This window comes from Vitis vinifera, chromosome 15, assembly GCF_030704535.1.
Source record: "Vitis vinifera cultivar Pinot Noir 40024 chromosome 15, ASM3070453v1".
Lineage (NCBI taxonomy): Eukaryota > Viridiplantae > Streptophyta > Magnoliopsida > Vitales > Vitaceae > Vitis > Vitis vinifera.
Window position 1 is genome coordinate 13,076,616 of NC_081819.1, and position 72,089 is coordinate 13,148,704.

At 33.2% G+C, this 72,089-nt stretch overlaps 1 protein-coding gene across 1 annotated transcript; it reads right to left on the reverse strand.

Moving 5' to 3' along the window:
• Positions 1-9,072: 9,072 nt before the first annotated feature.
• On the reverse strand, positions 9,073-58,205 carry LOC100261633 (NAD-dependent malic enzyme 62 kDa isoform, mitochondrial). The gene is made up of 19 exons (XM_002265729.5): positions 57,781-58,205; positions 54,615-54,711; positions 51,906-52,024; positions 49,602-49,769; positions 46,641-46,769; positions 45,393-45,453; positions 42,729-42,832; positions 42,575-42,658; positions 38,266-38,372; positions 36,261-36,372; positions 34,699-34,812; positions 25,118-25,183; positions 23,332-23,404; positions 23,168-23,254; positions 13,919-13,973; positions 13,753-13,824; positions 13,242-13,304; positions 13,028-13,142; positions 9,073-9,485 (listed from the first exon to the last, which is right to left on the reverse strand). Exons 1-19 carry the CDS (start codon positions 57,955-57,957, stop codon positions 9,411-9,413), a joined length of 1,878 nt encoding a protein of 625 aa, XP_002265765.1. The 5' UTR covers positions 57,958-58,205; the 3' UTR covers positions 9,073-9,410.
• Positions 58,206-72,089: the final 13,884 nt, after the last annotated feature.

Consider the following 72,089-nt stretch of genomic DNA (forward strand, 5'->3'; position numbering starts at 1 on the left):
TGGCAACTCAAAGTCATTCCAAGTGATAAACTCACCTTTCAATGGCCATTGAAATTGGTTCTAACGGATTAATGCAAAACTTGGAATTGAAAACCTCACCTTCCAATAGCTCGTAGGAGATAACTAATGGATAGAAATCCAAAAGCTTATCAAGTATTGGCCGTTGGAAGTTGTCCAAAGGAAATAAAAACCAAACTTTGCATTAATGAACCTTTAATGAAAAACGTCTACCTTACCTTCCAGGTGCGAGAAATTTCCATGGGATTGCATCTAAGCCATCACATAACATCCATACTTTGAGAAACTAAAAGTTTTAGCCAATCATCCTCTGAGGAAAAGCCCTCAGAGGCTATTTGGCTTCCAAGAAAATAAAATAGTAAAGAGAAAAGAGAAACGAGAGAGCTCTGTATATCACTCAGTGTAAAACGTAACACGCATGTTCTATATTCCAAGAGTGTTATGCGAATTTCGCATAACACCTTGTGTCGTGCGAAATTTTCGCACAACCTGGAGCAATTGGCTTCCGAAGGCCATATCTTCCTCATTTCAGCTCCAAATCATACACGGTTTGAAGCGTTGGATTCTTGACTTCCAGAGCTTTGAAATGGTATATAGCATGTAAAAAATGGACTTTAGGAAGTGCTCCAAAAGTGCGAAAGAATACTGCAGCTGCTGTCCTCTTTGCTTCTCTTCACTTTGCTTGCTTTCCCTCTTTTCCATTGTTCTTTCCTTGCATACTTTGAACGACTTTGGCAAAGGGCTATGGAGCTCCAAAGCTTGGTTCTTCATGAATTTGAGCTTCCAAAAGCTTTGCCATAACTTGTCCAAGTAGATCCTCCATCATTTGGCATGCTTGAATTGATTCATAAGCTGATAAAAACATGTAAACTTGCCACAAAATGGTTAAAACCAATTACTAAGGACCTTAATGAATTAATTGGGTTAAATGAATATGATTACTACTCAAAGGTGCTTAAAACCATTATAATTAGGTCTACAAAATAGCACTTTTTGGTAGTAATCACTCCACCAGTCTTCCCCTGTAACGGCCTCAACTTTTTTTCATTTCTTCAAAACCACCCAAGAATATTCTATCATATGTGTCATTGGCTCATTCCTCCTTTAGCAAAACCACTGTGATTCTATAACAGCCTCTCTTGAGGCAACACGTGACTCTTTAAGAGCCCTCCACTTGGAAAAATAATCTACAAAGAATAAACCCCTAAATGGGGGTCTACACACTCTCTTTTAAAACTTACATATAAATAATCCAAATATTAAAGGGTGTTTATGGAAAAAAAATTGCTTTTCAAGTTTAAAACTGAAGGAGGTTAGATTTATAAATTTGAGATATTTTCATCCTTTTAATTGATTAATTCTAAATTATTTTATTATACATCAATGAATAAACATGCATTCTTAGGGATTCTCAACATTTTTGTTTTGTTAATTAGTTAAACTACCTTTATAACAAATTTGGGTTCATACATGAGCACTCCCCAGTCCCCACAATTACCACATTTACACAATCTTTTATAATACTTGCTTGTATTTAGGTTTGGTCACTTAAATTTAATTTTTCTTAAAAATAAGAAAGCAAAAATGAGTGATAGCTAAATGTGCATTTAAGGGTTATATACATTGAGGTATATGCTTCTCTTACCATAAATAGAGTGGTTCATATGATAAAAGCATGCACTTCAACTTATTCACATGTGTAGTGTTTTTAGGATTTGAAATGCTAATTCAATGTAAACCCCAAAATTTTGATGGACCTAAGTTCTATTAACATGTTTTATCTAGTTACACATGTGAACATCTAAAGAAGTCACCCCACTAAAATATTTCAAAATTAAATATATAAATTTAACAAAAAATTTCAAGGGATTTAGTATCATTTTTTAAATCATTTGATTTAGTGGTTTCAAATTAAGAAATTTGTATTTATAAATATCTAGCACTCCTAAAGGGACAATATTTAGTTATCACCATTATCATCTTAGGACTTAAAAGTTTCATCCTACCAAGCTTATGACTTCAAAGAAAACTCAAGTTCATATGGGAATAAGGTTAATAGGCAAATCATCATTAGCTTATCTAGATGTCACACTACAATAGTCTTATGACTCATAACAAATCAAAGGGATTACCTCCTCTTCAACTCAACTCAAAACTTTGTTCAACCATTTACCAAGATTGGTGGAAGAACGCAACAAACGTCAACCAACTACCATTATGTCTTCTCCTAAGGCAAGTAAGAAATTTTCCTTTCAGATAGGAAGACATTCGTTAGCATTGAAAGATTTAAGAGATAAATCCATGTATTTTAGCTTTAATGTCATTAGGAATACAACATCAAAAAAAAATATTATGTAAAAAAATACCCTTCAAAATCCAAAGATTCAAGAGATAAACCCATTTATTTCATTAATGATGTCAACTTGAGTGCAAACTCACATTCCAAATCATGGAGTACTAGAACTCAAGGAAAGGAAGTCTCCTTGAAGTGTTCAAACTTTTACATTATCCTTTTATGGTTGTGCCAACCACAATGATTAATCCCTAATGGGAAAACAATTAGTTGAGATAACTCAAAGTATTTCTATTATTTACTTGTGGCTTTTATGGTGCACTTTCTAGATATGTCATGGATGTATGACAACTCTAGGATGATTGCATACAATCAAATAAGTGGACTAGGGTTTTTATTTTTAGGGTGTAAGGAGAGGAATAAAGAATAAAGTTTATGATAAATAAAATAAAATAAAAATAGAAAGAAAGAAGATAAGAAGAGAAGAGATAGAAACCTTAGAATCTCACTAAAACCTTCTAGGAGTCTCACCTAGAAGAAAAATAATGGAGTATCACCATTGAGAATTGCAACAATTGCAAAAAAAAAATAAAAAATGTAACATTATTAATATTAATCAAAATTAATTTATAGGTTTCTTTAAGAAATCCAAAGTATATTAGGATTCTAATAGCTCATTATGACTCTAATTCTAATGGTCTTATAACCTAATTAGCTAATCTTAATTAGACTCCAAATACTAATCCTACTTTAATTCCAGCTAATGCTAATTCTAATTTATTTGAAATTAATATTAATCCTACTTAAAGTTTATTTATGTCTTTCCTTTTTTTTTTTTTTTCTTAAATCTATTTTAAAAGGTTTTTCCCTATCAATCCCTTCGACTTAAAAGAACTCAACTCCAACGAGTTAGATACTTGATGCAAATCATAGAGATTAAGATTAAACTTTTGAAAATCTATTGTTGTAATTCATATATTTTGAGAGTGTGGTTTGCCTCATCATTTCACCAAAACAATTTTGTATTCACTTTGTTGAGTAGACACAAGTTTATCTTCAAGAATATACTTGATCTTAGGACATAAGCTAAGATTAAATGGCAATTGAAGATTAGATTCTTCACTTACCTAGTTTTGATGATCATGGTAGACAAACAAATCTTCCATTTTAAATATTAAACTAAAATGCAATTCTAAAGAAAGTTTTAGCAAATACACATGCTCACCCAACCACTTTAGAACTGGAAATAAACCTATTTTCTTAGCTTGAAGCTTTTGATATGTGCCTAGATGAAATCTTTTTAGACGTGGATGAACCATTACTAAATCACCTTCTTGAAATCGAATATATCTTTGATGTGCATTCATTGCCTCTTTATAGTTCTTATTTCTAATTTTGTTTTTTTTTTCTCACATTTTTTCAAATTAGTGCATAGTAAGTACTATTTTTTGTTGTGCTTCCTTTGATTTCTTAATTAGTGGGACTTCATACGCATATTTCATTGGACGAAGGATCTCCTTACGTCCATTGTGTATGAGAGTATATGTATTTTTATAGTCATCATATTGAACTTTTTTTTACCAAAAAACCAAGATCTTACGTGATATAGACTCCTCAAAGTCCTTACCAAAAAAGAATGTGATTAAACAACAAAAACTTATTAAAATAGAGGTGTCATTAATCCATGCTACTCAAAATGGATTTAGATGTTACTCTATTTTAAGGTTTAGCTTCTTAATAAGCTCTTGTGAAGCCATATTCAAATTGCTACGTCCATCAATGATCATGATATATAACCTTACTTGACAAGGAATATGCGTATGAAAAATGTTAGTACATCGTCAATCTTTTTTTTTTTTTACCTTTGGGACAGCTAATAAAGGCCGCACTACAAAACTATGAGTTTCCCTCATACCATCATAAATAACCACATTCTTCATTATGTTCATCTTCATTGCAAGTATTTCTACCATTGCTCTCTCGCAAAAAAAAGGTACAAGTGTTTCCATCCTTTATATATATATATTGTGATTATGGATATCAATTTTTTAAAGATCCTAGGACGGATCTTCAAATGGAGAAAATTAGAATTGAATATTTGTCAAACTCCGTGAGTCAACCCTTTTCATTTATATATCCAACTATAAATGACCTTTCCCTTATCAAATTTGACCAACCTATTAACCAAAGAGAAGCTAGTAGTGAGTTGGAACAACAACAAGTGAAGGAAATGAAAATGGATAATGTAATAGATCCCATCTCTATCTCACAATCAATATTCAACTCCAGAAATAGGTATTGCACATCTTTTACCCCTTTCAAGTTCTTTCTTTGCATTTGACTTAGATATTCCAATTGCAATTAGGAATGGGGTTAAAACTTGTACAAAACACCATTTGTCTAATTTTATGTCTTATCACCGTCTTAGTCCTAGCTATGAAGACTTTACAACTAATCTGATCTTAGAATCTATCCCCAACAATATATAAAAAGCTTTAAAAAACTCTAAATGGAGGGAAGCTATATTTGAGGAAATGAAAGTCTTACATTAGAATGGGACTTGAGAAGTAGTAGAGTTGCCAAGTGGAAAAAAAAATAGTTGGCTACAAATGGGTATTTACCATTAAATACAAGGCAAATGGTTTAATAAAGAGACATAAAGCTAGATTGGTAGCTAAAAGGTATACACAAACTCTTGGAATTGACTATCAAGAGACATTTGTTCCAGTAGCAAAACTGAATTTCATTAGAATCCTTTTATCTCTAGTTGTTAATCTAGATTGGTCTCTTCACCAATTTGATATGATTTTTTTTTTTTTTTTTTTGCATAGGAATTTAGATGAAGAAATATACATGGACCTTCCACCAAGATTTGAGAATTTGTTTGATGATAAGGTATGTAACTTAAAGAAGTCTTTATATGGGCTTAAAATAATCACCTAGAGCATGGTTTGAGAGATTCACAAAATTCTTGAAAACATATAGCTTTATTCAAAATCAAGGGAGTCCTATTTTATTCGTTAAACACTCATCACTCAAGAAAATCATTATTCTTATTGTCTATGTGGATGATATCATTGTTACAGATGATGGCATAAAAGAAATTAAAAGTGTGAAAGATCTTCTAGCAAAGGAGTTTGTGATAAAGGACTTGGGAAATTTGAGATATTTTCTTGGTATGGAGATAGCAAGATCAAAACATGGTATAACCATCTCTCAAGGGAAAAATGTGTTGGATTTCCTTAAAGAGACCGAGGTAATAGTTGTAAACTTGTTAATACTCTCATTGATCCTAATAATAAATTAAAATCTGATCTTGATGGAAATACTATTGATAAATGGAGGTACCATAGGCTAGTGGGAAAATTGATTTATTTATCGCATATTAGACCCGATATAACATGTGCAGTAAGTGTGGTGAGCGAATTTATGCATTCACCAAGGGAATGCCACATGGATATTGTTCAAGGGATTCTTAGATACCTAAAGGCTATTACTAGAAAAGGTTTGTTATTTAAAAAAAATGATGATATTCTTGTTGAAGCATACATAGATGTAGATTGGACAGGTTCTAAAAAGGACTGAAGATCAACATCAAGTTATTACACTTTTTTGGAGGAAATCTTATGACATGGAAGAGTAAAAAATAGTTTGTTGTAGCTAAATCAAGCATCAAACCTGAATTTTAAGCCTTAGCACAAGGCATATGTGAAGTAATGTGGACTAAGATCCTATCAAAGAATTGCAAATAGAACTTAAAGACCTTATGAAGATTTATTGTGATGATAAAACAATTATCAACATTGCACATAATCCGATTAAACATGATCAAATTAAACATATTAAGGTGGATAAACATTTCATAAAGAAGAGGATTAAAAATGGAATGATTTATACACCTTTTGTGACTGCCAAACAACAGTTAGTAAATATTTTCACAGAAAGAATCTCAAGTATCATGTTTGATTATATTGTTGGCAAGCTAAGAATGCATGATATCCATGCCCTAGCTTGAGAAGAAGTGTTAGAATATGTGGTTGATTTTGTATATTTTATTTATTTATTATGTTTTGTACTTTAGGCAAGTCTTAGATTTTGGAGTAATTTTAGGGATTGTATATTTGTAGGATTTGATTTAGTTTCCTAATTTTTTGTACAACTTATGTATTTATTTCCTTACAATCCCTCTATTTTTTGGGAATATGAATAATACAAAAAATTTGTTTTCTTTTTCACATCCAATGGCTTCCTAAGGCAAAACAAAGCAAATGGACATCCAAGTGGTTTTCCATATGTGTTCTAGCACAAGAAGACTGAAAATTTAAGCACGTTTTGGGTTTCAAACATTCTTAAATAAGCTCATATGAAATTTGACCAACTTTTCTTGAAATTTTAATTGATATTTTGATGTATTTTTAAGTTTAAAACATTTTGATTAAGCCAAAAGTATATTTAAGAAAACTTAAGCATTCTCATGAAATATTTGAGGTTTAAGGAAGTCTCCTAGGCTAGGTAGATCATGCAAAATTCATGGGGAGCAGAAATACTAGAACTACATGCAAGATAATTCAAAGAAAACCTAATTAAGACTTTCATGAAAATTATGAAGTCTTCTTGCACCTTTCTCTTGAGTCTTGCATTTTGCTTCTTACAAGAGACTCTTGAATTAAGATGATATAGCATTTTGAACCTTGCACTTACACAATAAACACATTAGTGTCATTTAACCTTTGATTTTTTTACATCAAAATTGGAATTACTTAACCATTGAGCTACCATGGAGATGATGTTAGAAAAAATTAAAACTTTGGTGTGATCTCTTTAATTGTTGCTCCACTGTCTATGATGTCCAAATGGATTTTGACATTACAGATCCATGATAGATACTTCTTGTTAGAAATGTCCAAAGGAACAAACTTAAGTTCCATAAATCTTGACATGATTTAAAACTAGCGTTATATATATGACAAAATGCCAACAATTCGATGAATCCAACTATAGGTCTCACTTTCATTCGGTTGTGAAAACATTGATGATAAGAGATTTTTATCGATTTTTAAAACAAAAGTGAGTTTGACAACAATACCTATAACAACTTTTTGGTCTCATTTTCATAAGTCACCATCAACCAGATGGTATCGTGCATGCACTCTCGAATCTCATTTACTTATACCATCATTTAATATCCTAAGTTTCACACATATTCAAAGGTCCAGATATGAAATTTGATAGGTACCTATTTTGTACCTTAATATTTTCCAACAAATAATTGTGAAAGAAATAAGATAATCTCCATATTTATAAAAAGATAATTTAGAAATTTGGGACCTACATCTAAAATAATTTATAACTAATTAGCCTTTTACTCCTTTAATCCTTCAAGTGAGTAGATTCCTCCTACAAATATATTGTAACTTGGAGTTGATTTTGTTTTCCTCCTGTTATGAACCTTACCAATTTTTCATCATTACATGCTTTAGCTTGGAGGTAATTACTTTAAAACATCAAAGAGGTTTTTCTTCTTTACAATTTAGCTATGTTATATTCCTAATAGACACTAAGAAAAAGGAAAAATGAAATTTTCAATGTTTGAGTAAAATGAAAAAAAGGATATTTCTTTAAAATAAAATAAAATAAAAGTTTGAAAATTTTACACTTTTTTAATAGTTTGAGAGTTTGTTTAGTTGTATGATTTAAAAACATTTGTTTGTTTTAAAAAATAGAAAATTATGTTTTAAAATTTTTGAACACTGTGGTCATTGTTCTCTAAAAATGGTTTTAAAAAATAAAGTAAAATAAAGAACAATTTTTAGAAAACAAGTAAAAATTATACTCAAGTGCACTCATGCATTCATCTTACATTTGTTTCGTATGATCAAAAGTCTTCCAAAAGTCTCGATCTTGTATCTATTTTGTCATTTGATGAATTTCCAAATTTATACCTAAGATTCTTTACAATTCAAACCAATTAGTCACTTAACCATGATTTATTATCATCAAAATCTGATTAGGAGAACCTTTGAGCTAACATACATGAAATGAAAATTTTGACTCATTTAGATTTTTAAAAAGTTAAAATTGATTCATTATTCATTTTAAATACAATATTGTTAAAAATTATTATTATTCACTTTTAACCAAAAATATTTATGAAAATGTTAATACCCTTATTATGTTTCTAACATATACTAAAATAGTATATTTTTTATAAAAAAAAAAAAGTAATTTATGATTTTATTATAATATTATTATTCATGTTTTACTAAAAACTATTTATTTTTTAAATTTATTTGTAATTATAAAACTATTTTTATTTTTTTTAATGAAAATTAAATTAAATTAAATTTATATTATATAAATCAAATTTGTAATGCTTTTACAAAATCAAAACAAAATATATATATTTTTTAAAACAATTTATCCAAAGTTTATTTTATTTATTTATTTATTTTATTTTATAAAGCACTAGAAATTGTTTCTTGTTCTTTAACTTAAGAACAAGTTTAAAAAAATATGAGCAAACGGAACTTATTTTTTAAATCAAAATTATCCTGAACAATCAAAGAGAAAAATTATTTTTTCAAATATATTTTTCCTTCAAACCTTACATTTAGCCTTAGTTTTCTATAAGACTTCCATATGTCCATCTTCCTTCTATAGAAGTTCTATATCTTTTGCATCCCATTTTGGTAAAGATGCTGTAAACTCGAAATCATTTGACAAAAAGGCAAATAATCCAAACCATTAAGGCAAAAATGGTATGATCAGGACAAAGAAGGTTTGATTGGATTGATGTTTAAACAGAAATGTCCATACTCAAGTTCCGAAAATTTTGAGAAAATTTGGTTGGTTTATTTCGAAGAATCACTTCAGAAACCCCGTCAGGTAAGTAATACAAGCAGCATAGAACAAACTCACCATTAACGGAGCATAGATTGAAGTTTCTGATGAGCAGTGACAGATGATTTAGCACTAGGATCATTACAGACAACGATTTCATGGTCGTGTTAGTGTATATTCATGTTGAGCAGCTCTGGCCCCTTGGGTATTCAATTACCAAGTATGATTCGGTAGACGGACCGACCTCAATGCAGAATGATCAATCCTGCTTGTAAACCAGTGTTGGGTAGTCTGGATCCCACATGTTGTCCTCCACAAAAGTTGCAAGTTCCTCCTGCAAAAAATACAGATACTTTGAATCTGAGTATGGGGATGCCCTTGACTTTACACACAAAGCTTGAGGCAGCTTCTAATCATGAAAATTCTAACTTTGAACTGCCTAAATGATTAATTCCCAAGTTAAAGAGTCTCATGTCGAATTTTCATTTCGGTGTCTACTTTGATTATGTACAACACGCCTTAATTAGAGCAAGAAAATTATCATCATCCATTCCCAATTTTTTTAGTGAACTAAGTTAAATGGACATGATCAACTTTCAATACATGGTCAATATTTTAAATCTCAACTAGATTATCAAATTCTAAAAAGTCAGTATTCTTTGAATATATTTTTAATTCTTTCAATTTATCCTTAAGATTTTAAATATTATTACCAGTTTTTAAAATGTTAATGGGTTGTAACACTTGAAACTAGTTAACTATGGCCCAATCAGAGGTTGGCAGAAACTGATCTCCAGGCATCTCTAGAACCAATAAACACTAGTTTGGCACAAGTGGGTTACACCACAAACTATCTTAAAGCTGGGCAAACATATACAGGAAGGGATATACTACAAGTTATCTTAAAGTTGAGCAAACCTGCACTGGAAGAGAGAGAGAGAGAGAACTTAAAGATGGGCAAAGATATACTGGAAGGATTAAACTTGTTGAGCAAGGCAAACATATACTGGGAAGAGAGATTTTTTATAAGAAAAACTCATTAAATTATTTGTGTCAGCAACATACCTATTTGTAAAAACATAAAAATGAAAATAGGAATTCCACACCTCAAATTTCATTCCTTCCTGTCAAAAAATGCTTTGCTTTGGAAAAAAATCTGCTTCAGTGGTACATGTTCAGTCGCCAAACAAATTTTTTTTTTGTGTAATACCCATATCACTCATCTCTCTGCCATGAAGTTAATGCACTCTTCTAAATGTTCCCATGATTCTCCATGAAATAAAAAGAGAACAAGAAAAAGGAAAACAAGTTTTCAGCAGATGCACATCAAGTATAAGCTAAATACCACGAATTTGTTCCTAAGCCAATTGTGCAGTATTTGGCTCACCAAAATTCTAAAGTAGGCATTTCTAGATTCCTCTTTCCACAGAGTTTTGGGATATCCTGTCATTTTAGAAAACATTAAATAATGTTCTATTTGTGGTTTAAAAATACAAGTATTTTAAAAATCGAAAATTATCCAAAAACAGATTCATTGTTTTCATTTTTAAAAAAACAAAAATGTTTCTCAATGACCATTTTCACTTCTGCTATCAAATATGCACTTATTTCTATACAACTCTGAAGAGTTCTAGAATTTTCCACCCCAACTATATACAACCCAAAGGAGCATTTGCATGGGACATGACAAATTGATACTCTCATCCACCTAGCTTCAAAAATTGCACAAAGTCCCTATCCAGTCATAGTAGGTTTCAGTCTCCATTTCTAGTATATCCCTCCGTACTGTGTTCTGAAAATTTTCTAATAGACCATTTTCACCAAATACTCCATTCACGATGATGAGAAACCCCACATGCTGGGACAACTCTTAAGTGGTGAAGAATATTTCTCCACCAACAAACCCCACTTCCCCTTGTGGTCAGCCTTCTTGTAGGATGTTTCCACAATTAGAGTCGCTCTTTTAAGTCTTCTCACTCACTTTTTCTTCCAAGTTGATTACCTTGAGCCATGACAGAATAGTGGTATGATTGTCACGATTTGTACCTTGGCATGCTCACAGGTTAGTGTCATCACCTCAAAGTATTTATTCACCTACCACAAATAATTTCTGGCTCCCTGGCATCCCTTCTTCCATCAAAGGGTTTAGGCTTGGGCACTTCTACCTTGGGTGAGCTCAGAAAGCAACAAATCCCTTGGCAATGGCCTTTTTGCATATCACCAAGTCCCAAGGTACCTTGCCAAAGCAAGACCCAAAATTAGCTAGCAACTCCAATACTTTGTCTAGAAGAGTGTGTTTTCTTGCTGCATGTCATGTAATGCAAGGTGATCATTCTCAACATGCCACCCTTGAGCTCCTAAAGTTGCTGACTAAGGTTATCTAGGCATGCATTGCTCCGTACCTTGCTCCACCAAGTCAAGCCACTCTGTCTATGACAATATTTCCACCTTAACTGCTTGTGACCCAATGGAACTAAGAGCATCTTGACATTTTATTTTTTCTTGCCTTCATCAATGTTAGCTTCAGCCCTTAAGATTGCTACCTCATATTAAGTTTCTACTTACAAGATTTTAGCACATGACTCTCTCCCTTCATTAGAAACCCTTTGAAGCCATGCTCTCATACCAACTATCATAGGTCTGCTTGTTTTCTAAGCCAACCATGTGGCACTTAACTAGTCACAAGCATCCTTCTGTTGTTATGTTAACTTGTACATTTAAGGGTGGACGGATGGAAACTTGTATTACACACACACACACACACAAAATTCTTTGCAAGGTTTTTGATGAATTTGGGAGGTGGAGAGGTCCCAAAGGTGTTCAAGGTGCTTTTCCCAAATGGGTTCTCCAACTATTTGTAGGCTCCCAAGGAGCAATCTAGTTAACAGAGTTTCTTAAAACATTTCTAGAATTTGCCTAAAACATTTTAGAACATGAACAAGTGTTACTCTTTCCATAGGTTCCTAAGATTTTTCTACACCTAAAATATTCATACATCTTTTATAAAGTCTCACCATTCCTTAAGAGGTCTAGAATTTTTCATCTAACTATATATGCAACCCTTGAAGATCCTATTCTTTCCCAAAAAACTTTGTTATTTATTTATTCATTCTTTAAGTTTCTGGTCAAAAGACAATAAGGAGTACCAAACAAGGTACCCATCCTTATAAGTTAGCCAACATCATTTTCTCAACACAGAATTTTACTCTGGCTGACTAGTGGTGATTTTTCTTCTTTTTTTTTATTTTTTTATTTTTTTTTGTTTTAAAATAACATGTACTAGATGAGCAACTCAATCCAAGGGACAAATATTTAATGAGAATGGGAAGTTTCAAATTTCAGTTGCCCGGATATTATTTATCTTTTATAGGTTTAATTGATGCAATGGATAAAAACTTAGGTCTTCTTGGATTACTTTCCCTTTGAAATTTCCTTTCTTATCCACACAAACAAGCATTCCTATGAAACTTTGAATTTCCTTTCCTCTTCATTCTGAAAACAGCTAAAATTAAGTTGAGAAATGTTTTGACTATATGACATTGATATGACATGCATATGGATATCAACAGAGAAGAAAATTTGATAGGAAACCCCCACGGATAATCTCTTACTTGAAATCAGTCTCACAAAGTGATATGACAGCTTAATTTACCACATGACGTGGACCTGATGGTTAAAATATTTGTTCAATTAAAAGGTGAAAATAAATGGAATTCTATATATGACCCCTCATATTACTAGCATCCATGCAGGGGCAACCTAACAACTTTCCACAACCATGCCAACATGATTCCAACAAAACATCATGCAAGAAAATTTTCAAATATAGAAGGGAATAAATTAAACTTTTTTTTATTGCAGTAGTAAGACATATACCTGGTTAAGTTTACAGAGCTCTCGGGCATCGATTCCACGGTATCCTTCTGCTAGATCTTCTTCTATGGCTTCTCTCACAACAGCTGCAGCTACCTCTTTTGTTATATCACGTATGCTGCAGATATGAATTATGTCAACTTACATGCAGAAGACCTTTTAAATTTAAAAGTAAATCCATCCAACAGTCAATAGAAGGAAAACTCAAGTTCTGTACCTAGATATTGAAGGATATATCATCCCTTTGAGAACCTCTTCTTCTGTCATGTATGCGGCTAGACTGCAAGTTTCAGAGTGTCAGAAAACTTGAAAATCTATAATTTCTGGGCTAGAGGATAGATTTTTATTGTTATAAAACTTTAACTCTTGAATTATGGATGAACTTTTACATCATCAGCAACTAGTTTTATCTGGACGAGTAAATAATTCTTGAGTCAGGGAAACTGCAATTTTGCAATGTTCAAATCATTTCATGTTATTTACATAAGTTCCCAAATTATTCCTAAATGACAATACATGCTCTCTTCTTTTCCCCTCCTTAATTGAAAATGAACTGCTTTCCTCCTCCTTTGTAGCCTGAATTTTGCTTTAAAACAAAAAAAAACAAAAGATCCTCTGGATTTGTTCATGATATATTTTTACAATAAATTTTGAGTTTCCCAAAGACCGAATTATCATAGCATTCATTTTAATAGAAATTAGTTCAAAAGGAAATATTTAACACAAACCACTCTGCTGCAGCCTGTAGCATGCCATCTGAGATAATCCTGGAACCTGATAGAAGGGTACCAAGTCCAATCCTGCATGACCAGACAGGTGAAAAATAAAACAAGGTACAAGGAAAAATGAAACTTAGATTAACACTCACTTCTAAGTGGAAGTGCAAAAACTGACCCTGGAAAGAGGTACATATTGTTTCCCTGGTTGCAATGACCAATATGACCATTTCCTGCAGCATCCAAAAGTTGCTGTTAACAAAGCTCGTATAATCATCTAAAAAGAAATATTAGAGAAAAGATTTTTATAGTAAGCTTCTTGCTTCTTAGAATTCAAAATGCACCTGAAACTTAGAAATGCTTTATGCATCTACAGAATGTCAGAAGGTTAATTAAAGTGATAACTTGTTTACAACAGGTAAAGACAGCTACATTAGTACGAAAAACAAGCTAATTCTGAACCTACCAAGTAAAAATAAATTGTCAGAGGAACCAATCAAGACAGAAAATGCTTTTGGTCACTTCAATGAAAGAAAACAATTTAATCCATCCAATGGCACCTTTTTCTCAAAATGAATTAAGTGATGGGAAACAATGTTGGAAATATCTTTTGAAGACTTATAAGAGAAGGGGAAAAACTGGTCCCAACGCTTAAGCCTTAATTTGGGACACTAATGATGATTTAAATTCAACTTGGGACTAGTCATAGATTTTAAGTTTCTATTTTGGTTAGTGATCAACGTTTTGTCAAGTTTCTATTTCTTTAGTTTCCTTATTATATTAGAAAAAATCCTATTTCTTTTAGTCATAAATAATATTCCTTTCCTAAATCCTTTCTAATTCTCACAAGGAAAAAGAAAGAATTAGGAAAGTTGCCCCATCAGAGAAGGGGCATAAGAGTCTATATATACTTATGTAGTCTTTCAAATTAGAAGGAGAATTTTAATAAAAGTTTCAGCATCTTTAATGCTTCATTTGAGGGTGTGATCACCAAGAATTTTTTTTTTCTTTTTTTTTTTTCAATCATCTTTTATTTCGTTCACCTTATTCTATACTACAAGAAAATCATATGGTGCGGGAAATTTTTAAAGAAACTGAATCAGATTTGATATCATAGCTAGAAGTGGTCCAAGTTTCAAGTGAAAAGTGGCAGATTCAAAGTGTTATTATTTTTTCTAAATGATTATGGAGAAGGTTGATGCTATGGAAGCCCAAATTCAACAATTACATGCAGTTAATCCTTACAATATTGAACCAAAAATGTTTCCAAATCAGAATCTAGTAGCACTAAGAACAAGGCTGCATCCATTGAGGAGTGTTGAACTACCAATTTTCCTAAAAAGCATGAGCTTATAGGATTTGGGTCCACAATGTATATTAAGCACTCTAACACCCTCCTTCACATGTAGCCTCTTTTGCATTTGCATCTGGGGTTAAAAAATTGGAAATAAAGTAGCATCTTTTAGGCTTAATAAATTAAGGAAATAAACATGTAATGAGGTTCAAACACATGGCCTTCCACCAAATGAGGCTTTGATGCCATGTTGAACCACTAATTTTTCTAAAAGCTTAAGCTTATAGATGTGGGTCCATAATATATATCATGCACTCTAATAAGGAGAATGGGGAACAAGGGTTCGATTTAGGTCTAATCCTAGGGCAATACATCATCTTGAAAGGCCTTGAACTACTCTCTTGGATGTAGTGAATGATGTCATGGAGTTGGATTGACATGAAACACATGATGAACATGACATGGCTAGTGAGATTATGAAGAAAGTACATATAGAAGTATCAGATTTTGCTAGAACAATTGATCTGCAAGCCTTTTTAGATTGGTTGGCTGCCTTGGAAAGGAATTTTGATTGGTATGACATGTTGGATGAAACATGGGTTTGATTTGCTATTATGAAAGTTGTCGGACAAGCTCAAATTTGGTAGCCAGGTGTGCAGAACGATTTTATAATTTTTGGACAGCCATTAATTGTTCATTGGGACAAGATAAAGTAGGAGTTCAAAGTGAAAATATCTACCTTATGATTACCAACATCATTTTTTGATCAATTGACCACTCTTGAGCAAGGAGGCATGATGGTGATTGAATATATGAACAAGTTTGAGGAACTGAAAATTTGATGTAAGGGAGTTGAAGATCCGTGACAAACTCTTTTGCGATTTAAAATCAGATTAAGGGATTTGCATTCAAATGGTAACACATCGTTTCTATCAGCTCCTAACTAGAAGGTTTTCTTCCCACATTGAGGAGACAACTACAAGAAAAAAATAAGGAAATTGGAAATGTGTCAAGAAAAACCACAATGCAAAGCTGGTTCTAAAGCTAATAATGTTGCTAGTTAAACAAACAAAGCTCCTATAGGTAATGATCGATGAAGAAACATCAAGAAGAGAAGTAAAAAAATGTTGTTGAAACTCAAAAGAAGCCTATGTTTGTTCTTACCAAGAAAAAGTTTGAAAGAGAGAAAGGAGGATGAGATTGTGTATGCTATCATAGCCAAAGAAAACAAAGATCCAGCTATGATATCACCTTTAGAAGTGCCTCAGGAAGTGACCAAGTTACCATTTGATTTTTGAGATATTGCACTGAAGGATTTAACCCATGAGCTGCCACCAGTACGTAATGTTCAACATGCTATTGACTTGCTTCCATGTTCTCATTACCTAATCTATCTACCGTATGAATTTGATAGACTTCCAGTATGTTTCACATACACTAGGTGAGCCAAAAATAGTTAGTGAACAACTTTTACCTTTCTTTCATGGTAATTTTGTTGCTTTTTGTTAGTTGTGTTGAGCTGGATTCGGTTAGACTGCATTAGGGTCTTTAGGGCTTAGTTAGTGAGGATTGAGAATAAAAAGAAAGAAAAAGAAAAGTAAAGGGGATTAGGAAAGAAGTTACTAAGTTGGGTTGTGGGGAGAGTTTGCAAACCTCTCAAATGTCTGCTACCCAATCTTTGTAATTTTTTTTTTCTTTTAATCAATGCAATTTTCTTGATTGTTGGCTCTTTCTTCCATTGCTAATAGAATTCTGTTGTGAGTGTGTGGTGTAAATCCTAACATTTTGGTAATAGAGCCTACAATTCTGGGATGGCTGGGAAAAAAGGAGATGGTTGTATCAATCTAATGGAAGAACGGATGCACTCTGTTCAAGAGGATATCATCATAGTCAAGGAGAGCATGACGAAGATTCCGTTCTTGGAAATGAGCATGACCGCGATAATGGAGCGATTGGATGCAATGGCTATGGAAATACAGGAGAATTTGGAACGATTGTCATCGAATAAGAGACGAAAACCAAAGAATTCAAATGACGGTTTCAGAGTGGGTTTGCCGAAGCCACCATTGGTAGCAGAGGGAAATAGGGCTAGGGAAGTGTGTGACAATGGAAATAAAGGAGAAATTCGTACCCGGCGTGTGGAGATGCCGAATTTTTATGGCAAAGACCCCGAAGAATGGCTCTATTGTGCAGAGCGGTTCTTCTCACTGAATCAGATGAGTGACACCGAGAAATTAGCGGCTGTAGTAGTGTCTATGGACGGCGAAGCCTTCGCATGGCATCAGTGGGAGGATACGAGTTGGCCTTTTCGAAGTTGGGAGGATTTCAAGGAGTTGTTGTTGGAGCTCTTTGGTCAAGGAGACGAAGAGATGTTCGAGATGTTTTTCTCTCTGGCTGAAGGGTATTGTTCGTATCACAAGGACTTCAAACGGGTGATTTCCATCATGGACAACATTCCAGAACGTCTCTTGGAAGGCCAATTCATTAATGGACCTTAAATCTGGTTACCATCAAATAAGAGTGAAGCAGCAAGACGTTCACAAAACAGCTTTCAGAACCCATGATGGACATCATGAGTTTCTTGTAATGCCGTTCAGACTCATGAATGCCCCATCCAGATTTCAAGCACTCATGAACGACATTTTCTGCAAGTATCTTTCGAAATTTGTATTAGTCTTCTTCGACAACATCCTTGTTTATAACAGGGATTTATAGTCCCATGTTCATCATTTGGAAGTGGTATTAAGCATTCACCAACATGCAAATTTCATTTTGCTCAACTAACATTGGAATACCTCGGCCACATTGTTTCGGCAGACAGGGTAGCAAAAGATCCTTCCAAAATTGAAGCAATGCAGCGATGGCCCACACCACGATATTTGGAAGAGTTGAGGGATTTTCTAGGTCTTGCCGGTTATTATCAGAAATTTGTAGCAAGTTATGGGAAGATAGCATACCCGTTGACAGAACAACTCAAAAAAGATAATTTTGGTGGACTTTTGAAGCCGAGCATGCATTCAATCAACTTAAACATGCGATGACTACAATACCGGTTTTAGCTCTCCCAAATTTTAATAAACCATTTGTTATTGAGACTAATGCTTCGGGGGTTGGTGTGGGAGTTGTCTTGATGCAGGACCAGCGTCCTTTTGCATACTACAACCATATTTTGCCTCAGCGAAACATATTGAAGTTGGTGTATGAAAGAGAATTGATGGTCATTGTTTTTTTTTTATTCAGAAGTGGCAACCTTATTTTTTGGGAAGGCGATTTGTCGTCCGCATTGATCAAAGGAGTCTCAAGTACCTTCTTAAACAAAGGTTAATCAGCGAGGGGCACCAGAAGTGGCTCACAGAACTTCTGGGTTATACCTTCGAAATTCAATATCGCCTAAAGCTGGAAAATAGAGCAACAGACGTTTTATCACAGTATCCTGAACTCACTGCACTCACCTTATCCCCTGTTGTGAATTTCGAGGAGATACAGAAAGAGGTAGAAACAGACAAAGCATTGAATCACATTAGAATGGAGGTGTTAGAAGGTAATCCCAAATACTCCGGCTATGCTGTAGTACAAGGATGACTCTTATACAAAGGCAAGATTGTTCTACCACGACATTCGAAGTTAATTTCTTCCTTACTACAAGAATTTCACAACAGTTCAGTGGGTGGCCATTTGGGATTGTTTAAAACAATGCAGTGACTCGGAGCCGAATTTTACTAGCCTAAGATGAAACACGATATTAAGGATTTTGTGGCTTCATGTACAGTTTGTCAACAAAACAAATACATGGCTATGTCACCAGTGGGTTTACTCCAACCTCTCCCAATACCTGATAAGGTGTAGGACGACATCACTATGGAATTTATTGAAGGACTACCATGATCTGTGGGGTTCGACACTATTTTGGTGGTTGTTGACAGGTTAAGTATGGGCATTTCATTCCACTCAAACACCCCTTTACTGCGCAATCTATTGTTGTTCTTTTCATTAAAGAAATTGTGCACTTGCATGGTGTTCCACATTCGATTATTTCTGATCGAGACAAGGTGTTCCTCAGCCACTTTTGGTCAAAGCTGTTTAAATTGCAGGGCACAATACTAAAAAGGAACTCTGCTTATCACCCACAAATGGATGGCCAATCGGATGTCGTTAATAGGTGCATTGAAGCCTACCTGCGCTGTTTTGTTTCAGACAAACCGAAACAATGGGTTAAGTGGCTTCCTTGGGTTGAATATTGGTATAACACCTCATACCATACAGCCACTCAATCCACTCCTTTTTGGTTGTTATATGGGTGAGATCCACCCCCCCCCCCCCCCATTAGTCCGTTATGGGCATGGTCCTGCTGCTGTATCATCGGTTGAACACATGTTGGAGGAGCATAATGCTGTACTTGAGGAACTGAAACTCAATCTGCACAAGGCCCAAGATCGAATGAGGGCTACCGCCAATAGAAAACGTTGTGAGGAGCATTATGATGTGGGTGACTTGGTGTATTTGAAGCTCCAACCCTATAGTCAGAAATCTCTTGCCAAGCGCCGTAATGAGAAATTAAGCCAACGCTATTATGGACCTTTTCCAATTGAAGCTCGAGTGGGTACAGTGGCATATCAGTTGACTTTTCCACCATCCTGTATTTCATGTCTCGCAACTTCGCAAGGCAGTAGGCACTGCTCCTACGTCTCCATCATTACCACCACAATTAATTGCAAAAATGAAGTTACTCGTTGAACCAACAGCTATATTGGGACTGCATCAAATCCATACAGGATCTACCTCTATTACTGAAGTTTTGGTGCAATGGAAAGATCTTCTAGATTTGATGCTACTTGGGAAAGTTTTGCTACTATTCAGAATCAATTCCCTAAGTTCCACCTTGTGGACAAGGTAGCTATTTGGGAGGGGGGTAATGATAGAGCTCCAGTGTATTTCACATACGCTAGGCGAACCAAAAATAATTAGTGAACAACCTTTATCTTTCTTTTATTGTAATTTTGTTGTTTTTTGTTAGATGTGTTGAGCTAGATTCAGTTAGACTGCATTGGGAGGATTGAGAATAAAAAGAAAGAAAAAGAAAAATAAAGGGGATTAGGAAAGAAGTTACTAAGTTGGGCTGTGGGGAGAGTTTGCTAACCTCTCAAATTTCTACTACCCAATCTTTGTAATTTTTTTCTTTTTGATCAATGCAATTTTCTTGATTGTTGGCTCTTTCTTCCATTGCTAATAGAATTCTGTTGTGAGTGTGTGGTGTGAATCCTAACAGAATCCATTAAAGCATGTGAAGTTTAAAAGACTAGTTGGGTTATTTTCAAAAAAGTTTGTAATAAGTCTTTGTCCATGCGCTATGCCAGCTTTGCTTACACATAAAAAGAATGGTACTTGGCATATGTGTGTTGAGAACTGTGCAATAAACAATATTACAATCAAATACAAGTCTCCAATACCTCGACTTGATGATATGTTGGACATGATGGTGGGTTTTGTAATCTTCTAAAGATTGACTTGAAAAGTATCTACCATCAAGTAAGAATAAGGGTGTGGAAACTGATCCATAAAAGATAAAAGCAATTTTAGAATGGCTTGAACCGACAAATTTGCATGAAGATGGTAGTTTTCATGGCCTAAAGCTACTTTCTACAGGAAGTTTATTATTTTTTTTTCCTTTTTTTTATCAGAAACAAGAGATGTATTAATTAAACAAACCTGATCTAGACACTAAAAACCTCCACTATACAAGAATATTTGTACAAAAAGACAGATCAAAAAAGAATTTACAAGGGAAACCTCTCCTGAAAAAAACAGCTAAGCTCCTCTCATTGGTGGCCCAACCCTAGTGGTGTACATACCAAAAGACAACTAAGCTGAATGATGTTTAAAGGAATGTCTTTAAAATCGTTACTACAAGAGGGCCACAAAGAAGTAAAGAAATGAAATAAATCCCATAATGTTTCAGACATCCTCCATTTATCCTCAAAAATCCTAACATTTTTCTCTTGCCACGCCATCCAAATCAACTTGAGACAAGCAATCCTCCAGAGTGTCTTGCCTCTGGTGGAATTGCTTAGGAAAACCTAAGTGTGATTGCCTAAGAATCTTGTTGTGATTGTTAAGAATTTCTTTTCTTTACTTTTCTCTTTTTTCAACTATCGTTTATTTTCTATACCTTATTCTATAACACAAAAATCATACAGTGCTGGAAATTTAAAAATCCTCCATCAATAAGTTGCATGAACATCATTTTTTTCTTCTTTCTTCCCTTTTGTTGGCTTGAGGTTTGAGGTGGAGGAAGGTAGGTGAGCCTGTATGTGTCTTTCTTGGTCAAGGGAATGGGGAATGTTGCACAAATGAACAATTTGAGTAGAAGCCTAACAGAGGCACAGGTGAAGGAATATGATCAGGGAAAGGAGGAAAAATTATAAAAGAAAACAGCCTTTTGTTGGCCTGTACATGTCCATGCTCAACCTATAAGAGATGAACTGGCTGGCTGAACTATAGGTGAGATAATCAGAGGTCAATTAGAAAGGACAGAAGGTTGTTGGCCTGGAAAGTAATTTAGTTTGTATAATAAAATATTCAACTGGGTCATTGGAACTTTGGTAGAAAAGAGTACTAGCATAATACATGTCTCAATGTGCATATTGACCAAACAACTACAAATTTTTAAGGCAAAGATACATGATTGTCTGAGTTATTAGATAGATTCTCCTGGGTGAAGGAGATGTAGTACACTGGCAAGGATGCAAGAGACCTCGGAAAGCATTCTCCTTGTGGTCGTCAAAACCAATGGACCTCCCTTCCCACATAAGAGAGTAGAGCAATGATCTATAAATTTTAGGAGGGGGTGGCAGTATACAAATTTTTTTGATAGTTTTAACCAAAACAAAAACTGGATGCCTCATCATGGGTGGGTTGCAGTTGACGACTAGATACCTTTGTAAATTAGGCATGGGGATGAATAGGTACAGCAGCTTTGTCTACACAAGTAGTTTTGATCCACCATTGATGGGTTTTTCTATTGAGGTCTTTTACATGTTTATTTCTAAAAAAATGTTATTTATTTTTAAAGCTAAAATTTCTGCTTCCATAGCCCGTCCACTCCCTGATGGCCTAGAGTAAATGAGAAGTATGCCCCACTATGATCTCTAATAGTTTCACTAATACCCATTTGGTCCATGTTTCCAGCAGAGCCCCATGAACCAAAGTTTAAGACCAGATAAGGGTGGAAGAGTCAAGTGGCTAGCAGTAATCTCTTTTCTATGGTCACAAGAACACACAGAAATCCAACATAACGATACCTGAGGGAATCCCAACAGGATTTTTGGTTGCATTCCATAGAGGATGCTAATCTTGCCACTTACTCCTGATAAATGTCAACCTGCAGCACAGGATAATGTTTTTTCTTGATCTCAATTTCAAGGTGAAAAACCAAACTGTAAGCCTTGAGATTAAGTCTAAAGTAGAAGGATTTTTCTTTCATTTCCACCTTTTCCCCAAAGAACAAAAGAAAAAGATGTCGTCTTCAAGCTAGAGATAAAGGAACCCCAAAGTGCTACTTCCCAACATCAAAACCTTCGACTTATCCCAAACGTTCAGCATTACTGGTTATCCTATTGAAGCTGTCTGCCACTGAAGTAAAATAGAGAAGGGGAGTCCACCACTACTAAAGCCTTCCATTGAGTGTTCGTATTAATCTAGAACCAACATGAATGTATAACCTAGTGCTTGATTCTGAAACTTGAAAGTAATATAAAGAATTTACTCAGAGCTTAATGCTAATGTCATGGGCCTCCCCTGCAGCCAGCAGTATAGAGGACCAAGGTTGAAGCATCATGTACCGATGTTAATAAAACCTTTGTCCTTTCATAAGCAGGGAATTCAGGGAGTAGAAAACTTAAGGACCATTCTACAAGCTGCTGCATCAGCATTTAGCAACCCCAAGTTTGTTCCACATTAAAAAGCTGTTTTTAAGCCACAACAATAATTAATAATGCCGTACAAACCACCAGTGCATATGTTAGAGCAATTTTTATGGTAATCATGCACAAACTTTCCAATGACTAATCAAGTTTATGAGCATGCATAGCATCAAGAACATGTTCCTGTCATATCAAGAAATTTGTTAACACATACCAAGATCCACATCCTTGAATGGGCTTCCACTTGCAAATATAACATTATCACCCACGATGGAGAAAGCTTCTTCAGGGGTGCATTCAGCTGTCAAACAAGATATTTAAGAAAAATAAGATTAAGAAGCCTAGGTCAAAGATGTGAACCAGTCTGAATTACTATACCATTTTTTGTAGGGTTTGACATTGCAAAGATTGCTGGTCTAGTTGAAGTTGAATCCTTGAGGGCCTCTAATACCTACACTAGCAAGTGCATGGTATCAAATTTAGCAAGAAAAAAGTGAGCTCAGATAACATACAAACTCTAAAAAAGATACTAGGTTCTTGACAATTGCATCAGTGATCTTTTTTGTAATTGGTTGAGCTTGAAAGTTCACAAGAACTCAGCTAGATTTAAAAGCAATGAAGTTAATTGACAGGATATTGTTTAGAATTTATGATCAGCACAATTTGCAGGAGAAAGTAATCACATCCTTGTGAATGGCATCACAATGTGTCTGGTGGAAAGTCCACAGGAGAATTGATGCATGGTAGCATTCTAGCATTTAATGGACATGATTATTTTACTGTGTTTTATCTACTGGGCCTAGCACTCAAGCTCACAATAAAGAATACCAATTTATAAACTAAAATAATTAAGTGTAGGAGTTCCATTGGGTGAGAGGACAATTTGAGCAAAGAAATTCTATTTTCTCTTCCTCATCATGAAATAACAAGCATTTTTCTTTCTACAGGGAGAAAAAAAGGAAAAAAAGTGAAATAAATATAGGAGAGGAGGACTCGATAGGTTGTGGAATTTTGCTTCTTCCATGAAGACTGGATAGATTGTTGAATTTTGTTGTCTGTGAGATATGTATCAACCATCAGGGATCTCTGTCACCTACATTCACAGCTGACAGTGAGCTACTGAAAGTATCCATAATTATGACATTGTTGGAGGAATGACTGTATGTTCCTTCCCAACACACAATTAAAGTACCTCCCCAAAAATTCGAAAAGAGTTTCACATTATTCTGTTAATCTTACTAGTGCTTAAAACCATGCTAACTGGCCTTCAAGTAGTAGATTTTCTTTAATACATATTTGAAACAAAGAATAATTATTTTTTTATAGGAGAATAAAATATAAAGAGAAATGGGTATAGAGAAGGAGGAGGGATCCTTCTAAAAAACAAATCTGGAAAATCAGAAAACTGAATTGAAGTAAACACTAGTCAAAAAGTAATCAATGCACAACACATTGACTCAAAAGTGGTGTTTACCTCTTCTTTCTGGTGATATCTACACTGTTAGCATGTGTAGTTCAACTAAAGGATTAGATACATGATATTAGTTATGCACAAATTTAAATCTCTTATTTTTTAATACGATGACTAGATGGAAATTTTCCAACCCAATCTTACATTATAATAATACCATGTGGGAATCAAATTCTTCTCCCTTTCTAAATTTTATTAATGCTACCTTTGAGATATAGGAAAATGGAAGTAGAAATATAGTAATTACCATAATACGCTGATGAATGTAGCATAGCATTAACTACAATTGCTCATGGTCCTGATAGCGTAAAAGTTTGCCAAAGCATCCAAAAGATCATTCAGATAAGCAAGTATTTTTTTATGATTAAATTGTGTGTCGATAAACACATTATGACAACACAATAAAAGTGACTAAATACATTAACAACTCTTAAATTTGAACTGTTATTGATGATGGAACTAGAATTGATATTTGGAGCAAAGAACAACGTGATAAAATCAATGTAAGTTGTGAATATTTGATTTAGTAATGTCTTAAAATAATTAACTAGCACATGATTAATGTTATGTGGGACACAATAAGTGAAAGAAAGCAACATCCCTCCAAGTTGAAAATTCAATAATCATGTACTGAAGAAAAATAAAATTTTAGTAGGAACAGAAAAATTGGATTACTTTGTCCATTCTATATACCTCTTTAGAGAACAAGCCCCCAACTGCAGATAATCCGAGAAGTACATCAGGCTTTACTTGTTTCACCTGATTAGCATGGAATAGTTAAGATAATTAATAATGTGGCAACACTAAAGGCTTTTTTTAAGCATCTAAGTAATATTTATAAATGATATGATCAAACTAGCAGATCCATATGATTATTTGATAATAATAACTTGAAGAATTGATGAAAGACAAGGGTGCATCCACATGCAACACGTGTGTGCGCACACACAAAGATGCAACTTCATCCTAAAGAAATTATTGCATGTGAAATTTAAACATATCTAGAAGGTTTTGTCAAAACTCGAGGGAAAAAGAACAATACTAAAATACGACCAAACAACTAGACAATGAAAAACTCAATATTAACCTCTTCTAATATGCTAGTTTTATATTCAAATATATATTTGGTGTTAGCAACAATCTTCACGGCTATCAGCCCAACAAATTCTTCAAGGGACCATAATCTCATTAAGAATCTGGAAATGATTTCTGGTAAATATAAGTGTCAACTTGTTTTCCCCTATTTATAATCTTGGTTCATGTCTTTCTAGAAGAGAACATTTGTTGGAAAAAGCAAATAAGTTTGTCAGAAATGTTTAGAATTGAAACACAAATGTTCAAATCATGCAGACAGAAACAAATGGTTGTATTTATTGAATTAAATATCCATCTGAATAACCTCAGAATAACCTATCAGTAAAATTTGAAATTTGAAAGATCAATTGTGGACTTGTGTCTCTTAAATCAAGAAGAAGAACGAACCAGTTGTCAGTATCATCTTATACAAATCATCCAAAATTGTTTCCCACTAGACATCAAAATGCTGTTTCATTTTGGTTCGCATCCTTTCAACAGAAAACATCTTCCAGAATTCTGCTAAAGGTTTCAAAAGTTGTCTCTATTTGATGGTGGATGCCTATTTATAAAATGAACCACTGTTGAGTCTCAGGTTCATATTTATCCTTCTATGATAGGATGATCCTGCGGTGATGTATATCTAAATAACAATCTGAGATGTGTTAAGACATGATTTACTTGTGTGATTTCGTCCTTAAGTCCCCATAAAAGGCCAATTTAGAAGAATGCTGCCTATGCTATAGGACGAGGCATGCCACCAGCTTGGTTAACCATCATTTCAACTATCAAGCCAAAACCCTTCACCCATCCTACCTTCAGTTGAGGCAGTATAAGCACTTAAAAAAGGAAATAACTAAAAAAATTTTAATGGACTTTGATTATTTGGTGTTCATTTAACATGTAAAAATATAAAGCAAAAAGATCTTGATTAGGCCAAGAGAAACTAATAGGAAAGGTCATCAATTTCCCGACTTGATAAATAATAATGTTCAATGCCAACCAGAGGACTTGGCTTGAACAAGGACATGAGTTCTTGAGTACACGAGTTCATGTACTAATTCATTCTCTTTTTCAACATTATGGTATCAGAGCTCTGGGGAACTTTCCGACCTTCATTGCCACTGAAATTTTTATTTTTTATTTTTTATTTTTATTATTTGTTTATTTTCTGATTGCATGGCCTTCCTTGCCTACAAATACCATGTCTTTTCTGTCTATCCCACAGTTCCTCCTTTTTTATCTCCTCTTCTCATTCCTACCACTAATCATGTCTGAAACATCAAAAGTAACCTCTACCTTCCCTGTTTTGACATCAACACCTGACTGCCAACATCAAAGAATACCAAAGCCGTCAGGCATTGTTTCAATTGAATGGTCGAAACTATCTAGTCTAGTTGCAACTAGTGAAAAAGTTCTTGAAATGCAAAGGGAAATTGGGTCACCTGATTTGTCCAAAACTGAGCAAAGATGATCCAGATTTGGTGCGTGGGATGAGGTAGATTCATGATCATGTCATGGCTTTTACATATACATATATACTAATTCACAAATAATTTTTTTGAACACTATGGTATTAGAGCTCTAGGGAATTTTTCAGCTTTCATTGCCACTGATTTTTTATTTTTTTTTATTGCACGACCTTCTTTGCCAACAAATACCAATGTGTTTTTTGTGTATTCAATTGTTCCTCTTTTCCTTTTTTATCTCTTCTCTTCTCAGTCGTACCATCAATCATGTTTGAAACATTAGAAGTAACTTCTACAATCCCTGTATTAAATGTCAACACCTGACCTCCAACATCTAGAGCCAAAACCTTGGAGCATCATTTCGATTGAATGGTTGAAACTATCTACCCTAGTTGCAACCGGTAAAAACGTTCTTGTAAAGTAAAGGGAAATCGAGTCACCTGATTAGTCCAAAATTGAGCAAAGATGATCCAAGATTTGGTGTGTAGGCTAATGTATATTCCATTATCGTGTCATGGCTTCAGAACTCTTTGCAGTCAGAGATTAGTGGGCCTTATAGGCTACTCACTATTACACAGGAGATATGGGAGACCGTTCGACAATCATATTCCAAAGTATGAGATGCAACTCAGATTTATGAGATCAAAACAAAAATTATAACCACCAAACAAGTTAGTTTATACATGATTGAATATTATAATATCATGAAAGGATTGTGGCTTGAATTAGACTGTTACCAAACTATTAAGATAAAGTGTAGTGAAAACGCTACTCTGTGACAATAATTTGTTGAACGTGAGAGAATTTTCAATTTTCTTGTTGGACTTAATGTGGAATTTGATTATGTGCCTAAATCCTTGACAAGGAATCTTTACCACCTGTAAAAGAAGTCTTCTCACTCATACAAGTTGATGAAGGTCAGTGGAAGGGTGATGCTTGGCAATCTAACCTTTAAAAGTTCAGCCCTAAGATTTTTTGAGTGAACTGGGGGACATTAGAGGTTTGTGGAATGAGCCATGGTGTATAGCAGGAGACTTTAATATGATAAGATTCCCATCTAAGCGGTGTAGAGGAGGCCGCATGTCCCTGACAATGAGGAGATTCTCAGAGGTGGTTGAGGAGTTAGAACTAAGGGATTTGCCTCTTCGGGGGGGTTGTTCACGTGGTGTGGAGGTCTTAATAATCGGTTAAAGTCGAGAATTGATCGTTTCCTTATTTCTGAGGATTGGGAAGCTCATTTTCAGGGGGTCATTCAAGTTGTACCGGCTAGGCCGATTTTTTATCACTCTCCGATTCTTCTTGATGGAGGAGGAATGAGGAGAGGGCCCACGCCCTTTAGATTTGAGAATATGTGGCTAAAGGAGGAGGGCTTTAAAGAGGTGATGAGAAAGTGGTGGGAGGGGATTCAAGTTAATGGATCAGCCAGCTTCATTTTAACTGAAAAATTGAAGGCTTTAAAACCGATTTTGAGAAATAAAGAGGTTTTTGGGCAAATTGATTCTAAGAAACAGAATGCATGGAATTTAATGGATTATTGGGATAAGGAAGAGAGGATTCGCTCTTTGTTAGTGGAAGAAGAAGAGGCCAGGAAGGAGGCAAGGGAGACGTATAAGAAGTGGGCTTTTTTAGAAGAAGTGTCTTGGAGGCAGAAGTCTAGGGAAATTTGATTGAAAGAGGGGGATAGAAACACTAGGTTTTTTCATCAGATGGCTAATGCTCACAGAAGAAGGAATCAGCTAACTAGAATAAAGGTGAATGGGAGGTGTTTAACTAAGGAAAGTGAAATCAAAGAGGAGGTGAGCAGAGCTTTCCAAGGGTTGTTGGCAGATCTTGGTGACTGGAAGCCCGGTATAGATGGTTTAAATTTTGAGAGGTTGGAAGAGGTAGATGTGGAGGGGCTAGAGAAGCCTTTCTCAAAGGAGGAGGTGTTTGGAGCGGTGTCAGGCAATTGAGGAGAGAAAGCGCCCAGCCTTGACGGTTTCTCAATGGCATTCTGGCAGTTTTCTTGGGATTTTGTGAAGAAGAAGATTATGAATTTTTTCAGACAGTTCCATGAGATTGGGAGATTTGTTAGAAGTCTGAATGCAACCTTTTTAGTGTTGATTCCTAAGAAAGGAGGGGCTGAGGACTTGAAGGATTTTAGGCCAATTAGCTTGGTGGAAGGGCTATACAAATGGTTAGCTAAGGTGTTGGCTAACAAATTGAAAGAAGTGTTAGCCAAGGTGATCTCAATGTCTCAAAATGCTTTTGTGGAGGGGCGGCAGATTATGGACACAGTGTTGATTGCTAATGAGGCAATAGATTCCATTTTGAAAAGTAATAGAAGGGCAATTCTTTGCAAATTAGACATTGAGAAAGCCTATGATCACGTGGAATGGTCGTTTCTGTTAGCGATGTTGGAGAAGATGGGGTATGGGGAGAGGTGGTGTAGTTGGATAAAGTGGTGTTTATCCACTGTTAGATTTTCAGTCTTAGTGAATGGAAGCCCAACGGGTTTTTTCCAAAGCTCAAGGGGTTTAAGGCAAGGAGACCCCCTCTCACCTTATTTATTCGTAGTCGTGATGGAGACTTTTAGTTGTTTGTTGAAAAGAGCAGTTGCTAGAGGTTTTTTGACACCTTGTTTGGTTTGGGGAAGAAGGGGTGAAGGGGAGTAAATACTAATGTGGAGATAAAAGTTTTATTTCATTGAATTTCAATATTTGAGAAAAACAATATATTTAATACTAAATTGATGACCTATGTAGTTTAATAGTACCTAATCACAATGGAATACAATCTTGATGTATCGCTACTGTGAAAAAAGAGAAAAGGGAGAATCTCTAATTTTTGTTATTAAAAACTATTAATAATACACATTGGACTTGGGTATATATATACATGCTAGTGGGACCCACAATACAATAAGGAAAAAAAAAAAAAGGAAAAGTAAATAACTAAAATAACTGTACACTATCTAACACTCCCCCTCAAGCTGGAGCATATATGTTATATGTACCAAGCTTGTTACAAATGTATTTAATTCTAGGACCTCTGAGAGATTTAGTAAAAATATCTACTAATTGATCATTTGAATTGACAAAACTAGTCGCCACACATCCTGATGCGATCTTCTCTCTAATGAAGTGACAGTCAACTTCAATGTGTTTGGTCCTTTCATGGAAGACTGGATTGGTTGCAATATGCAAAGCGGCTTGGTTGTCACAAATGAGCTTCATCCATTCATCCTTTTCAAATCTCAACTCCCGAAGAAGATGTTTCAGCCATATGAGTTCACATGTTGCCAGAGCCATAGCTCGATACTCGGCTTCAGCACTAGATTTGGCCACTACATCTTGTTTCTTACTCTTCCAGGATATTAGATTACCTCCAATAAAAACACAATACCCGGAAGTGGAACGTCTATCTGTGGGTGAGCCAACCCAATCTGCATCTATGTAACCAACAACCTGGGTATGACCTCTGTTCTCGTACAACACAACTTGGCCTAGTGTGCTTTTGATATATCAAAGAATGCGGATTACAGCATCCCAATGGCTATCACATGGTGACTGTATGAATTGACTAACAACACTTATAGGAAAAGAAATGTCTGGACGAGTAATGGTAAGGTAATTCAGTTTACCTACAAGTCGTCGATATCTCCCAGGATCTCCTAAAGGCTCCCCATGTCCTGGCATAAGTTTGACATTTGGATCAATAAGAGTGTCTACCGGTGTACAGTCTAACATACCAGTTTCTTCCAAGATGTCTAAAGCATACTTCCTTTGGGAAAAAACCACACCGGAACTAGATTGAGCTATCTCAATCCCTAAGAAATGCTTGAATTTCCTCAAGTCTTTAGTCTGAAAGTAGGTGAAAAGGTGTTGCTTTAGTTTCTGAATACCATTCTGATCACTGTCTGTAATGACAATGTTGTCCACATAAACTACCAGATAAATACACTGCCTCGAAGAGTTATGATGATAGAAAACGGAATGGTCTGTTGTACTGTGAAACATGCCAAACTCCTAAACAACAGAACTAAAACGGTTAAACCATACTCGAGGAGATTGTTTCAAGTCATATAGAGAACGGCGTAACCTGCACACTAAACCAGACTCCCCCTGAGCAACAAAACTAAGTGGTTGCTCCATATAAACTTCCTCAGCAAGATCCCCATGAAGGAAAGCATTTTTAATATCTAACTGATAAAGAGGCCAAGAACGCATAGCAATCATGGAGAGCAATAGACGAACAGAAGCTATCTTGGCAACAAAAGAGAAAGTGTCACCACAATTAGAACCATAAACCTGAGTATATCCTTTAGCAACTAAGCAGGCCTTAAGACAATCAACCTGACCATCAGGGTCAACCTTAACTGTGTAGACCCAACGACAACCAATTGTAGATTTACCAGAGGGTAAAACAAACAAGATCCCAAATGTCATTGGAGTGTAAAGCAATCATTTCATCTATCATTGCCTATCGCTAGCCTGGATGGGAAAGAGCCTCGGGGGTGCTCTTGGGAAGAGAAACAGAAGATATAGCATAAACAAATGCAGAATAGGGTGAAGATAATCGATGGTAACTCAAAAAATTGTAAATGGGATGAGGATTACAAGTAGATCGATTACCTTTCCGAAGAGCAATGGGTAAGTCAGCAGAAGGAGGCAGAGCCAGGGCAGGAGAAGCCGAAGGGATAGGAAGTGAGTCAGCAGGTACCTCGGCCAAAGAAAGAGGAACAACGACACGATGACGGCGATGATAAACCTGAAGTGGGCGAGAAGGCACTACATCAGGTAAGGAGATAATGGGAAGGGGTAAGACTTCAAAAACAGGAAGAGACTCAGAGGTGGAGAAGAATGGTGAGTCCTCGAAGAAAGTGACATCAGCGGAGAGAAAGTAGCGATGAGTCTCAAAGGAATAACAACGATAACCCTTTTGAAGTCTGGAACATCCCAAAAAGATGCATTTTGTGGATTTGGCAGAAAGTTTGTCCTGTCCAGGAGTGAGAATATGAACAAAGCAAGTACAACCAAAAACACGAGGAGGAAGGAAATAAAGTGGTTGATCAGGGAAAAGAAGGGAATGAGGAATCTGATCGTGTAATACAGATGAGGGCATACGATTAATCAAATAGCATGCTGCAAGAACAGCGTCCCCCCAAAAACGAAAAGGAACATTACTATGCAGAAGGAGAGTACGAGTTGTCTCAACAAGTTGTCGATTCTTACATTCAGCTACCCCATTTTTTTTAGGAGTATGAGCACAAGAAGACTGATGAAGGATCCCATGTTGGGACATAAATGAAGTAAATGGTGCAGAAAAATATTCCCTAGCATTGTCACTGCATAACACACGAATAGAAATATTGAACTGGGTTTGGATTTCAGCATAATATTGAAGATCTCCTCCTTGCGCACCTGATGGTATGGTCGGTGTCGGAAAAGGACTTCGTCGAAAAAAGTCGCCGAAAAAGTCACTGGCGGTGAGGGTTTTCTGACGGCAATACGGTTGATCAGAAAGCTTTAGGAGATGGGGAAGGTAACCGGAATGAAACACGGTCACTGAAAGGTTTCCCAGAATTGATTCACAAATAAACCAGAAATAATTAGGTTTTTTTTTCTCCCTAGGCTCTGATACCATGTGAAAAGAGAGAAAAGGGAGAATCCCTAATTTTTGTTATTAAAAACTATTAATAATACACATTGGACTTAGGTATATATATACATGCTAGTGGGACCCACAATACAATAAGGAAAAAAAAAGTAAATAATTGAAATAACTATACACTATCTAACAGCTACCATGAAATGAAGTTCACTTGGTTTTATATGTAACTATGAACATGTCATACATAGGTATCCTAATTCCTTCCACTACTTCTCCATGAATAGGAAACTGTGCATGGGAGCATGTTTATTTGAATTTCTACTTGTGCTATATTTGGAACTACATAACACTTGTGGAGGAGAATAGTAAAATATCCCATAACCACCATATGTTGATATTTGTCAATAACTATAAAGATCAAAAAGTTGAGATTAGGCCTCATTAGATGAGTTACTCCAATGAGATCCTACTATCATGGATTCAAAACACCCCAAAAGGGACTTTCTGTTAGATGGTAGCATCCTTGCATGCTTCCCATCACATCTCCTCCTTATATCTCTCTTTCCAACAACCTAGACATGCTCCTCTACACTGATGGTTTTTGTTTTGTATGCAACATGTGTTGTTAGCTTCACCAATAAATGGGTTCAATGGTTATTGACTTGTGTCAATTATCCAACATCCTCTCCATCATTTTGTCCATCATCTCATTCATCGGCTTCTTCCCTTCAATGACCATGTGGATATTTTCATAACATATTGCCAAAATATTAGGAAATATTGGCAATATTTTGACACATGCAGTATTAAATTTTCCTCATATCGGCAGCATCTATAATTTGAAGAAATTTCAATAGTATTTTGTAGATTTCCATTTAGCCGCTCTTTCCAAATTGGTACCCTAAATTACCGATATTTCAGTGGAAATATAAGTGGCAATATCAATTTTTTGATCCATGGAAGCAGAACTACAGATATTAAGCAGGCAATGAAGTATTTGATTGATAAGTTTCAAACTAAAGATCTTCGGGCTTTACTATTTTCTCTGGATTGAAGTTGCTTTGAAAAGATGGTAGAGTCATCTTAAAGGAGGCGTATACATGATTTACTCGCTGAAATTGGTACGTTAAGCTCTAAGTCTGCAGAATTTGGAGGGGCAGTCCTGATGTTCTTCATAAAAAATGGTGTAGAAGCCTTGTTAGAAAACTAATTTATTTGACCATAACAAGGCTAGAATCACTTTCTCAATGAGTGTTATAAGCCAATTTATGGAAGCTCCTAAACAATCCATCAGGAGGTTGGTGCAGAATCTTGAGGTTTCGGTAGGTTTAGGCATTTTTTATGGAAAAGCGCCTAAGCTTAATATAGATATTTTAGCTTTCGATGCTAATTGGCCAGGTGTTGCTTTTCGTAGAAGATCTATTGTCAGGTATTGTACACTTATTGGTGGGAAACTTGGTTACATGGAGGAGTAAGAAGCAAAATATAGTGGCAAGGTCTGGTGTTGAAGCAAATTACAAGGCCAAGGCTCATACTTCTGAACTGTGGATCAAGAATCTTCTGCTGGAGCTTGGTTTCTCACTTGAAAAGCTCATGAAAATGTACTCCAGTTTTTTATAAAACTCAAGTCACTATAAATATGGCAAGTGATCCAGTCTTTTATGAAAGAACCAAGCATATTGAAGTAAATTGACATTAGGAGAGTTGTTAAGAGTAAGAAGATAGTGACTGCTTGTCTCAACTCAGAAGATCAAGTTGAAAATATTCACAAAAGCTTAGGAAAATGCTTCTTCTCTAATGTGTGTTCCAAGCTAGGCCTCAAAAATATCTTTGCCTCAATTTGAGAGGGAGTGCTAAAGTATCATTTTTGAGGCAACTTTATAATTTATTTTATTTTATTTTGTTAGAATATAAGAAAAAATTATCTAGCTATGGGCAGTGACCTTAAGTTTGTTTACTCTCATTCTTTTCTTCAATTATTCAGTTTCTCTCTTTTCTAAACTAGTCTAATATAATTCTTATTTAGCCTAAAAAAAATTGACAATCCATTAAATGAATGTGCAATTTTGTTGATACAATATAAGGGTATATTCCAATAAAGTATAATTTAGACTGGCACAGTATAAAAATTTTACAAACCACTTCTGCAAGACTTGCTCCTTCCCTTAATCCTTGGCGATCAATTTCCTTGACCTTCCTTGCAAATGGCAGAGCATCAGGATCAATATTGTCACGCGCCTCTGTGATGAGGCCCTATTTTCACACAAAAAAATAATCAGTAGTTTGACAAAATATAAATGCAAAGTGTACCAGCATCTGTAACTCCCTAATGAGTCAAGATACATGCCAGCATTACAAGAAGGTCTAACAGTCCCAGTAAGGTTTTGAATTTGACCAAGGTACTAGAAATTACACTAATGAAAATCAGTAATCGATATTTTTGAATTGTGATCAGGGCATTCTAATTAGCAGAGTTTGCTGATATGGCAAGTTACTAGATAACATAACAGGCATGGTATTAGCTGGCATAAACAACTTCAATTTTTTACTTCAGGAAGAAAAAAAAAATTCTTCAATTAATGTGATGCCAGTGAGGAATGGAAAATGTTTAAGCTATCATGGCACATCAATTGTCCCAATGGACTAGTTAACAACCAAATGAATTAAATTAAATCCAAATTTGGAAAACCAACCATCATGCTACTTATATTGTTTTATTGCAAGAGCACAAGTATCAATTATTTACACTGTTAGTAAACATATGAAATTGTCAGAGGTGAGTGAATTCAACAAACTTAGGTAATACACAAGTTTAGGAAGGCCCTACTGAGGATAGAAGTGCTAGAAATGAATTCGTAAAAAAAATAAAAAAAATAAATAATAAAAATAAAAATTAAAAAAAAAAAAAGAAGGAAGAAGAAAAGAAAAAAAGAATGAAAACACAAGAAGAACAAGTTAAGTATTATAAATCACAAGAAAAGGACTATAATGATGAGGTTGCATGTTCAAGTTTGAGAGTCACAAGATACTTCAAGTTTTTTTTTCAAACCTTCAGCAGTAAATTATATTTTACAGTCTGTTTTCAAGTTTATTGCATGTTCCAAGAAGAGGACTGTAATGATGAGGTTGCATTTTCAAGTTTAACTTCCTACTAATACGGTCCATATATCAGGTCAACTAAATATGTCTACTTAACATGAAAAGTATTGAAGGATTTATTTACTTGGATGTCAATTTAAGCACCAGAAAAGTAGTGGGTGTAAAGATTTGGATTCTAGTTCCATGGGCAAAGCAGCACAGGAAGCAGAGAGGGAGGGGGGCAAAGTTAAAATTTGCAAGCATGGGTAACATTTAGGCTGGGACAAGGTTTGCTTGGCTCAGCATCAATTAGATATTAACAACTACTAAAAGAAATTAGACAGAAGATTTTCTGGTGACGACAAAGTTAATAAAGTTAATGACATTCTTATAATATCTTATTTCCCCAATTGTTAGGGCACTGCTGGCCTCTTCAGGATACAGTCTCTAAAAATGTTGCTAATAGCACATTTGTGGCCCAAACTTGTAGGACTATGTAATTAAATTCATCAGCTTCCAGTTTCAAGATATGAGATCTATCCTAGCAGTAGAGATAAAATGTGTATGAGTTGGATTTTTGTCTGTAAATTCTAGCTACATGAAAATGAAATCTGATTACTCACTTCGGCATCGACTACCCAGAATTGACTCCCTGCACTATCAAAAGCAGATTCATTATTTCCCAACATCCTTGCCATTGTTTTCCTTGCTGCATTGACAACCCCTATTCCTGCACTGCAACAGCAAAAGATTAAGCAAACAAGCCAAAAATAATGTCTTAGAAGTGTGAATTCATTAATGTCAGTCCAAATGATATAATAGTTTCCTGACCTAATTTCTAAAGCACCAGAATAACAGAAAGCCTTCAAACAAAATAATTAGCAGATTTGCAAGATCAGAGAAAGGTACAAAAGAACCCCATGGTAAAGAAATTCAGGCATAAGAAAAGTTATCCTATAAAAAATTATGAACAGATAAATTACTGCCTAAAATTATTCAAATTACTAAAACCATAAAACCCTAATTCCAACTCAGCCATGATGTTTAGATTTATTTGGTAGCACAACAATGAACAAGGATGATATGCCCACCACAAAACCTGTAATAGGCACTCATTGCTAATGTGGACCAACAAGCAGAAACCAGATTGTATATGGTCTCAGCCCTTAAGACTTACAATACAATTTGACACTAAACTTTCCTCCCATCATTCTTCCATACTAAGGAATCCTCCCCTTCTTGTACTTTTAAGAGATTTGGGGATCATGTGCTCCTCTTAGAACTCGTTTTTTTGCTTAGGAAGCAGTTTGGGGGAAAATCTTAATAGTAGACACGTTAATGAAGAGGGGTTGGTCCATGGTCAATAGGGGTAGCCTTTGTAAAGACAGTGAAGAATCGGCTAATCATATTTTGATTCATTGTGATAAGCCAAGGAAGCTTTGGACTCAGTTGTTAACAATTTTCGGTTTGGTGTGGGTGTTCCCTGCTTCAATGAGAAATCTTCTTCTAGAATGGAAAGTCAAGGGGCTAGGGAAGAAGAGAAGAGCAGTTTGGAGATTGGCTCCAATTTGTCTTTTTTAGTGTATTTGGGAAGAGCGAAATGGAAGGACCTTCTAAGAGGAAGAGTTGTCAGACCAAAGTTTGAAAGATCTCTTTATCCGATCACTAATAGAGTGGTCTCAGCAATTTTTGGAGTTGGATAATCCCTCTTTTCTGAATTTTTTGGGTGCTCCTAATTGTGGCTGGTCTTCTCTCTCTCTCTTTGTCTAGGTCTTTTCTTTCTTTTCTGGTGCCTGGATGGGGTTTTGATGTATACTGCTTGTATACATCAGGTGCACCCCCTATTTTTGGCTTTTCTTATTTCAAATCGCCTTTGTTTATCAAAATAAAAAGATTGTATATGGTGTGCTGACCCTGGGTTCTCACACTCCATAAGCTACAATAATTGCATTGGAAAAACAGTATTTTCTGGCAGCTACAAGAATTCTCTTTCACAACTCTTCTTACTGGAACCTTAACTTCCCAAAAATCATAGGCATACAATCTTTTCCCATGGGATAGCTTGAACCTACATTTTCTTTTTCCTTCTCACAGTCCTGGCATATTTAATTCAAACCACCTTACTCCTTACTGGTAGAGCAAATCATCTTCATTGAAGGTAAGTAAACTACCTCAGCCAACTTCTCCTCTTGCCCTGTATTGAAGATAACTTTATGTATTGCCATTCATATCCACATCATTTCAGCAAAGCTCACTCAGTAAGCCCTGTTTTCAGTTCTATTCAACAAAGTCTTGAATCCCAAGTCCCAACAACTAGGGGTTAGCAACATTAATTCTTTTCTTCAAGCTCTATGCAGAGTCATATCCAAAACATAAACATTTACTCCGTTATGAAAGATCAAATTAAAATGTTCTTGTCTATTAATAGTAATCCTTAGACAAGCACATTATTCACTTTCTAAAAATTTATTAGAGAACATTACATAATTATTAAATGCAAGTTTATTACAAAGATATTGAGTCTAATTTCTGTTGATGAAAACCAATTATCTGAAAATATTCTATAACCATATAAAGAATACGGATGCAGAACTAGGCTTTATTCTTAAGGCAGGATAAGTGTCAAACCTTCCAGCACCAGCAACAACAATCTTTTGCTTTGGAAAGTCAATCATTGGTTTTCCTTGTGCTCTTACAGCTCCTAAAAGACCAGCAATTGCAACTCCTGCAGTTCCCTGTATCATAAGTTGACCTTTTAATCATGCAAGTAGGCAAGGACAATATTTCTCTGAATGCTTCAACTAGAACCATAACAAACATGATGACTTCCTTTACAAACAATTTACACATTTATCTCAATTCAAATGAATGACTCTTAAGCAAACCTTCCCTGATAGTTCAGAACTCGGATAATACAATATAGCATTCTCAAAGCAAAAAGGGGGCAAAGGTGAGCAAGGCCATCACTAGAATGAACTCTAGAGATTCAATCCACAGATAGAAATTGATAGAAAAACCAAAAACATGATAGAAGTACTTGCACTAGGACATGAAAAAATGCAGTCATACTAAAGTTCCTAGGTTGGTTTTGAATGCCTCCTTCAAAAAAAATTTTGGATTTCTATAACATGAGTTATTGCCCTTTGGTTACATACTATCCCAAACATATAATAACAGAAATCAGAAATCAATTAAAATGGAAAATACTCAAACACACCAAATCTGCCCCAGTTATGGAACAAGCATCATACTGTTTCAAGTTTCGACAAATGTGTCAATGGTACATTGGAAAAAGACTATGCATTGCCTCTAAGGCTCAAATATAGTACAGATTGATCCTTTTTTCTTTCTTTCAGCCCATGCTTCTCTCACTGTGATTAATCCCGCAATGCTGCTGCTGCTTCTGTTGCTACCCACCGCAAGGCTACAGTTGTGGGACAGCTCATGTTTCTAGTGCTACTTCAGATATGGCATGCTGACTTGCAAAATTATTGGCTTTGCCTCTTGCACATAGTAATCCATCTTTAGTTTTATACATGCTAATGTTAGGAAGCCTACTTCTAGTACTAGGATGCTTACAAATACTAATTTATTTTATTGATAGGTGCTAACAAATAATAATTTATTTATTGATAATTATTCTTGTTACATGTACCTTTATTAGGTTTTAACAAATTGATGAGAGAGTCCAACTATATTGCATTGTCAGGATACATGCTGTACATCTGACAAAGAAGAGATTGGACTCCTCACTTTTTTCATGGCACAATAATCTCCATGCTGAGCCCCTTCCACAATGATCTATGGTCAGTCTTCCAAAATCATCAAGATTTTTTGTGAATAATTAAGGGTTGCAAATCTACAATTCAACATCACAAGTATCATGCCCTTTTCTCAGCCTCTGTTCCAGCTGAATTTTGGATGGGTTTGTCTTTTCTGCCTTCTATTTCATCCACCATATGTAATTTACTAGCTTTAGTTGTATCTCCTTTCCAACAACTCTATTCTAAAACAATGGTTAGTTTTCAAGTCCATGTCTTTGGTTATGTGTGTTTTTGTGTCCATGTATGGACACTCACATACACACACATCTCTTCTTCTCATCATGTCACCTTCTTTATAAAGCTCAAGCTTATTTTCTTCTCTTCTCCTGCACTTTCCCCTGGAGTTCCTACTGTAAATTCTGACCCCAGACTGCTTCTAATTGATGGTTCAAGCTCATCCTATGGTCCTCCAAAGTGTTCTTATACAATTTTAACCATCAACGAGCCAGAGTCTTACTAGGCCACTGCTGATATCCTTTACACTGCAATGCAGTTTTATGGAGATTATCGCTCTTCCATCCACTCATACCTGATACTTTATTCCCATTCTTGCAGGTAAGGTTTCTATTAATGGCAAAGGGACCAAAATCAAGACCAATGCAGGCAATACTTCATGCATCAGAAAGCTTGTTTGTTGGATATGGTTCAACCGTAAGAGTATGGCATCATTTACGAGGACATCATTGTTTATTTTTCAGTAAATTACCACCATTTGTCAACTTATTGTTATTATTATGGGCTTTTCAGTAAGGAGATCTTCATGCAGCCAAGTCCTGATTTTCCTATCCTGGATTATTTGTTCATTTTGACCATGCTACTTAGGGTTTCAAATAGGCTTCTTGTACTCAGTTGGAGAATTTTAATCAGGCAATTTTGTATTATACTTCTTATGGTGGTGAACATGGTCATTTTATGGTTGGGGATGCATGTCTCGCATTTAGTCCACATGCCTATTTTGAGATGGAAAACCTTGGTTTCTTTGATACATCATATCCACATCTAATCCATACAGGACTATTTCAGATGAATCTCAAATAGAACTCAGTTTCGAGATATTTCTTTTTGTTTTGGATCTAGAGGTTATTGCTATTCCTTGTAGCTTTCAAATTGCACCATGTATTCCTGCTAATGCTTTTCTCATAAACAGTTACAACACAATTCAGCTTTATTTAATGTTTGTCCTGTTTTGAGGTACTTCCACCACCAATTTGTTGATTTCCTTATCCATTTCACCAATATTCAAGTTGACAGAGCATATCTTATGCACTTGGTTAGTCTCATCACTATCCTCACCATCGCACATCAATACAACCATCTTACCCAAAATTTTCTGGTGATCTAGTTGCTCTTCAACTATTTGTGTCCTCTTTAAGTAATCTTAAACCATTCTTGCTCTCATGATTGGTCTAGTAATGTAGCTGGTTAACACTAGCATGGCCCTATTCATCGGCACATAAGAGAAGAGTATATACATGGCAATAAAAGATGTATATATATGGCAAAAGAAAAGAGTACATAGAAGGTATTCAACGGGCACAAAAAGGCAAGGCTACATAAGAGAACACAAAAAACAACTCTCTCTCTCTCTCTCAATCGACAAAATCAATAAAAGGCATCTAGGCTTCCTTTATGTACATCCCCACCCATGCTAAGAGGTTACTCGGGAATAAGCATTCAGCTTTTGATCTAATATCTCATCGTTTTCAAATGCCCATCACTTTCTTTCCTTCCACAAAGCATAAAATATGCAAAACAGAGCAGCCTTCCAAACCTTATTTCATTTTCTCCCTACGAAGGAGTCATGGCAGCTTAAAAAAGATTCTCTAATTGTGGAAGGAAACACTCAAACTACTCCAAATAAAGAGAATAACAACTACCATAGGACCCTCAATTTGACGCAGTTTAGAAGAATGTGATCAATTGATTCCTCTTTAACTTTGCAAAGAAAACATTTATTCAACACCAACCACCCTCCTTTAGAGTTAAATCTAAGGGCTCTTAAGCAAATCTCCTAGGGTCCCCTCCAAAGTGCTTAGTGGCCCCACACCCTCTTCTAGCCTTAACAACTTACCACCCTCATGGCTCACCTCCTCTCCTACCAAACATCGTCCACCAATAGATATAATTCATACATTTGAACATGTAAGGTTTATTGAGTTAAGTCCTATGGTAGGTTGAGCCCATCCCAAACCAAAATCTAATTTGATAACATAGAGGGGAATTTCCTTGTTCCCAAGAGGGACCTACTATACTAAATTAAGAAAATACCCAATTTTCTCTCCTTGGGTTCTCCTTTTGATGTGGACTCCTTAAGGTCCACTTTGTGAAATTACTCTTAAACATTCTTTCAAAAGTGGTTAAGGACAAATATTAGATCCATACTATTAAACAAGCCAATCAATACTCATTTTCTCTCTCTTTTTTTAATTGTTCTTCTACCATATGTGGTGAATACAATGTGTTGTGAAATTAAATAGTGAGAAAAATTAAATTGACCTTCCCTAGTTCTGACAATTACTCCTACTTCCCCTAAGTTCTCAAATTTTCATTGCCCTCTTTGCCCTTCCAAAATTCATATTGTACTCCCCTAAGGTTACCTGTTGACAACAAAACTTTCTGATGTTATGCATGTCCCATGCCATTAGCTAAGCCAGCAAAAGTTCTGATACCAATAAACATTTTTTAGAAATACCTAATACACCCTTGTGATCCCACGTGAAGAACTAGTGAATCCCTATAAACATATCTTTATAAATGTGTATGTGATAAAATTTCATCTCTCAAGAAAAGGAAAATTCATCGATCAGACCCAAGTGGAGGCTTGTATTAACATGTTAAGCAAGTGTCCTTCGTTGTTTCCCATAGGTCATGAAAGGAACAAAGGGACTGCTACTAGCAAAAGAGGATGCCCTATGGAAGCCTTACACTGATGCAAGATGACACCTGATGATCATTAATACAGGTTCTCCTAAATTTCTGAACATGATTTCACTGTTGCAGAAGAAAAATAGATAGAAGGTTCTAAATACAAGATTAGTTTCTATAGAAAAGAAATTACAGTACACCCCAAAATTAATAAGAATCCATTACGAGTAGCAATAAAAGAAATTCACCTGTACATCATCGTTAAACATTCTGTAGGTACTTCTATAACGCTGCAATAACTTAAAGGCCCACTTGCTTTGGAAATCTTCAAACTGCACAGAATCTCCAAGGAACAGTGAGTTGACTATCTGATAGCGGGCATATCTAACAATTTAGCATTACCTGTACAATCACATGTGGCCAACGTGTAAACACAGCCTCCATGAATTCATCAATAACAGCAAGGTACTCATCACCATCAAGACGATGTTCTTGCAATCCCAAATCTGGCACAAAATAATAAATAGATTATCTTGCTTGTTTCTGATTTTGCTTTTCCATTTTTGGAAAACAGATCAATTAGCAGTAGCAAATCAAATGAATCTATCATCTATCTAGTGACACAAAGACAACAAGGAATAATATGATGCATCGAGGATCGGAAGTGCTGAGGCTAGGGAGTCTTACAAAGGAAGATGGTGAGATGTGTGGATATCTATCTATATATATATCTAGGGACACAAAGACAACAAGGAATAATATGATGCATCGAGGATCGGAAGTGCTGAGGCTAGGGAGTCTTACAAAGGAAGATGGTGAGATGTGTGGAAATCCTTTTAGTTACTTATTAAGATCTAGGGGCAGAAAAAAAGGGTAAATTCCTGTTTATTCCAAAGTTCAATTCAAGTTTGTTTTGGAAATCCTAGGATTCCCTAGGTACAATACCAGCAATGAACCTTTAAACAGTCACATTAGCTGCTGCTCCATAATACAGCTTCTACCATATCAACACTATTAGATAATGTACAGTTATTTCAATTATTTACTTTTCCTTTTTTTCTTTATTGTATTGTGGGTCCCACTAACATGTATATATATACCCAAGTCCAATGTGTATTATTAATAATTTTTAATAACAAAAATTAGGGATTTTCCCTTTTCTCTCTTTTCACATGGTATCACAGCCTAGGGAGAAAAAAAAGGAAAAGTAAATAACTGAAATAACTGTACACTATCTAACACTCCCCCTCAAGATGGAGCATATATGTTATATGCACCAAGCTTGTTACAAATGTATTTAATTCTAGGACCTCTAAGAGATTTAGTAAAAATATCTGCTAGTTGATCATTTGAATTAACAAAACTAGTCGTCACACATCCTGATGCGATCTTCTCTCTAATGAAGTGACAGTCAACTTCAATGTGTTTAGTCCTTTCATGGAAGACTGGATTGGATGCAATATGCAAAGAGGCTTGGTTGTCACAAATGAGCTTCATCCATTCATCCTTTCCAAATCTCAACTCTCGAAGAAGATGTTTCAACCATATGAGTTCACATGTTGCCAAAGTCATAGCTCGATACTCGGCTTCAGCACTAGATCTAGCCACTACATCTTGTTTCTTACCCTTCCAATATATTAGGTTACCTCCAATAAAAACACAATACTCAGAAGTGGAATGTCTATCTGTGGGTGAGTCAGCCCAATCTGCATCTGTGTAACCAACAACCTGGGTATGACCTCTGTTCTCGTACAACACACCTTGGCCTGGTGTGTTTTTGATATATCGAAGAATGCAGATTACAGCATCCCAATGGCTATCACATGGTGACTATATGAATTGACTAACAACACTTACAGGAAAAGAAATATCTGGACGAGTAATGGTGAGGTAGTTCAGTTTACCTACAAATCGTCAATATCTCCCAGGATCTCCTAAAGGCTCCCCCTGTCTTGGTATAAGTTTGACATTTGGATTCATGGAAGTGTCTACCGGTTTATAGTCTAACATACCGGTTTCTTCCAAGATGTCTAAAGTATACTTCCTTTTGGAAAGAACTACACCGGAACTGGATTGAGCTATCTCAATCCCCAAGAAATACTTGAGTTTCCCCAAGTCTTTAGTCTGAAAGTGGGTGAAAAGGTGTTGCTTTAGTTTCTGAATACCATTCTGATCACTGCCTGTAATGACGATGTCGTCCATGAAAGGACCAAAGACATTGAAGTTGACTATCACTTCATTAGAGAGAAGATCACATCAGGATGTGTGGCGACTAGTTTTGTCAATTCAATTAATCAACTAGCAGATATTTTTACTAAATCTCTCAGAGGTCCTAGAATTAAATACATTTGTAACAAGCTTGGTGCATATAACATATATGCTCCAGCTTGAGGGGGAGTGTTAGATAGTGTACAGTTATTTCAGTTATTTACTTTTCCTTTTTTTTCTTTATTGTATTATGGGTCCCACTAGCATGTATATATATATATACCCAAGTCCAATGTGTATTATTAATAGTTTTTAATAACAAAAATTAGGGATTCTCCTTTTTCTCTCTTTTCACAAACACATCTACTGACTACTGAATATCCCTTTTCTTTCTAAAGTCCACCATATTGACTCTCAAGGAACTCAACCCTGTCATATTCTTTTTCTTAGTGAACAAAAATCAAGTAACATCTCTCTCTTCTTTTTTATTTACCCTTTTCATAGGATATGACATCTTTTTTCTCCTCCCTAAATCTCCTAATCAGTTTCCAAAGTGGTAAAGAGCTTCTGTGGTTGATCTTACTTGCATGAAACCAAACTAGTTTTCCAATACCCTGACTCATAAACATGGTAGTTTATGCAACTTTGAGTATCATGTGGTTTCTTTGACAGAACATGAATAGCAGTCTCTTTTTTTTTTTTTTTTTGACAAGTAAACAATTAAATAATGACAGTCACTTTTTATATTAGTAAATGATAAATAACAAGAAAAGAGGTTTATTTATTAAAAAGATAATTGAACAATTTGTTGGTGGTGTCTTTTACAACATCTCCAATATAGTGGACAGAGATTCTTACACAAGGGGTCCTTGAGAAGCTTCTCATTGTTTGTTCCAACGTCAATCATGACAGGAAGCACCTATTGAGAAGAAAAAGAAAAAACACACAAAGCATCAACAACTACCCAAGAGAAACTGGAATATAGAAAAACTTGGTGGTACACAACATTTGATCATAGATTAAACCCTACAGATCAAGGAATACAAGAAGACAGAATAAGAAAACTAACAAAGAATGACACCAACTTGCCATAAGAATTTACAGAAGGAAGAGCCAACATGATAATTAGAATTCCATATCCCAGGAGCATATATTCTGCTAAAAGTTATATATAAACATATTCTATCCTAGAGTGAAGAAATGTATTTTGAAAAAGAAAAGAACAAAAACAAAAGACCAACATAATAAAGTGTTATGAAACCCTACTCAACACCCCACCCCCCAACCACATTAAAAGGCAAGATCTAGTAAGAATGGTTTTCCAAAACCTGTCCCACTGAACAGAATAGGACCACATGAATAGCAATTATTGATGAGCAGTAACTGTTAACTTTCTTTTTCACTTATTATTCAAGAAAAATATACGTCTCTTGCCTAACAGTCACTAATTTCTGTTAATATATGCAACCACTAAATACATCTAAAGCCAAATTGCTTGACATTCTTATGCTAGGACAGATTGACATGCACCTACCAATTTTGGATATCAAGATCTCCTTTCCTGCTCATTGAGTGGATGTGGAAATCTATGTAGCCATGAATTAGATACTCCCAAGTGTCAATAAAAGGTATTTTTCAACCATTACAATTAAAAATATTTACATTGAAAGCTGAGGACCATGATACGCTCTGAGATCAATACCAAAGTTCTTCAAAAGAGAACTTATGAGAAAATAATTAAAAGAAACATTTTAGCAAAACTAAACAGAAAATAAACCACATAACATTACCATGGAATCAACCAATTTTTATTAGAATCAGCTTATCCATGAGGAGATCTATATAATATCCTATTGTCATAGTACTTCTTTTTTTTTCAGTATCTACCTGAACTTGAGTCCATTCCACTTTCAGAGTTCACTTCAACTATTGAGAGATGCAAGAAACAGGTTTCACAAAATAAAAACATGCCTACATAATTTGCATTTTAGTACAAGGATTGAAATTTTAGAGGGGCAGTCTAGCCAAAATTCAGAACATGGTTTCTAGTCATATTCATCTAAAATACTTAGATAAGAACAAGTGACATGTAAAGCGGGAAGATACTCTTTGAGGATTTATTCCAGCAGCAGCAACATATAAATCCAGCTTCCCAATTGCAATCCCAATGCCCTGAACTCCAAGATCTCCAAGACCCAATATTCTGCTTCCATCAGTCACAACAATCATATCAACCTAAAATGAAAAATAATTTGTCAATACTTTATAACTTGAGCTGGAAATCATGTTCGTGTATTCTGCAAGACACAAAACCAAAAGATTGCAAACTATATTAGATAAGGCATTTCAATAGACTAGATGCCCAATCAAAGCCAAAAAGCAATGAGAGTAATTAAGTCATTGCACCAAAAATGTCAAAACAATAAAATTAAGGACAAATCACACTCCCTTCCCCTATGTTTGCTTTAACCATACATACAATTTCAAAGATTACACTCCCATCCCTTGAGGTTTGCATTGACCAGATGACCTTCCTTTGTACAAACTTAAGCTAATAAATAGAAAATGATGATATAAGCACTAGAATTTTTAAAAGTGCTCAAATTATCCTTCATCTTCTCAGGAACCTTAATCCACATTTTTCTTCTCAAAATCCTAATCTAACACTAACCCACAAATCAAAGCATAAACCCCTTTAAAACATATCTCTTCCTTCTTTTTCTTTTTCTTTTTCTCCTCTTCTTTTGTTTTTCATTCAATTATAACACAACACAATGACATTTTATTTACCTTTTTGTAAAAGGTTTGCATGCACAACATGCACACTCATTGCTTTAGTTTATTTTATTCATAAAAATGTTGTCATGATTATAGATCTCAATTTCCATAATCTTTTACCTTTTTTTTTAACAAAAACTAAAGATATGTTAATTGCAATAAAAAGTACGTGGGAAGATGAGGGATCTTCCCCACGAATACAAGACACCAATCAAAGTATGACTAAACTCCTCCACCATACAAGGAGAACTATACACAAAGGTTTATTCCATTTAAGGATATGCATAGTTGACGTCTCCTCATTTCTTGACTAATCTCCTCCCATTGTTGTCCAACACTTTTGATTTACAAGCTGAATGCCAACTAAGTTAGATAACATTGAGTTGAATGCCTTTAAAGTTGTTGGTACAAGAGGCTCAAAAAGAGGAATAGAACTGAATTAGATCCCATAACATCTCTTTCATTCTCCACTTTTCCTCAAAGATCTTAACATTTCTCTCTTGCCACACAATCCAAGACACTATGAGACAAGTGATTTGCTAAAGGGTCTTACCTCTTATGGAACTCCCCAAACTCTATATAAAATGGTCACCATGTCACACTACTCTTGAGCAGAACCCAATCCATCCTAGTTAGACTAAATAGCTTGTGCCCAAGCCCCACTATTAACGGGGAATGTATGAAGAAATGGTTGATCCATTCTTCACTCCTCATGCATAGAATGCATTAATCAGAACTAAGTAATTTGTAAGGTCTTCTTAATTATAGCATGTCACTGGCATTTACCTTCTTGGTGCCACTAACCAAGAAAAGGCCTTGACCTTAGATGAGGCTTTTAAAATCCATAAAATTTCGATTGCAGAAAAAAGGAACTGGATTTGATAAACTGGACAAGGCCAAAAAGGATGACTTTACTGAGAATAAACTTGAAAAGAATAAAGACCAAGATCTTATATCTACAACGGATTGAGACAATTGCACAAGAGTGATTGAGGATATGAGTTTTTCAAGATCCTCAAATTCCAAATCAATAAGGTTGTGATGGAAGTTAAGGATCGATGAAAAAGAAAAAGATTTTACTTTCATTTTTTATGAACATTGTTGTGCACACATGCCAGTAACTTCTTTTCTCCCAAAATTTGCTTATTGCAATGAGAAAGGATGTCAGTTGACGGAAGAAAATAAAGATGGTTGCCATGAAGTGGCTAGAAAGGGTATGGGTTGAAGACTTTCCAAAGCTATGAGAATTTAGTCCTTGAGAACAAGGATGACTTTTAGAGGGGAATTTTTTTTCATCTACAATAATGTTGCATGCAGATAAAAGTCATAATCATTTACCCAAAGTGTGAGCAGATTTAATTTAGTGTTATTTTATAAGTTAATTATATAGTTGTTCAAGAAGAAATATGAATGATTTAGGTTTGATTGATCAACTATTTTTTTGGCTAGTTAATTCCCTATCTATTAGGAGATTTTATCTTTTTGTTATTTGGGAGTCAATAAATAAGTCTTCCAAAATGAAATAAAGCATCAAAGAAAAGTTTATTGTTGTTGAGTTTCCAGGGGGAAGTAAACCCTTATCCATCTTTTTCCCTTTTCTTTTAAATTTTTTTTTTTTTATTTCATTAATTTATTAAAATAGTTTTGTTAAAGACTCCTGCCCTAGTTTCACAGAACAAAATACCATTGACAAATACATATAATAAAATAAAAAATTAAAAAATTAAAAACTTGACCAAATAACCTTGAGCCAAGTTAGGCAGTGATAAAATGTAACATACAACCTCAACTCTAAGGAAACTGGAGAGCAAAATCTCAGGAATTAACTTTGATAAAAATAAAAATAAAAAACTCAGTACACTCTGTAAACAAATAGCTATACAGAATAACTAAGCCTTAATTGCAAATATGAAACTCATTGTGGAAAAAAAAGCCTTCTCAAGAGGATCACCAGGTCAAATGTCCCAATGTAGAATATTAGGTATCATACTTAAAAGTGCTAAGAGGTGCAATATTTGGAAAGCACCGTAAAGGACTAACCAAAGTAAAATCGAGTTAAGACTACAGTAAAATCTGATCCTGCTCTAATCTGTAGAATAACAAGTAATATCATATGCCAAAACTGTATAAAGCTTTCTAAGATGAAGAGTTCCATTCCAAAAAATCTAGAATGCACTTTGAACACATAATGCAGAAGGCACTGGCACAGAAATCAACCAGCAACAGCTACTAAAGTTCCATCATTCAAATAAATAATTATCAATCACATCATTTACAAGTAATAATAACCTGCTCAGCTGGCCAATTATAAACCATTGACATCATTTCCCCTCGATCTGCAGCACTAAAATACATTCCCCTTGGTCTTCTGAATAAACCACTATAGTTTTGGCAAACAAGCCCAACAGTTGGAGTATAAACTATAGGTGCATATTCCTCAATGTTGTTAATTAAAACCTGTCAAAGTTAAGAAATAATGTCACTAAATAAAGTGCAATCTATGAATCATTGTGACCCATACGTCAAATTATAAAAAGGGTTTTCAAGAGCCTCTACCAGAATGAAATGCAAATAACAAACTATCATTTAGCTTTTACAAAATTATCAAGTAAAATATAAAAAATCGTGTAATGCAGCTGGAAAAAAAAATGTAATGCTGCTGACAGCATAAGGCAGAGTACTTATTCTCAACACATGCACTATCAAGCAAAATGAGTAGAAGACCAAGAAATAATAAGATCATTACATTGTATGAGAGATCATGATGCAATGCAAATAGAGGTGGTGGCCAGCCTTTGGATTATATTTCTAGCACATGGCTGTAATGCTTGTTAAAAATCAAGTTGATTTTGGAGAAATTAAATGAACTCAATTGAAAACATGATAAAAGAATTTCACCAGGAAAACCATATTTATTGCTATCTTTAAGAAAGGAATTTCACATGTATGAAATCTTGCCTACAAAATGCACATGCCCATCTTAATTGAACAAAAAAAAAAGGGTCTGCAGTTTTTGCTGTATCAACAACCAGGTCTTACTCTAGGAGGAAGAAAAGACAGAATCTATTAACAATCACCCAATGCTTAAAAGTGACCAACAACAATGTACACAGGTATCGTCACAACCATACAGAGGAACCCTTAATTTTCATACAGACTTTGGCAATGAAAGGACACTAAAGAATAATTAAAATACATTCTCAGTCATTTTTAAATAGAAAAGATACCGCTTCTAGATATATATGAAAAATGAATAAATGCTTTATTTAAAAAGGAATACTTTTCTAAAGTGCAAACCCATAGTTGGCTGACCCATGAACCTGATGTTGAACCTAAGGAAATGAGTATGAAACAATGAAGTGATTAACTTCAAATGAGTAAGAGGATTTTGAACTTGATCTTAGAATGTCGAATGTTCAAAACATCAATCATACTATATATTTGGTTCACAGGTTTCTGTTAAACATGCAAAAATCCTTATGGAGAATGCTGTCATGCATCAATCCTCTTCCATACCTTTTTTCCTCTGTTTAGTTACATTAACAGAAAATGAGTAACAAAAGATGGTAGCAGTGACGATGGCAACAAAAGCAAGTGGAGGTGACTGAGCAGTTATGTTGCTTGTTATTATTCATTTATTATTGTTATTTCTGTTCTTCTACTCCATCTTCACAGAAGTGATTCAGCAACAAAAAAACATGGACAAGCAACTGTACACATCTGCAGAAGCTATAGCTTGTTCTTTCTCCCACTTCCGTTTTATTCCTCTCCTTTGTTTTTACCTGCCGTTTTTATCTCTTTCTACCAAAATGGAAGCTCAAAATTCAAACTGGTACTTCACCAGCATAGTTTCCAACCATAGAGAAATCAACTCCAAAGAAGATTAATTAAACTGAAAAGGGTTTTTAATGTTGTTTATATTGATTCTGTCAGGACAAATCTGATCCTTTTGTCTGTTAGTATCTCCGTGTATAGATATTTTACGAAGCAAATGTCTTTTTTAGTAGTATAGGAGAGGTAAATCTCTATCTTTTTCTTTTTTACCAAGAAAGACACCCTATTAAAAGAAATATATTTTGAGTCAAGAGATAGTTCTGAAAATATGGATTTTCCATCTTTTCTTACATCTGGGGAAAGTACAACTAGGGAGCTAATACAAACCCCTCAGATAAATAAGAACATCACAAGGGCTTCACAACACTAAATTGGGGATGGAGATGACTGAATTGGCATGAGTTCCATATGTAGTCAACCATACACACAAAGAGACAGAGAGACATGATAAAGTCTGTAAAGGTTGGGAAGGTTAAGAACTGAGATCTGCAGAAATTTCAGTGAATTTTTAAGGGCGTCCTTCTTCATTTTTCTATCAATAAATGGGCAGCAGCCTGCCACATTACTGAATCATAATTATCACATGATCTACTTGTTGATTAGTGGTAATCATCAACTATTGTGCAAAGTACTATCAAATATTTCATTTTGCAGACTATCTTTGCTTGAGGAAAAAATGCTAAAACTGATTTACAATCAATTATAGGTTATAACTTATAACCATCAGCATAGGGCAAAGGAATAGCATTATTAACTCACCTTATAGTACATTGTCTCATTTCTGTCATGTAACCGGTTAAGTATCCGCCACTTAGCCAAAGCATATGGATCAGAGGGTCCATCTCTTGCATTCACTTCAAGTCTCTTCAGGTCAACCACTGTAAATCAAAAATCATAACAATGATATTAATGGAACATTAAGACACTGTTTTAAAAGGAAAATATCACCTGCACACAAGGAGTATCACACCATTTCTATGTAAGAAACTAAATGGGGATACTATTTGATTACTAATCAAAAAGAACACATTTTAGATGGTAATTTTCATGAGTTTCACATCTTTTGAGTAGTAATTATGTCTAAAATGCTCGATTAACATGTTGTTGCCCTTGCAAGAGTTACTAACAAGTTTTATGAAGTTTTGGAATCATTTCAAGGTATGATTTTGATAAATTGGTGATGAAAGAGATGAATCGAATTGAAGAGAGCAAATAATGTGGATGATGAGGAAGAAGCAATGTAATTGGATCGGGATTTGGAGCTAATTTGAAGGTAGTTAAGGTGGAGTCAAAAGAAGAAAATGCAAGAAATGATCAAAGGGAGCTCAAAAACAAAATATTCCAATTTCGCATGATTGTGCGAAATGGACTAGAGGAGAAAAATCGGTTGCAGTATAAGGAGGATGCCTAAGTTGATTTCGCATGAATATACAAAAATTTCGCACAGTCATGCGAAATGGTCCAAAAAGTTGTTGTTGTTGTTGTTGTTGTTGTTGTTGCTCTGGTATTGATTTCGCACGACCATGAGAAATTGATTCTCTTCACACGAAATGGCTGAGCTCATGCGAAATGATTATTTTGTCGTTAAACTCCATATTGTTGAATGGAGAAGGTTCTAAACGACCTTTTAGATGATGCCAAGTGTCCACTTGACCTTGGCATATAAATAGGAACTTGAATATCTCATTAAAGAGCTTTTAGATACTTTTGATTGGAGAATTTTCTAGATTCTCTCTTAATAGAATTCTCTATTCTCTTTCATTTTCTCACTAGTCAAACATGTCTTGTGCCACCAAATCTCCAAGCATAAGTGGCTAAATTTCGTTTTTCTCGGAGGAAGGAGGATCTAGAGGCAAGATCTATGGTGAATTAGAGAAATGAGCCTTAATTGCAAAGGTAATTTGGTCCAATTGATTGATTAATTTAATTTTGGGGATTTTTTTTTTCAAATTGTCTTGGATGACTACTACAATGCAAATTAGGTAGATTCATTAAATTCTTAAACTTAGATTTATTGAGATTAAATAGTTGCATTGTGTGAATCATTGGAAGATGATTTAAGATGAATTGAATATATGGTTTAAATTGATTTTTTGGATTAGATAATCCAATTTGAAGATAAATTAAATCTAAACCTAAAACTAAATCAAAAATCGGTTTAGATGAGAATTTAGATTTTCAATCTAACTTGATGAAAAATAGATCTCAACATCTATTCACCATATAAATTGTTTTCTAGAAAATCCTAACTCCAAGAGTGTCTTTTCCTTATTAATTTCCTTTTATTTTACATTTTATTGTTCCTCTCAATTTGAATCATTGTTATTTTGAATTTTTATCATGAATTGTCAATCCAATTTCACTTGATCACAATCATTTCTTTTCCCCCCATTCAAGCCTTAATTACCGAAAATAATCCATCCCAGTGGACGACACCTAAGACTGCTATACTACCATAACTTTTGCTAAAAACCCTTTTTGATCGGGCAAGAGTTACTTTAGCATAATTGAATTAGGTTATAAATTTTGTTTTGATGCGATAAACGATGAAAAATCAATCGATCATTGTTCCTGCCATAAACCTTAATTCTTCATTCCCCTTCATAAAGCCTACATGGGGGAAACCCTAACCCACCATTATCTACTTTAAGATGATTGAGCTGTTTTAGACCAAAATGAGTCAGTTTATCTGCTTAAACACAGGCAGAAAATCTGAAGCCTTAGAAGGAACCACCAGAACTTGGCTGACATAGGATTCTCCTAGAATTCCTTTTAAAGAGGAGTCACAGTGAGTTACAAGCAAGACAGACTTTCTGAACGCTAGAGGCTTTAAAATCCCTTTCAGCACTTTTAGGTAGCTGAGCCATATATGCATAAACTATAACTAGAAAAAAGTATAAACAATCAATCCAATTTATTCAATAGAGTGCAAATACTTGGTCTTTTATCGCCTTCAATATCTAGGTCTCCTTAATACTGATATAGTACTATGATATCCCCATTCCTTACTGAGCAGAAAATGTTAGACGAAATGGAAATAATCGATAGACTCCATATACTGCTCATAAACCCTAGACCTAGATTCATTCAGTTAATAGTTTATAGGTTTCTGCATAGCATCTCTGACTAATCATTACCGGAATGTCTGAAAAGCTCATCAAGTTGTATCTGTATTTGGAGGAGGCAACAAAACTTACAACTGGATTTTGTTTGTGTCAAAAAGTTTGAATCTTAAGTCTAAAATGATACAGGCTGAATTGAAAAGCTCTGGGATATACGCACATTAAGCAAATTTGGAGCTCAATGACAATAATTTCAAAGGCATTCTCTGAGCAGAAAAATAATTTCAAAGGCAATCAACAAGTACCTATTGCCTCTTCATGTGAAGAAAAAACTGAATGCTGCCAAGCCATATGTACTGAGTTAGTATATGTGTGTTTGAGAGGGGGAGAAAGACAGAGAACTCACTGAAGCGTTCAATTTGCATTTCAGGGGACATAACTGTTGGCGGGAGAAGTCCACGAAGATCAAGACGATCTCGTTCGGTCATGGAGAATGCCGTTCCCTACATGTCATTATATATGAAGATGAAAAGAAACTCTCCCTAACTTATAAAAGTAAAGCATTATTAGGAAATTCAAAAAACACCAATGTATTAGTTATCATTCCTATTTTGTGGGAAATGATTGTCTATTAAAAGGTGAAAGAGAAACAAGGGGAAGAAAGTACTAGGAGTCCTTTCCGAAAATAGAAGAAGGAAAATGTTAAGAACAGTTTAGTAGCTTAGTTCTTTTTGTACTAGGGGGAATCCTAAGATCTCTCCCAATATCTAGGATTTCCATATTTTCGCTAAATATACCATAGCAATGCAAGTATTTTTAACATTAATAAAGAGGAATTTTTCTGTTTCAACATGGTATCAAAGTCTTCTCTTAGATCAGGGACTTTTTTGGCGGTGGCTGCAGTTTTTTTGAGACTCTGATGGTTTTGTTTCCAGTGGTGACTGCATTTTCTGAGGCTGTGATAGTTCTGTTTTGATGTGATCCATTTGGATTGACTGGTTTTTGTGAGGGGTGCATTAATTTCAATGTGTATTGCCGTGAGCCATGAATTCCATGTTCTGGTGCTTTTTCATGCATTTGGATTGCTCTATGTGCCAAAATCAATGCCAAGTATGGTTTGTGCTGTTGTGTGAGACATGAACTCAGTGTTCTGATACTCTCCCATGTGTTTGGATTACTCAATGTCCTGAAATCAGTGTCAAGTGTTAAAATGACCACTTTTTCCCTTGGCAACAGTGTTAAAGTTCAGTATACATTGTTCCTCATTATCTAGTTGGTGATTATGGCTATAATTGGTGAAAACAAATCTAGAAATTCCATAAACTGCATTGGTGTTCAAGTTACTTCCCTAGAATTGAATTGCCCCCTGATTATCTCTTGTAGGCTAGTGTTGAACAGGTGTATGCTGGAGTGAAAGGAAAGTTGACTCACTTGTTAGAAGATCCTTCTCCACAAGAATCTAAGAGATTTACTGAATGGCAGAAACATGATTTTGCAGTCGTAGCATGGTTGTCAAATAGTATGGAATCCTCGATCAATGTGGAATATCCCTTTATTAGAGAATTTGTATGAGCAAGAAGGTGATCACTTCATATGTTAAGTTTGAGGATCAAGAGGTTGATGTGTTTACTAAAGCACTTTTTTGATAGGCAAGCAAAAATATATTATAAGCAGCAAACAAAACGTGCAACAAAGTACACAAGTTATATACAAAGTACGCCAAGAGGTAAAGCAAAAAAGAAAGGGGGCTTAAAAAACAAAAGTCCCTCGCGAAGTTCCCAACCAATGAATAAAATCTATCATGGTTAGAGGAACCCCCTATATATTCATCCTAATCCATGACACAAGGTTCCCAAGAAAATAGGACTGAAGGGTCTTACATACTAAAAGCACTTGGAAGAAGCATATCTTCTACTTTGTGCACGTTGGGTTGGGTCTTCTAGATATATGGATTGAGGAGAAGTGTGAAAAATAGTTTACTAGATAAATAGAATTGCTTTCAATAATGAGGAGCTTTCGATTCAAAAGCTGAAAATTTCTTTTGTTTGTAGTTTTTAGTCTTGGACTAAGTTGTTTATAAGAGAAGGGTCTTTACCCTCAATCAACTTTTTTTATTGGTCGGGTTCTAGATGAGGGGGGGTGAGGTTTTTTTGTAACCTCTCTTCTCTTTTGTTTTTACCTTTAGGCGCCTATTGTATAATCCATGTATGCTATAGGTTGTCCTTTGGGCACCCTTTTCTCTTTATGTATAATATTGTGTTTTTACCTATCAAAAAAAATAGTTTACTAGCTTAGGTATTTTTGTGCTACAAGGATCCCAATATCTCTGCTAAATAAATTCCTAATATCTAGGATTCTTTATTTTCTTGACATTATACCATTGTGATGCAAATATTTTGAAGGTGAAAAAAAAAGGAATATTTTTCTTTTAAAAAAATTGAAAAAGGAAAAGAATGTGCAAAGATCTAAAATCTAGACAGACTACACTCAAACCCAACATGATGGAGAGTAAAAATTTCCTTTAAACTCCTCAAAAAGTGGGAGTTCCCCTTTTGGACAACAAATCAGCGTCCTCATCCACAGCATGAAAATTGAACTCAACTTGCATGCTAGAATTAGGTGCTCAAATTATCTCTCATGAAACAAACAATCCTACAAGAACTCATGAAACTATAGGATACCTAGTGAATAATAGCAGAAGAGCCCCCTTCAATTTTAAATTTCACCCACCCACAGTCCATTGTCTCACTAGGGCCTTGAAGAAGAGCAAGAAACTCCACCCTTTGAATCCACCCAAATAAACACTAAAGGTACTCCTCATACCAATTTGATCCCCATTCTAAAAAGAACCATCCCTCAAAATTAAATTTCTCCAACCATATCCAATTGGACGATGCCAGTTGGGTACATGTGGAATTGACTGACTGCATATTACAAGCTCTGCCCCAATCCCATAATGCACAATAAGCACTAATGCATATAAAAAGGCAAAAACAAAAGACAAAAAATAAAATAAAAATAAAAATAAAAAGAGGCTAATTTTATCACTTTTGTCCCTTGTGTTTGCAGTTACCTTTAACCATTCTAGAGTTCCTCTCCAACCAGACCAAAGCATCCTAAAGAAGACACAAAACGGCAACACTTTTCACCACATAAGATATAACCATCCTCAAGAATTTTATTTTTTTTTGGGTAATCGAGGAGCCTTCCATGCCGAGCCCTTCGAACTCTCCATGGGAACCCAAACCTCTGGGAGCTGACCAACATGCTCCCACCAACACCAAAATTTTCAAATAAAAAACAGAGCGACTTCAAACCAAATCAATAAATAATACCACTCCCAAATTAGTGTACCGCCAAGTAGCAACCATTAGCAAAGCCTTCAAAGCAATCACAAACAACCAATCTCTCAGCATCCAAGTTTCCGAATTATAATTAACAATCCAGAATCATCAGAAAGAGTGAGCAAACCACGAATCCAATTGATAACGATCACACGACTTCTCAACGACAACCAAAGAGCAAATCAAGCAAAAAGGGACAAAATTGAAGTGCATTGATAGTAGTATTACCTTGTTGAACCAAGGATCGTGAAGAATATCAAGACTCCGCTTATGAACAAGGCTTGGGCGATGGCCTTCGGTTGTAGTGAAAGATCTTCGACCGGAGAGCATCGAATTGGATGATCTGTGCTTGAGGCGCCTTATCAGAGACGAAGGTAGCTTGATCTGGCGACAGAAATTCGACATTTTCTCTGGAGATTGTTGCAGAGGAGATCCAGAGAAAGAAAGAGCGGGGGAGAGAAAGAGAGAGAGCGCAGAGCCTACAAAGTGGAAGTAGTGGTGGAGCTTGCTATAAGAAGAAGAGGCAGCTGGAGACCAGTGAATTTTGACTCAATTTGGTAAAAAAAAAAAAAAAATTAATGGTGATCGCGGGAACTGATGTCGGAGAAAGAAAATGAAAAGTGAATTTAACAACCCTTTTCCAAATGAGAGTGAATGTGGGCGTCAACTACACAATCTAGACCCTTTAAATATTCCAATAATTATATCAAATTATTATCTATATTGAAAAATTTTGGAGAAAAATAGTGGAGATTTTTAAGGAATAAAATAAATAAATACGAAAAATCATAAGCAAAACAAGTTTAAATTTTTAAAAGAATTATATATTTTTTAAAACTTATTTTTTATTTCTTCTTTTATACACAAATATATCATTTTAAAATATATAAAATTTTAAACATTTTTATTTATTTACTTTCCATAATAAACCAAAAAAAGAAAATTTGGAGCCTGTTTTTATAACTGTTGTTCTTATTTTTTATTATTATTTTAAGAATCAATTATATAAACATGTTGAATGATTAAAAATTAAATATGATGTATAAAAATTATTTTTAAAAATATTAAAAACATGTCAAAAAATATTTAAATTTTTAAACAGATTTTTGTTCTATAAAATTCAAAAAACTATTTTTCAATATTATTTTCGAAAATAATTATGAAAATGGCCCTTAGATATATTTATTTATTTACTTTCCATTATAAACAAAAAAAAAAAAAGGGATTTCTTTGTCCTTTTATTTCATTTCTTTGGTCCCATATGATCAACTCAAAAATTCTAATCTCTAATTTTCCTTTTGTCCAAAATAAACTAAAGTAAGTTAATTTCCTCTAATTCTTTTTCAAAAAAACAAAATATAAATAAAATAAAAGAAGAGAAAAGTTAATTAGAATCACTTAGAGGGCCTATTTTAGGCCCAATTTAATTATTTTATTTGAAATTGGTTGAGAATGGATTGAAGAGTTGATTTTAACACTAATTTAGTATGTGTTTAAATATATTTTATTTTTTTATAAATAAAAATAGTAACTTTTTTATAAATATTAAATAATAGTTTTTATAAATTATTTTTCATAATTGCTTTCAAAAATTGTTACCAAACAATGAAGTTATGTTTGCATTGGAGGTAATTGTGATATCTTATATCGGATATGGGAGAAAAATTTATAAGGTTATATAAGTAGATTCTTCTTAATCAAATATGCGTATTTTAAAGTTATAAGAGTTCATTTGGATTTAAAACGGACAATATCCACACAATTGAAAATAGATCATTACAATCAAATACTGGATTTTTGTAATAATAATAATAATAAATTCTCTTCGTGTAGCAAGAGACGGCTCTCTCTCTAATAGACTTTAAGGTGAGTGGGTGAATTTGGTTTTTCATTTTTCACTTTCCAATTTAAGTGAGATTGTTTTGATTTTCATTTACGTAGTTAATGTGAATTATTCTAATTGATTAATGTTTTCACAAGTGGTAACTGCTAATTTACAATTCAAATTAAAATATAAAAAATAATATTAAACATCAACAAAACCAACCAAACTTAATTTGAAAACAAAAGGAAAATAAAAATAAATGAACTAATAAAATAAATAAATTGCTGAAAATCAAATTAATCAAATAAGTGAAGGCGCATGGCATAAATGCATGCTTGCATAGATTGTGAGTTGAAAATGAGAGAATTCGGTACGTAATAATGGTGCATATGTCTAAGTTTCTTTCTCATTATTAAGTTAGGTTTCAATCACTATCCTTACAATAATGTCTATTAATAATAATGAGAGAGAAACTTATACCTATGCACATTATTATTATTATTATTATTATTATTATTGTATATTCCAAAGACAAGTTTCAATACCTGCATTATGGTTTTAAAAAATCCAAAACCGCACACTTGATTTTTATTTATTTGAAAAAGAAAGAAATTGATTTTAAAATGCTTGTGGATTTGTCTTAAATTGCTTTTTTTTTTCTTTTTTTTTCTTTTTTAAATAAAAATTTTAAATTTCTTATGAATATTACATTTTCTTTAAACAATTTGCTAGAGTTTTTAGTCAAAGTAACCCATTTTTTATATAAAAAAAAATATATTAATGTAGACCTATGTTAAAAATATTTTGTCGAAGTAGTGTACGTGTACGACGTTAAATTCAACTTTATTATTTTTTATATTTTTATTTTAAAATCATAATTGGTAACTGTGATCTTTTACACTTTAAAAAAAAAAAAAAGTCACGACTAGATTTGTAGATATTTTGAGAGATGATTTATTTCCATTTTTTTTTTCTTTAAAAGCATTATTTTGACCTTAAACTCACAAAGTTTTTTATTTAGAACAAATATAGAATGGAAGAAATAATCCATTCCACATGCCCTTTAATATTAGGGTTTGTTTGGTCGTGTGATTTAATAATAATTTTCTATTTTTAAAAACAAAGCTATTTCTAAAAATTCATAATACCATTTGATCATGTTTCATGGAAATAATTTTTAAAAACAAAGTGAAATAGAAAATGGTGTTTAGAAAATAAATAGAAGTTGTTTTCAGTAGTTTTTAAAAATAAAATAAAAACCTAAAAACTAAAAAAATAAAAATAAAAAAACAAACAAAATTGAATTGATATAGTTTTATTTCTCTCTCCGCATTCTAATATTGATACAAAAGCTCTCTTAAAATATGATATTGATTTAAATTTCAAGTGCTTTTATGAATTTCTCTAAAAAAATTTATTAAGCAAATAAAGTTCAAATAAAATTGTACTTGATACATAAAATTTATTAATTTTCAAAAATAATTTGTAACTCAAAGAACCGATTTAATTAATATTAAAAAGTCTTAAAACTCAATAATATCAGTAAGTCATGGACCAAAATTTATTTCAAATGTTTGTGTTAGTTTCTTGTATATATAATTTGAAACTTAAAAACGAATTTAATTCATACTAAAAAGTCATGGAATTCAATAACATTACTAAGTCATAAACCAAATTTTATTTTACATGTTATATATATATATTAGGAAACAAGGCTAATTGATTTAATAAAAACACCCGAGAAGGTGGGGTGAATCGAGTTTTAAAAACTTTTTTAAAAAATATTTTCAAATAATGAGGAATCAACAATAGAAATAAAAAGATAAAAGACAAAAGAAATGCAATTACTAATTTTATAGTGGATCGACTAATCCTACTCTTGTTTACTCTCCTCAAGCATGCAGATGATTACATGGTTCAAAGAACTAGTTTGATAAATATTTTGGAAATCTATTTCCATTATTTTTTTTCTTAAAAAGCACTATTTTGACCTTAAATGCAATAAAACACAATGTTAGTAATAAATAATGGGCTGATATTACTTGAAAACCTAAAGCCAATAGCCATACCAAGAGCCACAAAATAACGAAGGAACAAGGTACAACAATATGCTTGCAAAAAAAAAAGGTATAGATTGTGAAAATTATAAGGGAAATTTAAGAAAATTGTAAAAATTGTATTAATAGAGGGGAAACCATAAACTTGTCATGATAAATCCAGCCCTTCATGCTAAGATATATGAAAAATCAAATGCCTACAAATTTGTGTCCATTGAGATTTAGCTGCAGAGAAAAAAAGAAAAAAAGAAAAAAAAAAAAAGGTTTTAATGGGTTTGCTTTTGGGCTTTGGACTTGGGCTATTGGGATGGTTATTGGGTTTTGATAGGTTTGAGGTTTGAGGTTTGCTTTTGTGTTGTGGGGTTGGGCTGTTGTATTGGGTTTTAAGTTTTTGGGTTGGGTTGCTAGGTTTTGTTGGTTTCATAGTGTTCTTTTCTTCTATTTTCTTTCTCTTCCTAATCTCTTGTTTTCAACCTTGGGAACAACAAAATATATTATTAAGTAATATATACAGAGAAAAAAAATAAAATAAAATTTTATAAAAAAAATAAAGATTATAATAGGAGAAAAAAAAAGGTTTCTAATTTAAAATAAGTAAAAATAATAATATTATCTAATTTATTTCACCCAACAAAAATCAATTAAATTTAGAGTTTGCTTTTATATAATACTTACAAATAAATTAAAATAGAGTTTTTTTTCCATAATTTTAATTTTATTATACAAGGAATTAATAATAAATTTTTATATTTTATAGTAGATAAGTTTTTGTATAGGATTATTTAACAACAACAATATTTCTTTTATAAAAAAGATAATCAAGACATAAAAAATTTCTAAAATTTAAAATTTACTTATACTCGGTCGGTGTTTGGTAAACCGTATAATAACTTAAAGTGACTTAATAATTTAATTTAAGTTATTAAGTAAATTAAATATGTTTAATAAAATAACTTAATGGTATAACTTCAAATAAAAAATAACTTTAAATATTAAGTAAAAACAATTAATTTATTTTTAAGTTTATATATTTATTTTACATTTATATCTTTATTTGTCTTAATTACCTCAATGATCTCTTTTATTAGTCTACGACATCCATCGTTGCTCGACCTTATTTACCCTACTTATAATTTATGATGATAAATATGTTAATTTAATTATTTAGAATAAATTTTAAGTTAATTTTATTAAATAATATTAATACTTAAAATAAGTATTAAATTAATAATTTAACTTAAAGTCAACTTAAGTAATAAGTATTAAATTTTACCACACACCTCCTTTTGATGTTCTTTTACTTAATTTTTAAGTTAGTGATTAGTAGCTTTTTTATTAAACATGCTGTGAATATAAGATTCCATGTTGAGGCATGAGCCATTCCACCAAACTTGATCAACGGAGAAAGATAAGAAAATGCATTCTAATGGCAAATGCCAAACAACCCCTAACAAGCCCGGCCCACTACGTATTCTAAAAAGGCTTATCCTCCGAGTAACAAAGCGCAACCCAACCACCCCAAAAGAGTAGATTAAAACCCCATATTGGTATAAGCATAGGCCCATGTAGGAAGTCCAAAATATTTAAATAAGAATGACAGAAAACTCTAACAAAGCGAAAAGACCAAATTCAGAAAAGTATTTAATTCAAATATCTGAAAAAAAAAATATTAACTTTATAATTCATATTAATCTCAACCTTTTCTATTGAAAAAAGTTATTTGTTATATTAATTCCATATTTGCAAGTTCTTATGTGTTGTATGATATATTTTAACTTTTATCTAATGTACTATTTTGTAAAATATTTTCAAGTATTATTAATTAATTTATTATGTAATTGATGATGAAAATAATAATAAAAAACATATATATCTTAGAGATTTACCTTTAAAATAATGGTTTTAAAAATTGCTTAAAAAGACTCACTTATTAATATTTTTTTTTTTTTACTATCTCTAAGTTTTAAAATTTTAAAAGTATGGATAGTAATGAGACAAATTTTTTCGAGTACCCGTTCCATTCCGTCCTTAATGGAACGGGTTTGGAATTTAAATAAATAGGTTTGAAATTTTTTTTTAAACATGGGATGGGTTCATGTATTGCATTGTTGTGCCTCGCCTCACCTTACCTCGATTATATATAAATTTAATTTAATTTAATTTAATTTAATTTTTATTTTTCCATTTTTAATATATATAATAATTGTAATAAAATACTTTTGAATAAAATAAGTTTTGAAAAATTATAATATTTTAATTATTTATAAAATATATTTATTTTAATGTAATTAAATTTAAAAAAAATTTCAAAAAATTAAAATTTTTTCAAAGAAAAAGTTAAATGAGGTGGAACGGGGCGAGTATGAGAATTTCCCATACTTGCCCCACCCCACCCCACCCCGTTTTATTTATTTAATGGGATAATAATGAAAATTATTTTGAATAAATAGAATAGGATTGAAATGGAGACAACTTGTCCCAAACTCGTTTGTTGACATCTTTATTTAAAAGTGATTTTTAAGAACATAAGGTAAATGTATATTTTTTATAAGCAAATTATTACTATTTTTTGTTTTTAAAAACAAAAAATAAAAAGTGTGTCCAAATTGCACCCTATTAATTTAGATGCAAATCAAGATTGCAAAATCAATGCTTATTATATTATTATGGACAACTTATGGGAAATATAAAATTATTCATGATGGATAAATATCATAGAAAAGTTGTTTGGTAAATCAACTTAATGACTTAATATAACTTAATAAATATCATGCCTTCCAATGATCAGCTCTCCTCTGGGTTGTTTTCTTCTTTAAAGGAAATGTCTTTCCTAATAACCTTCCTATCTAATGCAAAAATTAGGACAAACTAATACATATGTAGAATACAAAACTCTTAGAGGGAAGAGTATACAATATAATTAGGTTTTGTACAACTCAACATACAAGTGTGTGAAATGATGTTTCTAGTAATTTAGGATAAAATAAAAGCAATGAAATGAAGGAAAGCTTTGAAAGGGAGATATTGTAGGGTAACTTGTATAAGTCTTATACAATTAGTGTAAATGTTTTGTACAATTAGTACAAATGTTTTCTACACTTTGTAGAAATGATTTGTACAATATGTGTATCCGTTAAGAAAATTAATTTGACATGTGTGTAAGTGCCTCAAGTGATGTTTCTAGTGATTTTATTTGCAATCATACAAGAAAAAAAATAAAGAACCCGAATATAAGATTCACAAGTACCTTGTAAGTTAGTATGAATGTCTTGTATATTGTATACAAATGTTAAGAAAATCCATTGGACATGTATACCGACATGTGAAACAATGTTTCTAGTTGTTTGGGTTGAAATAAAAGAAAGATAATGAAGAAAAACATTGAAAGATAAATATTATAAAGTGATCTGTCAATTTCTTATATAGTTAGTATAAATACCTTGTATACTTGGTACAAATTTCTTGTACTCTACATCTAAATATGACAAAAATTAACGGGATATGTGAATGTATCAAACAATATTTCCAACATTTGATAGGAAACACAAAAGATGCAAGCTCACGAAGCTAAGCTACTAAGCTAATAGAGTCGTGGTTCCTTTTCAAATTCTCCTAATTTCCTTCATTGAACTTGAAGCATCGTAACCCAAGCCTATGGAAGGTTCCACTTCCTTTTTTTCCCATATGAGGAATGTTGAGACTTCTTATTTTGAATCTCGATATAAAAATTCTAAATTCCTATTTTCAAGATAATATAAATCAGTGTTGATAGGATAGACACAATTCAAGTAGCCAATATATATATATATATATATATATACATGTCTATTCGTATTTTATGTAATAATGTATAATGATATTTTATTCTTATAATTTACGTATATAATTTTCATTTTATTATATCATTTTAGATTTATAATTATCTAAATTTTATTCTTAAAACTATTGACTTAGAATTAAATACTTTTAAATTAAGTCATGTGGATCATTGACTTTTGCATCTTCTAACACCCTTAAAACACAATTCTCCCACAATTCTCCCTTGGTGAGATGGCAATAGATGGGAAGGTGGCCAACTCAAGGGCTTTATCCAAGAATAGTTTAAAAAATATCCATAACCTCAGCGGTGGCGGTGGCGGTCTCATCCATCACGTTGGTGTTGATTATTCAAACGACATATTAAAACTATAGACTAAAACTCAAATGATTAAATTTCACAAAGCAGCCTAAGTAACATATCCACCCTACATTAGTCTTACCAACCATTCCTTGATTGACGTGACTACATGGATCGAACAAATACTATAATATTAGAAGATAGCATACATGCGAACACACACAAAAAAAAAAAAAAAAAAAAAAATCTCTAGAATTGCGGCCAGTTTAATTTATGTAACTAAACAACTACTGATCTTTTATTAGTCGGCAGGGGTATATGTGACAGTTCCTGTCTTTTCTGGCTTCAACTTTCCATAGATAATATTAAAAATAAGCTTATAATATTCAGAATATTTAAGTATATGACTTTTCCTAGTTGTTAACCTTTCAAACTATCTTACCTTCTCATTAGAAGCTAACACCTTGTGGATGATTAAGAAATATTTGTCTTTGACTAAAAAACTAGCCCAATTAATGATTGTGAAATAATTGATTTTTTTTTTTAATTTTTTTAATTTTTTATTTCAAAGTGATGGTTACATGACCCCAATGAAGTGGTTCAAAATTGAACCCTTAGGTTGACAGGTAGTAATTAATTTGCATTAAAAGTGTAGATATTTTTTTTAATATTGTAATAAATATGAGTGATGAGGTGGCTTTTTAAGAATTATGATCATTGAATATGGACAATAAAATTAACTAATTAATTCCCATATTTTTCATGCTTCTCTGATTTTTCTAGATCAAAGTTCATCCACTTGGATTTTGTTTGGTCATATTTTGATTTGATTTGATTTTTGACCAGCTGAATTAGACTCATGTCCAATTAGTAGGACCACTTTGATGTACTAAATTTACAATAAGATTTTCCCTTGGATGCATAGAGAATGGTCTTTGGAAGTTTATTATTAATTATTATTATTATTTTCATAGGCTTTGATGTAGTCCTTTTTGTCTTTGGGTTGCCCTTCATGAGTTAATGTTTAAATATAAATTATAAAAATTATCTTTAATAATTGTTTTCATTTTGCAAGGGATCATTTTTAAAGTAACTTTTAAAATTTTATCAAATATCTATTTTTTTATTATTAAAAAAGAGGTTTCAAATATTATAAAGTAATTTTATATACTAATTAGAAAAAGCCATATACTAAAAAGAAATTATATATAAAATCATTTTGATAGTTGAATTTAAACAAATGATATTGGGAACTAAGATTACGTTTAATTGATGGAATATGGTATGATAAGATATGTAAATAATATTGGGAACTAAGATTACATTTTGTAAATAATGAGATAACCTATCCCATCTCGACACTAACCAAACATGAGATAAGATACATCATCCTCTTTCTGTGATCTTATCACATGCTATATCAAGCTAATCAAACATAACCTATGTTTGTTGGCACAATGAAATATGATAGAATATGTATACTTTAAGATATTATATTACATGAGATATGCATATCTTATATCTTAATTTAAGATTAAAATGTTTCATTTATAAAGAATATAAAATAAAGTGGATAATATATCTCATCACTTATTCTATCTCATGTTTGATTGAACTTAAGATAAGATAATTGATAAGATAACTTGTCCTATCATATCATCAATCAAATATGGATAAAATATAATATTTAATTTATTTTATCTAATGCTAAATTCGATCAACCAAATATAACTGGAGCAAATAATCTTATTTCCAAATTATCATTAGAAAAAAAAAAGCTCTCCTTATAGAAATTCTTTCTCTTTTTTGCTCAGCAAAAAACTAAGCCGTCGATGTCAACTTTTTCCATGTGACCAATCCGAGATCATCTTCGACAATGTTATTCTTTTTTCCTATGTTTTTTCGTGCATCCTTAGTATACAAAAGACTCGTAATTATTATTTATGTGATTTATTATTAGTTGAATATGTTAAGGATTTACGCCTATTATAATATTTTTATCCTTTAATTTCATTTAGTTTTAAACACATTTAGTACCTTTTCTCTTAACAACCACCATGGACTTTTATAGTTTTTCTCCAAGGTTCCATTTGATTCTTGAAAAATCAATAATGTAGCTTGGAAGCACTTTTCAAACATTATTAGCAGTGTTTGGGGTTAAAGGTAATTTTTAAGGTTACTTGAATACAGCCTTATACTTCATTTGTAGTTGAATTCGTCGTATCATAAATATATAATTTATATATTATAAAAAATTAAAAATAATCATAAAAAATTATATATATATATATAAAATTAAATTTTTTAATAATATTTAATTTTTATATTTGATATATCAAATTAAATGATAGAGATAAATATAAATGTATTAATATTTTTAAATTGATTAAATAGAGCATAGATAATTACTAAGAATGAAAATATATTTAAGATGAAAAGAAATTATTATATTTAATTTTATGTCTATTTCTTTGTATTTTATTCTTTTAAATTATTATATTAATTAATTTATATTATTTTCATAATTATCATTATATAATTATAACAACAATGAACTTGAATATAAATATTTACAATTGTTCAAAGGTTTATATGATAAAAATTGATAAGAAAAACATCAATATTGCTATATATTTTGTTTTATAGCAACATTAAGCACAAATGTTGAATAGCTTAGTGGTTCAACCCTTAATTTTATGGTTGTATGTGATTTACAATTGCCTTGCAACGCCCCTTGTCATACAAGCTTGCTAATGGGTTGGGCTTAGTGGAGGATTGGGCTTTAAGTAATGAGAGGTTCATTATAAAGTGGGGGCTTATAATTATTTTGGGCTTGATTGGTTCGACGGTCTAATTGTCGGTTTGAATCGCTCGATATTAAATGGTTTATTAGTGTCAATTGGACCGAAAAATTTGTTGGTCGATGGTCTGACTGGTTGGATTGTTTGATCTAGTCTGATCTTTAAAACTTGGGTATGATTTGTCTATTCGCTCTTGAAAACCAAAATGAATTTAATTATAAAAAGAAATGAAAAACTTTTAAAAATCAAAATGAATTAATCATAAAAAGAAATGAGAAGCTTTAGTACCGTAATTTGATTGTTGTCTCAAGTAAATATGTGATTTTTCTAAGAAAATCAATGTGAATTCTTTAAAATCTTGTCAATTTTAACCAATTTATTAATGATCATTCCATAAAAAATGTATATGATACAAGAATTACAAAAATGAAGCAAAAATATAACACAATTAGACAAAAACAAAAATAGAGATGGATAAATATTTGGAAAAATATGACCTTTAAATCCCATCTCAACATGGAATAGGATCTATTTTGAAGCAATTCAATTGCACTACACAAACTCAAGATCTTAAGAAGTTTTGTCTTAGATTCATTCAAAGATCCGATTGGGAGTTTGCTTCTAGCTGATTCAATCGAAAAACATTCAATCATATTTCATGGATAATAAATCAATTAATCAAAAAAGCATCATATTTGACTTATAAAGGATGACGGGAGAATTCATCTTCTCAAGTCTTGGCCTTTGACTAATTTTATATTTTCTGTTTTTTTTTAAATCACATTTAGTTGTGCTTATAAAAAAAATAAAACCTAAAATATATTGATCTTTTGTTAAAGTATGGTTTTAATAACAATACCACAAGTTTTAAAAAAATTAAGGTTATATTTGATTCCGAAAAATAATAGGGAAAGAAAAAAAATGTTAGAGGAAATGATTTTATTATATTTGGTTCACCATAGAAAATGTATATACATAAAAAAATATGATTAAAATTAATTTAAATTTTATATATTTTTAAATTATTTAATTTTGTTATAATAGAGAAAAATAAGTAAAATGGGTTTAAAAAATGTATAAAATAATTTATTAAATTTAAACATTTTTATTTTATTTTTTATTATTGTTCTTCACTTTTTTTTTTCTTCCACTTTTCCTCTCTATTTTCTTTCCTCCGCATTTTTCCTCAAATTTCTCGAAAATGAAACATAACCTAAGAGTTTGATATAACATGCATGATGATAAAAAAAGAAAAAGAAAAAGAATTGACCTATTTTATTTATATTGATATACAACTCAATTTGAATTAAATAAATCATTATATCATATGAAATTAATTTTTAATACTTCAATTTTATTTTTATTTTTGAAAGATTTAATTTATTCTATTTTATGTGATTTCATGTGAACACATCTATAATAGCAAAATTTTATTTTCTAGTTTATGACAAGTAACAAAAATTTTCAACCAACTTCAAATACCCTTACCTCATATATTGTAATAATATTAAATATATTAATTTAATATAGAGTTGTAAGTGCTTAAAAAAAATTGTGAGTTGAATTTGGACATAATAGAAGATAATTTTTGTAAATTAATAAAGAAGAAAAAAATTTAGTGGCATGCAATGGTGACCATAACAAGAACAAATATATGGTGTTAATGTAGGATGGTTAAGTCAGTCAGACAGCCAAACTATTCTCCTCATGATTGAAATGGTAGGGCTTAGGTCCCATAAAAACAAATATACCCAAAACAAAATACCAATGGACCCACTAATCTAAACCACTAATCTGCCTGAATCTGCTTAGAAATGAGTAGAGTGCGCGTGGGTCCATATATACACAGTGAAATCTTTGTTTTGAGGGTATGGACTAATGCATTTTTTTGACATTTAATGTAATTTCCATTGTCATTTCATGCTTCTATAGCTTCCAAGAGCCTTGATTAGATGTCATTTCGTTGGCGTGAGTGGGTTGATTTTCAATCATTTTGTTTTATTTATTTATTTATTCGCATATTTGATTGAATGATTGATTGATCGTTTCCAATTTTTGATTGGAAGTTTATAAGGGGATGCTGGTGATGTCATTGCCATCTTTTTTGCCTTTCAAGCATGGATATGTTGATGTAATGTTATTTCTAAAGGTATGGGGAGAAATGCACAAATTTGAAAATTAGAGGAATATTTGGTTAAAAGAAAAAAAAAATTCTTTCTCTAAACAAACATGTTGAAATTATAATCTGAATTAATTTTAAATTAAAATAATTTTAGGAATTTGAGAGACGTTAGAAATTGTTATTTATTTAGGTTCTTTTTATGTTAATTAAGACTTTTAGTCTAATTCTAAATTGAAGTAACAGTATAAGTACTATTAGTTTTCTTGATAGGGGCAAGTGCCTCTTCGAAAAAACAAAGGACATGAGAGGGTTTTGAACCTCTTTTCAAGGAAAAGAAAAAACCATTCATTACCACTACCCCACATGATAAGTTTATTCATTTATGTCCCATCTAAAACATGTTCTTATATTTTGCCCTCCCTTAGTTCATTTTCTAACTCCGCCATTGACTAAAAGATTAGAGTTAGGAAAAAACCATTCATTACCACTACCCCACATGATAAGTTTATTCATTTATGTCCCATCTAAAACATGTTCTTATATTTTGCCCTCCCTTAGTTCATTTTCTAACTCCGCCATTGACTAAAAGATTAGAGTTAGAATAGTAGAGAATATGTAGAATATGAAGAAAATTACAATTTTGTTTGTGAAATCTGGTTACAAGTGATAACTCAATTCATCATCAACTTCCAAAGTTCACACGTAGGAACTTTGATAATTATTTATTTAGATGCATGTCTTGTATAGATCTCAAAATGTGTAAGATCTAATGAATAATGGTTACAATAAGGAACCAATTCAAAAGAATTCAGGGCATTATCAAAGGAGAAAAAAAAATTATTAAAAGACTCTTAAAAGAAAAACCAGAAAGCATTCTATGCAATATTATAAGTAGTAGACAAATTCATATTTGAGAAAATCTTAGGAGCAAAAACGACAAAAGAAACATAAGTTACTTTACAAAAATTATATTTCATTATTATTTTAAAAAATTTCCTCTTATGGTAGTTTATCTATAGACGTTTAAGTGGCAATAAAATCAAGATCGAATGTTTTTCTTGTTGAGGTTATCAAAGGTATTGGAGCACACATGGACTTCACTAGCTAAATTACCTGCTCTAATGGTGGTGTTGATGAAAAAGAAGCATTATTGAGGCATATGGTTGTGACCATCTAGAATTAATTTGAAACAGTATTTTCCTTTTGTTTCTCATCAATTGATAAACCATTATTTATCTTCAATCATATATTAGGGTTAGGGTTTTATCTCAATTTCAAAAGCTCTTATCCCACTTACATGGACTGCTTATGTCAGTCCAATTTTCTAAAATATTTTGATTTTTGAATGTTTTCATAATGTGTCATGATTCATATGATTCTTATCCAATGTGTATGACTTTGTGATGTTAGAATTTTAGTTAGAGGTCGACATAAGGGGGGACAAGAAGGGGCCACTGCCCCCCTAACTTGGGGATTTTTTTTTATAATTAATATTGTTAGAAAATAACATGTGCCTTTTCCAAAGTCTTATGCGTACTCTTATTTTTTACCCTATTTTATCTCATCAATTACTAAGACGACCAGTACACTGTGCGTACAAAATTGAAAAATCTTG

Bases quoted from the DNA above. Each gene is read 5' to 3' on its own strand.
- LOC100261633 (XM_002265729.5), bottom strand. From the start codon at position 57,957: ATGTCGAATTTCTGTCGCCAGATCAAGCTACCTTCGTCTCTGATAAGG. The intron at 13,974-23,167 runs GTATGTGTTAAC...TGGATGCTGCAG, and splicing joins ATTCAAGGATGTGGATCTTG to GAAATGGTCATATTGGTCAT. The intron at 9,486-13,027 runs GTATATGTCTTA...TATTTTTTGCAG, and splicing joins AGCTCTGTAAACTTAACCAG to GAGGAACTTGCAACTTTTGT.